The sequence below is a fragment of the Polyodon spathula genome, chromosome 4 (genome assembly GCF_017654505.1).
Source record: "Polyodon spathula isolate WHYD16114869_AA chromosome 4, ASM1765450v1, whole genome shotgun sequence".
NCBI classification, from domain to species: domain Eukaryota; kingdom Metazoa; phylum Chordata; class Actinopteri; order Acipenseriformes; family Polyodontidae; genus Polyodon; species Polyodon spathula.
The window spans coordinates 29114043-29186131 of NC_054537.1; the positions used below are offsets into that span (position 1 = coordinate 29114043).

At 36.5% G+C, this 72089-nt stretch overlaps 1 protein-coding gene and 1 pseudogene across 1 annotated transcript; one reads left to right on the forward strand and one right to left on the reverse strand.

Annotated features, from left to right (window-relative positions):
* The first annotated feature begins 3321 nt into the window (after positions 1 to 3321).
* Positions 3322 to 43878, forward strand: LOC121313916 (XK-related protein 4-like). The gene is made up of 3 exons (XM_041246696.1): positions 3322 to 3362; positions 4859 to 5058; positions 42704 to 43878. Exons 1-3 carry the CDS (start codon positions 3322 to 3324, stop codon positions 43654 to 43656), a joined length of 1194 nt encoding a protein of 397 aa, XP_041102630.1. The 3' UTR covers positions 43657 to 43878.
* A 17481-nt stretch (positions 43879 to 61359) lies between these two features.
* LOC121313828 overlaps positions 61360 to 72089 on the reverse strand; it is a 20815-nt pseudogene continuing 10085 nt past the window's right edge.

Sequence of the window (72089 nt, forward strand, 5' to 3'; positions counted from 1 at the left end):
CCTTTTTTGTTCATACAGTAGCCTCTCACAGATGATGAGATTACGACCGTGATCTATTGTGTTACACGGATTTTCACACACAGGTGTACATAAAGCACTTTATTTAATATACACTGAAAAAAAACTATGTATTTTCTGGTTACACTCCATTGAGGGCAATGTATTTTACAATTTGATTGGGAAGAAAAGAAGAGGCTACCGTTTGTACACACGTTGAATTATACAATAACTTCTTAGGAAAAAAAATAAGTGCAGAACAACAGTACATGTATTATTATTATTATTATTATTATTATTATTATTATTATTATTATTATTATTATTATTATTCAAGTAATTTAACTGTTCCACCTCAGTTAGTATACCTTTTTTATACTCCATGTGCTAGTCAACATTAGTTAATATATGCATTTTGAGTCGGTTGCTTGTTAATTAAATGCAAAACTTAGTAAAGGCTAACATTTTACAATGTACCATTATTGATTTTTAGGACAACTCTGGTAATTGGTTTTGCCACTATACCCATGCTAGCATAATGCCAATAAAGGTACTTTGAGATGGAAGAGACATTCAGCCTCAAACAGCTAGGCCTAAACTAGCACACCAAAAGAAGCCTCTATCATTAAAGTGACCATATGGCTATGTGTTCAGCAGGACAGTTTGGGATAGTTCATGCTTTTCAAATCACAACCCAATGCATTCTAGTAAACATAGTCCGGCAAGAATGGTACCTGAGACAGGTCAAACGTACCAGAATGCATCGGGATTACAGTTAAAACATACCAGAATGCATTGGGTTGTTAGTTGAAAATCCTGAACTGGCCCAAAATGTCCCACTGAACACAGAGCCAGATGGTCACCTTATCTATCATCCTAATTCATTCATCCCTCTTGTATATCTTGCAATATTGATTTCAGCTTTGAGTTGTCCAATCGATTCATCCAAAACAGTATAACCCTGTTTCAGAATGTAAATTCGGAGAGACTTTTTAATACTAATTCATCCTGTTTCCTGGTTGAATCCAGGTGTCATGTTAAATACAAATGAGCAAACCCTTTTACACTTGAGAATTTGTCCACAGTGGTTCTACACAATTTACTATACGAAGCATGCAGTTATATTTCAGGCAGTGCATTGCAACAAATAAAGAAAAATATATTTTATTGCTTTAAAAGGTTGTGGCACTCATTTACATACCAAACAAATTCTTTGAATGCTGTAGGTAAATAAAATACCCCACATAGTAATGTACTCCCGTCAGGAAAACAGAAATTATACATTTTGTTAAGAATCCACCTTGCTATCAGTTACACCATAGGTGCAAAACAGCAAAGAGAAACCAGCTGATTTAGAGTAAATTTAGAGTACTTTCGGATGGATGTCACACCAAACCAAACTGCTTCAATGTCATCTTAGTCATCTCAGATTGATGTCACTGTTTCGCTGATTCTACATTTCCAGATTATGTGGCAAGGGTTCCTTACAGTCAAAAGACAGTTATGTTGTAAGCTGTACAAATTTTGTAAGGAAACACAGGGTCAGACTTCAATATTTATTGAACAAACCATATATCTGTTGAAAACTTCATTAATAATGTTAAACTTCATTAGCAATGTTAATTACTAGCATCATTAGTTTTGATACTTTGAAAAGAAAAATGAGAATTAAGCCTTTGTAATTCCTGTTCTTATCTCTTATCAGTATAAGCAACCTTATTATTTCTCCCTTTTTCTTGTGTTGAATATGCCAGACTGCTTTAGCCAAATTGAACATTTCTGTATGCAGAGAAATATTAACATGGTGACACTTAAGTGGCAGAAGTAACTAAGCATAATGTTTTTGTAATTGGAAAATGTTTTATGTTATCATAAGGAAACCATACATTTAGCAGTCTTACAGTTGATTCATTTCAAAAAGTAAAGCTATTATCACAGATTGCTTTAAAGGTCGAAGTTGACGATCAACAGACACATTCAGCTCAGCCTCTGTGTTTTGTGCTGTGGTGTTCATTGCCAGCCATTGATCTGAAACCAAATCAAGTTTATAGATCCTAAAAACTAAACTTAACCCTAAGTGGCAGTATTGGTTGCTGTTGATTGAAAGAAACACAAGCACATTAACACTGCACTGTATATTAAAGGGCCACTTGGTGTGTATGTGAAATGTCAGATTTATCTAAAGTTGAATTCTTATTGCTTCCATTCACTTTGTACCCTTTTTGGTTTCATCTCATCCTAGTGACTTTTTAAAACATACATTTGTTTTAATATGTCAATAGCACTAATGTGTGTTGGCTAATATAAATACCTATTCAGCACTAAAATATTGTAAATCATGAAACAGGGCCTGAGCTCAACTGCTTGGTGTTTTTTTATGTTGTATCAATTCAAATGTAAGTGACAACTTCACAGCAAATAGCATTTTGTTTCTTTTCTGGTAGGTTCTGCGTTGGTCTGATTGTATACAACTGGGGCTTTAATGTTCCGATATGATTCTGTAAGCTCTATTGAGGATACAAGAGTGATTAAACTTCTGAGATTAAAAGAGTCACCTGGGTGATGTGATGACTGAAACACTGATATAAATGTAATCTAAACAAGAATGTATTAATTAGGATAACTATCAAACTTTTATCGTTATTATTTAATTGTGAGATAAATGCATTCATTCAAATGATTAGCGTAAGATATTAAAATGGTTGCTAAGCTTCTTTGGCCTGTTTATGATGAATTACAGTGCTGACCAGAAAATCTTTAATAACTGTGTGGACACTCTGGAGACCTGCTGCACTTGATTGTAAAAATGCCTGATGCCAAAAGCTACATACACCAAAACAAACAAATGTTAATTAAGACATGTTGCCATTTTTAAACCTGATAGACTGAGCACTGCAGTTTTTTGTTTCAGGGGATTTTTAGAATACCACACACAGGTTACAACTTTAAGTAGCTGGATACTTGTTTATTTTTTTATAATGTGTTCCAATTCAGGAAACACAGCAGCTTACATTCCAAAGCAAGCTTCTGTCTTGGTATGGCGTTGAAAAAGTATATTTAGCATATGGATTCATAAATATGGAAGGGTTGCTCAACAGTGGGGAGGGATTGTTGCAAATAGGCCATCAGATTCTACTACACATAGATATAATGACAGATATTTTATAATGCAGTACTAACAGATAACATTGTAAAATGCACTGCTTATCAAATGTCCCTGTGATAATGAAAATAGGATGATCTTTACAAAAACTTCTGTTGTCCAACCCTGGTTTAAATTATTAAAACAGGGTTTCCCTGGCGTTGTAAATCATTTTACTGACAATGGTGGTCCAGTGGTACTGGCTGTGGAGGTCTGTCAGGATGTGAGTGGTGTGGGAAAGAACAGAATGTCCAAACAGCCGGTGTATTTCCAAAATGACCATCTTTGTATTTATAAAGGTTACCAGCAATGGTATTGGGGAAGACAGGCAGTGGGTTAGGGTTAGGGTTCTCAAATAATAAACAACAATCACACTGTACATTCCATAAGTGCAGGCATGGGGTGAGGAGGTGGGGAAGTGCAGTGCTCAAAGGAAAGTCCACGTTACTGTGCTGTGGCAGTGTCGATGCTCTAAGGGAAAGTCCATGATGTTGTGCGTGGCAGTGTAGATGCTCTAATTGAAAGTCCACGTTACTGTGCTGTGGCAGTGTCGATGCTCTAAGGGAAAGTCCATGATGTTGTGCGTGGCAGTGTAGATGCTCTAATTGAAAGTCCACGTTGCTGTGCTGTGGCAGTGTAGATGCTCTAATTGAAAGTCCACATTGCTGTGCTGTGGCAGTGTAGATGCTCTGGGGGTAGTGATGGCTCAATGACTTCAGCTCCCAGATCCGTAGAGGACTGCCAATACAACAAAAACAACTGCATGCACGTTTCAGCGTTAAGGGCCGTACTCGCGTAGCTGTGTCCCCTTGGTACAGCTAAACTCCTATATCCAAGCACCACACACAACATAGCTGATCACAATAGAGTCATTCAGTAGTCTTACAGCTACACCCTTTCCCTAAAATGGCCAACTTCCAGTTTCATCCTACCATCGAGTGGGCCTATCCCTGTGAAGGCGTACCACCAACCTTTCTTAGCGCCCTTCCCAGTCGGGAGGTAGATTTGCAGCTCAGATTCCTTCTCTCCCGTCTCAAGATTTTCTGCCTGGCATACAGTGGAAGTTAGAGCAGAATCTTACTTGCCTAGATGTAAAGATTCATTGCTTGCTTTGAGATGGAAGGCACAACATAGCATTATGTGTATGTGGCAGCAGATTTGCAGTGATCCCCTTAGTTACTTTGGGACTACAGTATAACTAGCAGTCAATATTATCATCAAGGTCGGATTGGGGTCTGTTTATGTAGGCTAATGGGACTCTGAAGGCCAAGCTAAGCACCATTATTTTTACGTTAACTTACTTTGTGCCGATACATACTGGGACCATGGTAAATTCTGACATCCCATCACATACTACTATCAAGACAAAGTTCTTAAATCTTTATTATGAGAAGCTTTACATCTGTTGAATAGAGTGCACAAGGACAACATAATGACTGGGTTACATGTTTCACGGTTAATTTTTGTGCTACTGAAGATTTTTTTCATGTCAAAGTCTCCAGGCAAAAAAGTGGAGTCTGGTTAAAATTCAGATATGAGAAGAATGGGTGTTAACAGTATTATTGTAAAACATGACTGGGTAAAAAATTGTGAGAGGATACAAAAAGGATAATTAGTTAAAGTTAACCATCTATTGTACAATAAGGTAACACTCTGTTACCTTTGAGCTTTCATAGTCACATATAATGTATGGGATCAAACTTTTTGTTTTGTTTGTAGGTATTTCCACACCATATACCTTGGCATACGAAGCCGTCGGAGTGGAGAGAATGACAGGTGGCGCTTTTATTGGAGAATGGTGTATGAGTATGCAGACGTGAGTATGCTGCATTTGCTAGCTACCTTTCTGGAGAGCGCTCCGCAACTTGTCCTGCAGCTCTGCATTATAATTCAGACCCACCACTTACAGGCTCTCCAAGGTAAGGAGTTCATCTTCAAAGTTTACTTCTCTGACATGTCCCACTGAAAAAGAGTTGATTCTGATTTATCTAAGCCCCTTATTACATAAGTTTTTGCCCCCTTATTAAATTGGGATTTCTGACTTTCTTAAGTTAATAATGTATGGTTGTGAAATTTAATTCCTAAATAAACTTTATTTTAAATGATCCACTGTCATAACATCTATGTGTAAAATATATTTAATTATCCAGTGAGGAAACTGTAAGATAATTATGCCGCTGACCCTTATTATCTTTTCACAATGAGATATGTTTTCAAAAAAACATTTGTTTTTTATAACAATTAATGTAAGATACTGGCTCATCGTTTTTGTAAACATCAACCCTTTTATACAGATCTCTTCCATAACCCATTTGTGTCAATATATACTAGTATATAAAGTATAGTATATATATACTATATATAAAGTCTATTTGGTACTAGATTCTGGGGTGGCTATTTGACACCAACACCATCCCAGAAAGATTTAAATCTTGTTAACATTCTGATTTTAAATTGCTGTCAATAGTTCATTGGCTTTAGTCCATTGTACAATAGGATACTATTTCACTGTGAATTTAAAAGCAATTTTTAATAGTCTTTTTTTCTTGCAAATTTGAAATAACCATGTTTTTGTACTGAAGCTCTGATCACTGAATGGCACAAAGAAAAAAAAAAAAAGATACACTTTAACCAGTTTCTTCCAGCAGCCTGTAATGTACTTCTGTAGATGCTAGGCTTGGAAGCCGAGGTTTTACATTTTAGAAGAGATTAACTAAAGACAAGTCTGGTACTGCGTTGGCCACATTATTTCCACTGGTGTACCCCAGACCATTTTTTGAATACATAGTTGTTTTTGATTAACCGTTTAACTGCTGCCTGTCTCCACGGTGTAATATATACATTAATAAAGGGAAAGAAAAAAAATAGAAACTAGAAAGGTGTTTGCTTAAAATGTGTAATAGTTGAAAATGATGTACATCTATTTTCTGCAGCGATACATGTTAATTATTAAGATGTGAATGGATATAAAAACTGTTCATAAACACAGCACAGTTATCCAAGGGGAATGTACTGTGGGTCCCATGGAAAATGTCCTCAGTACCACGGTAAACTCGCTGTACCTCGAGCCACATCATGGTGTGCCGCAGTTATCGTGCGGTGCAGCTTGAACAGTTTCTTATTCCAGCAGAGTGCAAGCTTTTAGGAATCTAGTGGACTGTGTAACTGTTGGCTATCTGGGGTGCCAGGCAAATGCATAATCTACCATTTGAATTGTCACCAAACCGCTATTAGGATATAGTAATTCACTTTTCTATATGTGACACCACTACACCCTCTATATGCCCAGGGGATAATAACTCCAATTATTATGATATATAAAACAGGACAGAGGAGGGAAAAAACAGTTAAAGAAGAAGCACTAATGAACCATTCAGTCCTCAAGTTTTTCATTACATTCAAAGTAACAAGCAGGCCTGTGTTACTGACCCAGGGATCTAACAAATGAAAATACTAGTCAATTACCTCAATCTACCAATCACACTATTAATTAACTAAACTGAGCCCAACAAATTATATTGCACTTAGATATTGAACCAATTACACATGAATATGTTTCACACTTAATAAGCTCAGTTATCTACACATAACTAGCTAACATATTCACATAACGTTTCTTAAAACAGTGACACTGATAGATTAACTAAACTGAGCCCAACAAATTAATATTGCACTTAGATATTGAACCAATTACACATGAATATGTTTTTTCACACTTAATAAGCTCGTTATATTACACATAACTAGCTAACATATTCCACATAACGTTTCTTAAAACAGTGAGCATGATAGATTAATTAACCACGAATTAAACAATGGCTTAACTATGCTATTAAAAGCAAATATAATAATAATAATAATCACTCGAATAATTTGTTATTTCTTTCTTTACTGTATTCTATAAAACATCCAACAGCTATGCTTGAAAAAATAAACAAAGCACAGCTAAACTGGTTATCTGCAATAACGTGCCGCCGTATTTTCAAAACTGCGTTCTCAATCTCTCTCTCTCTCTCTTGCTCAGCTTTTATCTCCCGCAACACATCTCGCGCACAACTCCCCCCCGTCCTGCAACAGTGCTAGCTTTATATCCCTGCCCTGCAATCCCAACGTTACGTTTTTTTTCTTTTTCTTAAAAGACAGCAAGTAAAATATAGCTAGACAAACCGACACATTTACCTATCGTCACAACTGTATACCATTGTTCACTAACAAGATGATTTCTGTACTCACCTCCCTCTCTTTGGTGCTGTATTAACTAACATAGTGTATTGTTTAAATTAATTAGTTGGTTGATAATAAGGCCACTAAACAAAAACCAAATTTTAAAAAATAAATAAATAAATAAATAAAAATTCCCCTGCCCATGTTAAGTTCTATTTATACTGAAATGAGGTAGGTCAATATGTTACTTTAATATTGTGTCTGATTGGTAGGTGTGTGTTTTTTGTAATGGATTTCCAATAACAAAGAAGTGACTAGTATGTTTATGAAAGCATGCTGTAAACTTTATAGTTGTTAATCAGCTCCCATAAAGCTGCCTGTCATTTTGATGGACAAAACCCGAATTGCAATCCAAGGAATTGGACCTCAAAAAAATGGTGTGTTACAGATCAATTAATGGAGCTCCCCTGTTACCTTTTGTGGCCAAAATTACTTACTAATTTAATGTGAAAAATAATAATGTGATAGATTTAACCTGTGGTTCAGGCTCTGTGAGTAGTGCATCACTTTAAAGCTTCTGAAACGCCCAGGACGTCAACCATAATTACTCTATTAATATCCATTAGTATTTAAAACAAAAAATACAGCAAAATACCCTTGCCAAATAAACCACTTCACCATTTTGTACTTACAGTACTTCGAGTGGAGTCCTCATGTTTTATTTGTGTAAAAATCACCCATTATTCTGCAGTAACAACCCATTAAAGATTCCTCTGACAATTTATATGCTGCTATCCAAGTTTTAAGCCTAACACAAACAAAAAGTTTAGCTTTCCCACTTTTTGCAATCTACCCATTTCAAAGCCTAAATGCTTCTTTAAGCTGTAGTAAGCATGTTTTAAAGTGCTCTATAGTAGATGTGTGTTTGCTGTGTATATGCTTTGCAGCTCGTATGCTTGAGTTCTAATTGAGTTTTAATCTAACAAATAACTAACATTCAATAGGCAATTCACAGTGGTTTAAAAATGTTATTTACTCTGAAAACATAGAAGTTATAGAAATAAACCAATGCTTAACTTCACTTCTACTTTCGACTTTCACAATGAAAAAAAAATCTTGGTTTTAATCACATATTAAATTGATACAATTACTACATTCATGTAATTTAAATTAGTTTTATTACTAATGCTATTATTGTTATTATCCTTAACTGTAAGTAAAATCATTTAAAATGTATTTATTTAATCAGGAAATATACCCATTGAGACCACGACCAAAATTTACTAGGGGCAATAATCTAGAAATTACAAATACAACCAACATTATAAAACGTGCGGGTCATGTTTGATCAGCAGCATGCAGATCAGAAAACAGAATAAACACCATATTGACTTTTAAATGTGATTGTGGACTGATATAAAGTAGCATTTTTTAAATAAAATGATAAATATGTAGCTGCAGTAAGCACTTCTAGGAAATTAACTGTTAATTGTGAAGAGAACATAAAACAAAAAAACATGGGAAATAGTTTATATTATAAAAATGATTTAAATCAATTAAAACCCTGAATACATCAAATATTTCCCCTGTAAATCCATTTAAAATGTTTGAAGATTAGTCAAAAATAATAAAAATAATGCGCATCCCAACACAAACATTGATTTGACCCACGGTATGCATTATGATCAGCGATTTGTATGCAACAGAAGCCGCTGGTAGATTACAAAAACGATTAGATTACTATCTTAGTATGTTTTTATTCTCTATTAATTAAATTATATTTGTTGAAAAAAGGCAAGAGAGAACCAGTTTGTTATTATTTTTTAGAGTTTTGTTTTAATATAATATAGCAGGCTAATGTTTCTATTGAAGTAGGCTAATTTTTTTTTTCATTAAAATGTTGTCATTGTTCTTTGTTGAAATGAATGTCCAGCTTTCATATTTTGTTGTGTACTACTCATTTAATCAAACAAAGTAGTGTAACAAGTTGCTTGTATCGTTCATGACTTTTCAAATCAAGTAAGCTTATGTGTGCATGAAAAATGACAAAAAACAAGTTGCAGCCAGTGCCATCTTACTTAAAGGCACTTAAGCTGAAATTGTAAAGTAATTTAAAGTAGGCTACAAACGTGGCAGCGGACTGTCTCTCTTCAGCACGCACCCAAGAACTTGCAGACTTGATACAACTGTGTTGAGACTGTGTACCCTCATCTGGTAGCGTGTCACACTATTCTCCTGCCACTATGATTTGAAGTTTTAATGAATCAGAGTAGAATCAGTACTTCTTTGTTTTATTAATGCTTAAAAAATGGATTGAGTAGTTACAGACTACATCGAATCCCAACTGACAGGCAAGCTGGGAGATCCAGTGTCTTAACACGTATAATAGCATTAATACTTCAGTACGTTTATGGTTATATCATGTTTGGCCCTTAAGCTATGCATGCATAAAGCTAAAAACACCCACTGCTAAATCCTAGCGCATCGAATATATCACTCTCCACAGCTAAAAAATACATTCAAAATAATTCTTACCTTCCAAATATATATGGAAGTGTAGAATATAATGTAATGTAAGGACAGGAACTGTTTACAAAGTATTTATGTGACCCAAACAGCAATCGGTTTGATCAGAGATCTTCAGAGCATGGATCACATCAACTTGTAGTACCAAGCTGAGTGATATTTGACTGGGGTTTTACCTTAGTTTTTATAGAGTTTTTGCTTTGCTTCTTACGTCAGAAGTCTTTATTAAATCTTAAACATTAATCTGCCTTAACAGCTCCGGTCCTTCAAGTGAATAACATTTTCAAAACACCCAGTAACTCCTTCTATAAGACTAATTAGCCATCACCCCCTAGTCCACCTCTCCTACATCTCCAAAATGTGTAAGGTGAACTTTTGAAATGATGTTATTCTTTTTTGGTGCAAGGGAGTTCCTGAACACAGCATGCAAGTGAATACAGTGCATAAAGTAGTGCATAAAATATGAAGAATACATATAAAAAGATGTGTTTAATATATAACACCTACTTTGGTTTAAATATTGCAACCTGGGTTAAAAATATATATTTCCCCTTTAACATCATCTAGTAGGTTGGATTTATTACATGTATATATGTGGTTTAATAATCAACTAAACCATATTGATAGGAGGCTGTGTGGTCCAGTGGTTAAAGAAACAGTCTTGTAACCAGTAGAATTTCTCCCTGGGATATCAGCTGTTTCACATTTTCGCCAACTTAATCTAAATCACATTTAGCTTCCATTGAAACATATTGCTGGAGGGAGAATTTAAGGTTGATAATGGCAGCGAGGGTGTTATACAGTTTGTGTCATTTCTCTGGGGATGCCAACCCTTGAGCCCTCTAAATGAGTGAGACCCCTGAAGAAGAAAATGGTTGAGAAAGCTTCATTATCTTTGGAGACACACTGTTGGCTTTCAAACTTTTAAACTTTTCCTGATTTTTAAACCATGTGGCTGTATATAGTGCAGTGTCTGCCTCAGTTTAACAGTCACTTCATAAATGTTTGTCTTCAAAAGTTATTTAGACAATGATCTTCATGACTGCAAAAGTGTTCAAAAGTGGCTGAAGGAACCCCCATATGCACATATGCCCAGTATGTCACACTTATATCTAGAAAAGCATTGATCCAATTGTGAAAACTTAGCTATGACATTCTTTATCAATTATTTGTTACTGAAAACACCAGAAACTCTCTCTCTCTCTCTCTCTCTCTCTCTCTCTCTCTCTCTCTCTCTCTCTCTCTCTCTCTCTCTCTCTCTCTCTCTCTCTCTCTCTCTCTCTCCTGTACATGAGACATGAGTAACATTTCTAATTGAATGGTTGTATATTAGCATTTTTGTAATGATTTTCTAGATATACAGTCTTTTTCTTCATATTAGAAATGGTGTATTTGATTTTTTTTAAATAGACTCATTACCTTATTGGAAGTAGTTCAACCTTGAGTGAGGTCTTGTCAGTGTAACAGTGGGCAATATACTGTATACTTCATTATACATCGAGTCTAAGGAGGTGAATCATAGCGAATTATGTAGCAGTGTGCCATTCTAGCTGCCCTTCCAGCAGTAGCGGTCTGCCAGCCCTGCTGTTGGCTTGTATAGTACGTGTCAAACTTATTGTCTCAACATTTTTTTCTCCTCTGACCTTTTTATATGTCTGGGATTTTCTTTCTATTTTATCTATTTAAAACATAACAGGATTATTTGATTATTATGTGAAAGTTTATTCATGTCCCAAAGCAAAACGGACGAGTGCTCCAAGGGTGTACTGTAGCATAAAGCACAATTTATGAAAAATAAATAAATTAATTAGTCCAAGCAAAAGTACAGTATAGCACGCTTCCAAAGAGACATAATGAGAGTAATGTAATGAATTAAAGCAAGCATTTAACATCTTTTATTGATAGTAAATGTGCATTTCATTTCATAGTGCATTTCATTATTCAGAATATATTGATATGACCTAATAGTTGTATACCATGACAAGCTTGTAAATACATAGTATTAAAACATAGGAACACTAACAAATATACCATGCAGTTTTACTTTTATAAGGGGAATGCTTAAAAATGTTACGCAGTGCTTTTATAAAGAGACATTTTTTCATACCTTTTCTTCTGTATGTACCTAAAGTTCTATGAATGCATTTCTTTTCCCCATTCAGCCCTATCCTGGGCACTGCATTGTTGAGGCTTTTTATAATGGCCCATTTTTCACAAGAAAAATAAACACATTTGGTGTACAAATGCTGACTCAGTCGTGGAAGCCATAATTTAGTCATACCATGTACACTTTATTATTATAGTGTGAGTTACAGCTGCATGGGTTTTGTTTTATTTGTGCCTGTGTTACACTTATACTTTATTTGTTATCCTGGTAGCGGAAGGCAAAGGCAGGTTCATTCACTTTGTAAGCCATGGTCAGTCCCCCCCAAAAGGACTGATTGTCACCTTATAAGTGTTTTGCTTTGAAGTGCATGGTTGGCCAGATCCCAACACTTTTTGCTGAACTGCACCGTTTCCTACAAACACTGGAGTAAAACAAGGTCATCCGTAAGTTCCCCACCAATCAGAGCAGGGTTTAAGGATGGCTTTTAAAGGGCATTCTAGTGGTGTAATGGACCCTGTTTACTGATACAATTAAAGTCAGTAGAATTTACTATCAGACCTGGAAAGACCACCTGTGCCATCTGTCTATAACGCTCACTATAAAAAAAAATCCCTAATTGTATTTTTTTTTTTTTTAATATTGACTAGTATTGCACTGCTTTTACAAACTATTTGTTAGAAATGTAGTGTCACTAGAGCATTATTGGACATGACTTCAAAATACAGATCCATTAACTACATGTAGTTAAATTCTGGTTTGCATTTTTAAAACGATTGCTAGTTTGGCAGTGCTGTGATTGAGAGATAACAAAGAATTGAAGAAATAAAGTACATACTGTTGTACATAGGTACTATACGTGTAAAAAATGTTTTCCTATATATGATCTGTTACATCATGACAGTACCCTTAATCAGCATTATCAAAACCATCTCAAGGCATTTATAATTGTATGATGATGTTTCCAGTGTGTGTAAGAAGACTACACCTTAAAATTTACATATTTACTCATTATAAATCATGTTTTAATTAAAAACAAAGAAAATATGCATATATTTTGTTTCAAATGTAAAGTGTTATAAGATTTCTACATACCACTCTCACTCCTCCCACCATTAAACTTGCTTGGATATTTGTCAGACTATTCCCCTGCCACTATCTGCAGCTATAATGTACAATGTAAAAAAAAAGGTGTCTTTATCATACTACTAATTTAATAGAGTTCATATTTTCACATTAACAGTTTTAATATGAAAAGTACTTAGTAAAACCAAATCTGGCACTAAATTAATCTTTTTAAACAATCAAAACACTTCTTAATCTTTATTCCTTCTAACATTGTGAAAAGGTAGAAACAGTCTTTTTTTGTTTCTTCAAATTGGAGTTATACATATTTTTTTCCCTCTGAAATAAGCAGTAGCGGATGTCAATAGTGGTTGCAAATGAATTGTAGAAAATGCCTGATCCCTTTAATCAATGTCACCTTAAGTAGGATAGATGAAATACTCTGTCTAAGTGACTAGGTGATGCATTGGCATTGTCCTCTGTCAGAAGAATGTAGGACCTATTTAGATGTATGGAAAAGGTCAGGGCAATCCAAAACTCTTGACACTTGTTTATCGTGTCAGTTTTTCTAAGCATATGAGGAAAACTGTCCATAGCATAAATATCCTAATAATCAGTTAATCTCCATGTGTCTGTAGAGCAGTATATTGCGGTGCGCTTCATTTAAGTATTGTGACATTCAGAATTAAGTAATTGCTATACTATGGTCTGGTATACAGTACCATGGCAAAAAATTAATTGCTTCTTAAATCCTGCAGCCCAATCATCAACAGCAGATATCCATTGGGGAAGATGATAAGGAAGTCAATCAAATTCCATTTGGAGAGTCTGCTAAAACAGCCTCCAATGGTATCATTGACCTTGGACTGACCGACTACTGTACATGCAGCTGGTTTTAAAAATACATACAAATTAGCTTGTATTGTGCTGCTGCTGTATTTCCACATTTTCAAAGTATTTGCTCTACTGAGCAGACAAGGTCAGAAGCCATCCATGCTTCTTCCTGGGTCCTTGCGGCCCTGGTAAGTAAAAACGTTTCATTCTGTTTAGTTTTTTTTTTTTTTTTTTGCGATGAGCACCTCTTCAAAGCTGCATTACAGTATCTGCCGTTGGATTCTTGTCTTTTTAACATTTGCTCTTTAAACAAAGCCACCCTTAGTCGCAAATTAAAGTAAGTTCTTGGCGCTTTATTCTGCTTTATTCTGTTTGATGCTGGGATGCTTTCTGAAGCTGTCTACATCCCAAGAGAGCTACCTTCTACCTTGTTTAAAAAAATGTTCTGACATATTTGGCCACACAAACCCAAAGAGGATTATTGGAGGTATAATCACCAAGCCTCCAACTTGTGTAGCCTGATCATTTCAGCGTATTTTTTTTATACTGAATAAATGAGGGTATTGGCTTCATCAAGATGTTCACCTTTGTGGTTTTGAAGAGAGGGCACATCTTTTATTTAGCATTTCAAGCTAACCTCTTGTTTGAAACGGGTCTTGTCTAATGCATGCATGCAGCTAAGGAGACAGCATAGACTAGCAAGTAATTAACACATGTCTATATAACATTTAAAAAAAGTATACCTGCTAGTTAAATGTAGTGTGTCATACAAATCAAATATAAATCTGAATAAATTTAAATAATATAAAATTTGATATAAAATCGAAATGATTTTTCCGACTCGACATCGGCATGTGCTTCACAGATCTATAGTACAGCATCTATTTTGTATCTGGTTCGGAAATTCCAGATTTCAGTTTTACGCCATTGTGAATGTGCTATGAAAGTATAAATACATCAAATATGTTCAACAGAGATAAATACAGATGCATTATGTATCAGTTATTAAAAATGTTACATATGTGGCAATAGAAAAAATAAATAATTTAATCAGGTCTTTAAGTTAAGAAAAGTAACACGACTTCTGTACTAGATACAGCTATTATTGAATACAGTATGATATTGAATAGAAAAGAACATACCTTCTCTGTTATCTCTCTGTTTAGACTTTTAAGAACAAAAATACTATAAACACAAGTAAAAAAAAGTAAAAGTCAGCTTCTACTGTGTTTTTTCTATAACCCATGTCTTTATCCAGTGTGACCATTTGTAACTGGTTTGAAATTGAAACTTGTTTTTTCACTTACACATTAAATGTAAACACCTGGTGTACTGAATTAAAAAGCACATGATTATATATATATATATTTGAAACCCATTTCATAAAGCATAGCAGTGTACTAGTGTGCTGCTAAGCTTTTTGTATTTGGTTACAAATATAAATTTCACAGAGGTGTTTTCTCTTTAAAATGAGTAACCATGGATACAGCTGTAGTGAAGTTTTAACACTCAGCCATGTCTTGAAGGTTCCTGAATTGCAGTTTTAAATTGCTTCCTATTCCTGTCCATCTAATTGGGTTGAACACCTGCCATTTCCACTTTTCCAGCTGTGGTGCTGAATATCTCATGGGTCCAATATCTAGCCAAGCTTCTGTCTTCTCCTCCTGCTCAGAAATAGCATAGGTTACATCTTTTACAACATAGGAATGCCTTTCTTTCATAGAGGCAATTGATTAATAGTTAGGTTTGCTTAGCCATGACTCTTGGGTAGCTGGATTTGTGCCACTGAACATCTGACCCCCTTCAGTTTTAGGTTTGCATAGAAACATAAATATATTATGAATTCAACAATTGGAATTGTCATGACAATGTATTTGATTTTGCACTACAGGCATTCTGTATACATAGTTACTCTAAATAAGCTTTAAAAAATAAAATAAAAGAGCAAATAACTAAATGATTAGGCAGTGATTAGGTTGCATGAGCTAATTTAATGTATGTTATAAAATGTAATATGTAGGAGAGGCAGGTACAGCATTATATAAATGCATACAGAATCACCTATCAAAAATAACAGATTCAAAAGTAAATGAGCAAGTGGTGCAGCACTTTACAAAGAAAAAGCATAAAATATCCTGCTCCAGCATCTAATGGGTTTGATATATTTTTACTCAACTGTTGAATATGTACAGTTGATTCATATACTGCTCACATAATATTTTGAAAGGGTACATAAAAATTAATTGAGACAGTAATTGAAGCCCTTGTCACATGTTACATGACCAAAGAATATTCCAAATGTATTCTTGATTATTTGTAAATTATTAGACAGAAATACTATCATTATTATTTATTATTATGTCCATAACTTTGGATGTGATTGATTTCAGTTGATGTATACATTAATGTATTAGGCCCTCTGTACAGTAACATGCCTATAGTATAGTATACTGATCCCCAGAAATGAAGGACAGTCTGGTATTTCAGGACAGCATGGCAAAACATTGTGCATAATATTAGCAAATGAATGACAGTCTGGTATTCACTCAGGCAAGCCGATATCCATCACTTTTGTCTATAGATGCATTTTTCTAATTTGGCGGTTGTCAGCCCGCTTGAACTTGCAAGGGCCATTCCTTACATAATAACTGTAGCATTAAACAATAACTAAGGGTTGGTTGAGTGTATGAGGAAATAACCAAATGTGCCCAAGCTTGATAGGTTAATAGGTTAATAAATTCGAACCTATATAGCCGATAATATATATATATATATATATATATATATATATATATATATATATATATATATATATATATATATATATATACACACTTTTTACTATACTGTTTGAATTTCTATGATTTAATATTGAGAAAAAATACTGACATTGAAAATCCTTTGTGGTGGGAACCCAGCCCACAGACTACTGAGACTGTTTTAATAGCTGTCCTGTTATTAGATGACTTTTATAATTTATGAAATATATAAATAAATCAATAGCTAACCATTTATGGAGACACAGTGCATCTATATATATAGTTAACTGAGTGCCAGTGTATACGTATGCAATAAGGCCCGACAGGGTGTCGGTATACGTCCAATATACTGATGCCTTGGGGCGTTGTGCTTCACGAGGCGGAGCCGAGTGCCTCCAACCCCCGAGAAGTTATTAGACATATACTGACACCCTGAAGGGCTTATTGCATTTATAATCCAGGTCAAACAGTAGATTTGAAAAAGGAAAAGCAGAAATTATGTTTAGGGCAAAAAATTATTATTATTATTTTTTTTTTTTTTTTAAATTAAATATCCTTACGCCAATAAAGAGACCAAAAAAGTAGACCCATTTATAACTTTGAACTACACACCAAGTTAAGTGACTTCTATTATTTCTAATTGTTATATTGAAAGATATAAATAAAGTACAGATTTAGCGTTATAATAAAACAACAATTTATTAATAACATGCTGTAGCAGGGGGAGATCTGTGCTGACCCTGCTCGCGTGTTCACAGTACTGCAGGAAGAGGGCGGAAGTCGTCCAACAACCGCCTGTGAGTCATGGCAGTGACACGGGGAGGTGGGAAAGTGGGTGTGTGGACTTTCCCCCTCTCTGAATGGCTGAGAGGCGAGTCTTGGGAGATTGCTAGCCCTATAAAAAAATGCTCTGCTGTTTCTTCAGGTCTGCCCTTTAAACGCACCGAGAGTGTGGAAGCGCTGGTCGAGGACTGAGAACCAGTCGGGAGAAACCGAAACTGAGTGTGTCAGAGCAAGACAGTGAGAGCGGGGAACCCTTGGGCAGACCCCGGAGTATTGTAATGGAGCAGGCTAGTTAGCCGGCAGTGTAGGACGGTGATCCGGGTCGCACGGGTAGCGGCGACTGGGATATAGCTGTCAAGTGCAACACCTTTTCTTTGTAGTTTTGTTACTGTTTTATTTTCCCTGTTTTGGCTCCCTCTGGTGGCAGCGGCGGCGGATCCTCGGCTCCCTCTCTGGCTCTGGGAGCGACGGCGGCTCCTCACCCCTCTCTGGCTCTGGGAGCGACAGACAGCTCCTCACGCCCTCTCTGGCTGCCTTCTGTTTTGAATTATTGTTTTGAAGCCCCTGCCAGGGCGCCGGTATTGTGTACCATCGCTTGGTATGCCCGTGGTTCTGTTTACCATCATTGGTAAATCAGACCATGGACCCACAGCGCCATCTGTGGGATAAAAAGAAAAATAGCACCCCGAAATAAAACTGGGCACCTGTGCGGTGCCAAATTCACCTGTCTGTCTCCTGTGTCAGTGAATTACCCACCACTAAAAAAATCAACAAAAATGGTAAAAATTACAGTACAGCAGCAAAATGGCAGTGATAAAATGAAAAGAAAAAGGAGAAACTACCAGAAAACTGGCAGAAAGAGTCTGGGCTATTATTGACAAACACAGGAGAACAGGAGACTACTGTAGCGACTATTATTTCTGGTATATTTTGACAAAGATTAATAAAATTAAATACATAGGAGAGACAGGACAACAGATCTGGGGGCGGCTGCAGCTCATTACTCCCTCTCTTTTTGCTACAAAGCGATGGCAGATCCTCCTCCAGGTGACTAAAAGCGATTAGGCAGATGCAGTCCAAAAAAATCTGTTTTATTATAGAAAACAAAAATAAAGTGCACTAGGGCAATGTAACAGATACTCAAACACATAAAGAAAATCCATCCTCCCAGGCTCTCGCCTTCACTGGGTTTTCTACACAAGGAATAGAGATCAACCTGCTTCCTCAGCTGCCTATAGGAAGTATTCACCAGCTGAGATCCTTTCATAGTTTGTTGTGTTACTGGGAAATATGAAATTTTTTTTTGGGCATTTAATCCTTTTTTTTTAACCCTTTTTGCCACCTGAACACAATGCTTCGTGAAAAAAGGGGGTGGGGGTGGGGGTGGGGGCCAGGTGAAATTAACAGTTCAATTAAAAATAAAAACCTGAAAATGGCATTCTTCTTTGCTATGACACTCCTAAATACGCTCAACGTGGCAGGCTGGCCGAGTGGAAACTAGGCCCAGAGACCTAAAAAATAACTATTTTATGGTAAATAAAAAATATTTTGCATAGTAGGAGAGACAGGTACAACATTATATAAACACATACAGAACCACCTATCAAACATAATAAAATGTTCTGCAGGTTACAAAGAACAAGCATAACATGAATGATCTAAAATTTGTAGTTTTAGAAAAAAATAAATCAGACAATGTAAAATACGGAAAACTAAAAGAAAATAAATAGGTAAATAAACCCAGCATCATGATGCCTGAAGGTTTAAATAGAAAGGAATAGTAGATCATTACATCAACTATATACAGTGCCTATAGGAAGTATTCACCCCCTTGGATGTTTTCACAGTTTGTTGTGTTACAATCTGAAATATTGATGCATTTAAATGTTTTTTTTTTTTTTTTTTTTTTGATTTACAATGTGTGAAAAAAAAAACAAATTCCTCCCCTCTCTGGCTCTGGGTTGGTGGGGGTGGGCGGGGGGCGGCTGAAAAAACAAATCAATTAAAAAAAAAAACAGGAGACCGGGTGGTCTTGTTCCTCCCACTGTTCCCAAACCTGAAAATGCTTCATTCTTCTTTGCTATGACACTCCTAAATACGCTCAGGTGCAACCAAGTGCCTTCAAAATTCACACAATAGGTTAAATGGAGTCCATCTGTGAGCAATAAATGTGATTCACATGATTTCAGATTAAATACACCTGTCTCTGTAAGGTCCCACAGTTGGGTAGTGCATTCAAAGCAAAGATACTACCATGAAGATCAAGGAATTGAACTATTTGGATTAAATACAAAACGTTATGTCTGGCTGTGGCAGGCTGGTGAGTGTATAGAGGCCCAGAGACAGACCGCAGTTCAAAAAAATAACTATTTTATTATAAACAAACACAAAATAAACGTGCACAAGGGCAAAACAAAGGGATTTAAACACAAGTAAAGCAATATAAAAACAAAACTTGCAAAATTAAGGTTTCCAGGCTGGGCAATGCCTTCACTGGATTCACAAATACAAAAACCCACAAACACCAACCTGCTTCCTCAGCTCCCTCTTCAAATGAGAAGCAGAGGCCTCCTTTTATGTCAGTTGGCTGGGCGCTGATTGATCGTTAATTAACCTAATCAACTAATCAACCCAAGCCACCTGAACATAATAAACCCAGGCAGGTAGGGGAAATTAACCCCATCCCTGCCAATTTAAAAAGGGCAGAGCTTTGCTCTGCCACACTGGCGCAAACCCAACACTGCACATCACCCAGGTAACACCATCCCTACTGTGAAGCATGGTGGTGGCAGCATAATGGTATGGGGATGCTTTTCATTGGCAGGGACTGGGAAGCTTGTCAGGGTAGAGGGCAAAATAGATGGAGCTAAATAGAAGCAAATCCTTGAGGAAAACTTGCTTCAGTCTGTAAAAGACCTAAAACTGGGACGGAGATTCACCTTTCAGCAGGACAATGACCCCAAGCACACAGCCAAAGCGACACTGGAGTGGCTTAAAAACAAAAAAGTGAATGTTCTAGAGTGGTCCAGTCGAAGCCCGGACTTGAATCAGATTGAGAATCTGTGGCAAGACTTCAAGATTGTTGTCCACCAATGAACCCCATCCAACTTGTCAGAGCTTGAACACTTTTTCCAAGAAGAATGGGCGAGTATTGCACAACCCAGATGTGCAAACCTGGTAAAGACTTACCCCAAAAGACTTACGGCTGCAAAAAAGGAAAGGACATTCATTGTTTGTTTGTTTTTTTGGTTTTTTGGGGGGGGGGTTTGTAGTTACAGTGCAACAACTAGTTTAGCTTTTAGATGGATAGGCCCTAATATGACCTGTGCACATGGAACACTAGACTGTATTCAGAAATTTTACCACAAATGATTTAATGGATTAAATACAGTTTTGTATGCATATGTGTGTATACCTTAATCTTTAGGTACATTCTCAGTCTGCTAACATGATCCTAATTGAAAACTAGATACTTCAGGCTAGATTCTAAAAGCATTTTACTTCAAAGAGTTATTTGCTAGAAATGGAGGAAATGGAAATAAATACACCCAATCTCTGTTTACAAGATGTTAAATCTATTGTTGTTACTAACTATTTTACAGCTTGTGATTAAATTACAGTAGCTGCTTTAAATGACTTAATTCAAGGGAGTGCATGAAACTGATTGTAGGATTACCAACATGCAAGATTGTTTGATATAACCCTGCTTCTTCACTAAGTTGGTAAATAACAAGATCATTATGTGCTTTCCTCACACATGTGTCCTCAGGTGAGCAAACAAAACTATTCTCTCTAATTCTGCTCTTTTAATTGATTTATTAAAATAGTACATCCATTTAAAGATAAACCCGCACCAATAGCATCAATTTGAGTGCTATTATTCAAATTGGTGCTATTATTCAAAATGTAGTTACAAAAATGGTACTAGTTAAGAAAGTTGTTCTAGTTGTTTCTTGTGCTTTACATAATGCTTTATGTGCACTTTATTACTGCAGCTTTTTTGAGCACGAGCTGAGAAGAGCATTACATCACCACCTGATTATACAGCCCAGTAACCACCAGACTCATCCGCATCAACTTTGAAAACCCTCTGCAGAATGCACCACACATGCACATGTACACTGAGGCAGAAACCAAAGAGCCCTTGGAATAAAAATTACAGTGGGTCTCTTGCCACAGCTCAGCCCCAGCAGCTAATTAATGTACTTCACAAATCAGTAATTAAATCCTGTTATCCTGCTCCACCATCTAATGAGTTTGATATAATTTAACTCAACTGCCAGTTGACACTTAGCAGTGGCTGCAGCTCCCTGAGCTAAGTCTGTTGATGCATTAATGGGAAGGTGTCAAGTAAAGGCATGGATGCAGGTTATTGATGATTTTAAGCTATATTTAATATAGCAAAAGTAATACATATTAAAAGGTTTGTATTATTGGGTTGGCATTTGTTGTATATGCACAGCTGATTCATATGCTGCCAACACAATATTTTGATAGGGTACATAAAATTCATTATGAGACAGTAATTAAAACCCTTGTCACATGACCAAAGAATATTCCAAATGTATTCATGGTTGATTATTTGTAACTTATCAGACAGAACTGGTTCCCTGAAAGAGAAGATGACCACTGATGTTACTTTTAGGATATTGCTTGCCTTTGGTAGGTATTTCTAAGCATTTTATATCCAAGCTGCCTCTGGCCATGCACCAATTTTGAAAATACTTCCACTTATGATGTGTAGTAGCCCTGTGGAGGAGGCTCCAGCATTCTGCAGTGTACTGACAACTGCGTCTGAGAGCTCTAAGATGGACAGATGGTCCCGTTCAGGGGCCAGACCCACAGTTGGAGTCTGCCCGGTCCTGGGTGCCAGAGAGTGCCTTGAACCTGACTGAGGAAATCCATGCGCAGCAGGAACTCCCAGGGCTAGTCTTGCAGCAGCTGACAGAGATTTGGAAACCAGAACCTCCTGGGACATTTAGGGGCCACCAGGAGAACTGTCGCCTTGTCTCTCCTGACCTTCTCGAAGGCAGGGAGCAGCAGTATTGACGGGAAAGCATAAAAAACACTTTGGACCACTCGTGGGCTGCTCTCAGATCCCGCGCATTTATGTACAGTGATGTCCAGCGACCCGACCAGGATCCGCGAACTCCTCTGCCTGCCCAGACCACCCTCCAACCAGAGTTGGGTGCATCTATCATCACCAATTCATGGTTGTGTATCACTCCCGTCCTTACGCCTTCGCTCAGGTGAGAGGCTTGCCTCCACCAGCATAGAGCTTCCCAGCACAGGTGAGACACGGTCAGCCAACGGTATCTGTCACGCTTGGGGTGCAGCCGAAAGGCACTGAGCCACACTTGGATCGGGTGCATGTGGAGTATTCCTAGTTGGGTTGCTGATGAAACTGCCGCCATCAGACCCAACAGTTTAAAACAACTCCAATTATACTATAAACCCTTGCTGTACAGGGCCAGACAGTTGCGAATGGCATCTACTCTGTCGTCCGACAGGTAGGCTTGCATCGTAAGGGAATCAAGCTGGAGACCCAACTAGACCATACTTTGCATCATTATTAATTGGCTCTGGCTTCGTTGAGGGTGAGAGCCAATTTCATCACAATCGCTGTGTGGGCCAATGCTCCTTCTATTCCTATAGAATTATTTTTTTTCTTTATTTCTAAACTGCCAGCCAATAAAGAAAAAATACATAACCCACACACAACAAGAAGCTGAGAGGGTAAAATAACAGTCAACACGGCAACGTGGGTAACTGATTTTTACTTTAATTTATCTATTTTTTTAACCAGCACGCCAAGTAGGTGGGCTGAAACAAGCCAGCGGATTCAACTCAGCAACGGGGCGCAGCAGAGCTGGGTCCCAGTGGAGGAATCACGCTTGCATATATATTGTGACGGATTGCCCTCTGGTCACACGTTTTTCTTCTCCAAATAAACACTTTAGACACAAGATGCCAGGAAATGCTATAGCGTGCGTTTATTATTTACAACAAAAGAAAATAAACAAAACAAAACTAACCCGATCTCGGGCCCTAGCTAAACAGTTGTTTCCCTAACTAATAACAAGGCAGGCTAAGCCTGTTACCTCGTCACCAAAACCAAAGCTCAATCCAAATCGTAATCCCAAATACCTTTTCCAAAAAGTTCCATGTACAGTTTCACCATAATATTAATCCGCTGACTTACTCTCCAACTCTCCCAACCAAACTCCTACTATCACCTACACTGAGACACACACATTCACAACCTTTTAAACATAACTAAAACATAACCGCATGTGGTCACACACCTGGTCATCACACAATGGAAACCAGGGAGACACAAGGGCCGAAGCAGTGGCGGGCGAGCTGAAAAGCAAAACACAGCAAAAACAATTGGGGGAGAACACACCGTTGTTGTTTACAGCAGGGTGTATGTAAACAGACGGCCCGGAGGAGGAATACATGGCTGGTTGACTGTTGTTGTATGTAACAACTGCACTGCAGGTAATCCACAGCACGACCCAGACAAGCAGGGTTGTGCAGTCTGGTATACAGAGAGGAGGACACACAGCGATAACCAAAACAAATAAGGCCCAGTCCAGCTGCCCAGATGGCGCCTGGTGAAATCACTGGACAGCGGGATGCAGTGAGGCCTAGCTCTGGTGGAGGAACTGCATTCTCCCAAGTGCATAGAAAAGACGTACACACAGACTAATTTAAATCAATACTGCACAGGCAGTCACTCACACACAACAGACAGTAAGGAAAGGCAGCCTGCTGAAAGAAGGAGGAAAGAAAAAGAGGCTTCAACTTTGGAGCCACTGATTCCAGGAAAGCGGCAAGACAACTTTCAGTACAAATACAGGGGAACTGCTCTTTTTCACAAATGCTCAGTTCAACACAGAGGTCTTACCTTACCATCTTGACAGGCAAAAAGAGTCTGAACATTCTTCGCAGTCACTGGGACGTCACTCCACAGATGAGTCTATTGGCAACTTTGAAATAAAATGCTCAGAAATACCTACCAAAGCAGGCAATGTCCCAAAAGTATCGTCAGAGGTCGTCTACGAATTGAAAGGGACGTATTATCATTATTTGTTTATTTTGTATTATTTTTACATTCAGCTAATAAACATAAGCATACCTAATTATAATGTCCATAACTTTGGATGTGATTGATTTCAATTGATGTATACCTAATTTGTATGTATTAGGCTCTCTATGTATGGTAACATGCCTACTGTATGCCTTTATATACTTCATATAGTATACTGTTCTCCAGAAATGAAGGACAATCTGGTATTTCAGGACAACATGGGAAAACATTGTGCATAATATTATCAAATGAATGACAGTCTGGTATTCACGCAGGCAAGCCAATATCCATCACTTTCTTCTATAGATGCATTTTTCTAATTTGGCAGTTGTCAGCCTGCCTTAAGTTGCAAGGGCCATTGCTTACATAATAACTGCTGCATTAAACAATAACTAAGGTTCTGGTTGAGTGTATGAAGAAATAAACTCCAAGCTTGATTAGTTAAATAAGTGGTTGGTTTAAAAAGTAAATAAAAAATAAAGTAGGGGAAAATTCTGGGCCACGCACAGTTAGGTTTTACCAAGAATTCTGCTTCAAATTGTGGATGAATAACGCACTCATAACAATGATTAAGTAATTCATAAGCTGCCACTTTTGACTATTGAACCAGGTAATATAAATATATATATATAGTGAACGATTGCGCCACTTTAACGGTTCGTTGCCCCTTTAAGACCAGACCCAAGGACACAGAAATTGATTTTTAACGCGCTTTCGTCTATTTTTAATAAACACACAGATCAAATTAAACAAACAGAACAGAAACAAACACCTAGCTCTCTCCTGGAGCTCTAACTAAACATTAATATGTCCCTGACTAATAGGCAGGATGGCTAAGCCGTTTACCTGCAACACAAACACCATAACACACGGGCTAAACACAATGACTTACCAATTTACAATTAGCACCAGGTGCAGGGGATTAACTAAACAATAAAAAACAATTAACACAATTACAAAAACCCTTAGCCCATTCACCCACAGTGCATTTTCACATGTTTAGCAGGGAGGAATTTTAACCCCCTCCCTGCTATCTCACTATATATATATATATATATATATATATATATATATATATATATATATATATATATATATATATATATATCCTTTTTTTTTTGATTGAGTGGACACCTTGGACCAGCACGATGTTATACAAGTATCATGCTGGTCCTCCAGCACGCGTAGCAATTGTTTATATCTTATTTAATTTCTCCTTCTCTCTCTCTCTCTCCTGTTCTCTACTCAAGAACACCCAACCATGAGTGTGTTATCCATGCATCAGTATATACAGCTGTGCTGGGATTCAGTTGCTAATTATCATTCACTTGAATCCCAGCACGTGAACTAATTTGTGTAATCCCGGTGCCCACATATTAATACACATTTTATCTGCATGTGAAGTGATTATGCAATCCTGTGCCTAATTACAAATATACATAACCCAATTTATAAATTGCTACATAGCCCTGTGTCTACCCTGTGCACCACTATATTCACACCAACAATAACACACCACATACAACATACAACATAAAACACAAAAATACGCACAGGGGCAGGGCACACTGCCACAGTTACATATTGTTTTTTATTGTCATTTTCCATGAAAAAGACAGGCAAGCTTGCTGCAGTAGGAACAACACATGTAAAAATACTTACCTGCAGAACAGCCACATTGTGGCTATTCAGTACTGCAGAGGAGTTGGTCTTCCTTTATATTAAATGCATAGCCATGAATAATATTTGACCTATTTATTTAATTATCTTAATACAATATTGTAGTGTACCTGCACAGTTGTTTTTTTTTTTTAAATGTCAAGCCGGGTTCAGTAGTTGTGTAATTATGTAAATGTTTATATATGTAAAAGATTTGTATACCTTTAAGAGTGATAAGATACCTGATTGAAGTGGTGGGGTTGTGAGAACAGATGATCACAATCACCTGTAGAGGGGTGTTCTTTAAAAAACTTTATTTTTTGTTAATAGGATTTTTTGCTTTTAGAACCGGGGATTGTTCCTGTTTATTGAATGCCTCACGGCACATACCTTTATGTGTACTGTAACCTGTACTGTATGAACGCCCAGTTAACCCTTTAAGGACTGAGATCGTGTTAACACAATCATGCTGAAGTGGGCTTCTAGGACCGCGATCGTGTAAACACAATAAATAAAAGCACTTTGTTTTTAGACCTATAGGGCCTCCGTAGTTTGTAGTACGTGTTTGAAACACACATCAATGGGTAGGGAAGGGATATGTTATATCACTGAGAGGGGGCATAAAGGACAGAGACAGTTTACAGCAGCCAGGAAGAGACAAAAACAGAAACAACACATCACAGAAACTTGTTTGGAGCTAATGGAACAACATTTTAAAATAATGTTTTCAATAAAAAACAATTTCACAGCAAAACTAAAATTAAAAACTACATATGAGTGTTCTCATATGCAGGTGGCCATTAACAGAACAGTGTTCTCTATTTCTATATTTATTGCCTGGTTTCGCTGCTTAATTTGTAATTTTGCTAAAAGCAGTGGTATGCGCAGGAATCAATACAAACTTAATAACAATTGGTGAATTTCTTTAGGGTTGGATGCAGCACTGCTGGCCATTTTTGCAGTCGTCCCCAGCTGGGCACAGGAAATATGGGAGGGACTTCAGGTTGCTTGGACACCTCCGTAGACAACATTGTCATTCATGATTTTTCCTGTCAAGCACATATTGTCATCTCTTGGATGTGACTGGTTAATTTATCGATGGTGCCGCGCGGCAGCTAGAAAAAATTGCTTTGGATTTGATTTGAGCGGCAACGTTCGGCGACAGTACGGTACTGCAGTATTACATCGCTCTGGCATGTGCAGCACCATTCAGTAACTTTGTCAGCGATATTGGTGGTTAAATTCTGCCTTATAGTAGACAGCATCGCGCCGCTTATTTGTACTGGCCTTTATTTGTAGAACTTTCCTGAGAAGCCAAGTGTTATGTGTGACATAACAAGAATAGAACAACCTGCATAAAACAGAGCGGATGTGTGACTTACTGTACAGTACAACCTTTAGAAAGAAATTACACAGGTTATTCTTTACAGCATTGTTCACTATTTTATATTACCCATAATTACAGAGTAATCTCTAACTGCTCATAATTACAATGTTCAAGTCAGAACTGAGGGTAGGCTTAGGGCAATACAATGGAAAAAAATGACTTGCATAATATAAAATGTAATTGCTGGAAATTGTGGCATGGTTAATATAAAGTGTTACTGTTAATCTCTCAGCTTTCTGTGTATTGTTATTCTGGTGAACATTTCCACATACTGGGAGAAATATTTTGGTTTATATTAACCCAACCATAACTTCAAATGTTTAATTTTAAATTCAGTAGACACTTACTCAGCTCATTACCACTGTTTCTGCTAATGCCATTATCAGTGTAATCAAGTAATTTTTTTTCTCTGTATCATAGGTGAAAAAAGTAAATTTTCACTTCTGAATTATTAATTTTGATAACCATGAAGACTGATGGCAATAATTATTTAAAATCATTGTTCAATGTATAAAGACGTGAGCAGTTAAACTTTTTTTTTTATTAAAATCCATAATATTGTCAGACAAAATATATGAAAATGCATCTGTGTTAAAATAAATGCCAAAGTGTTTTGTTTTGACACAGCATTACTAAAAGTATGCATGTTCCATCCATTAATTTATCTGTTCTATCCTTGTCAGCAGTTCTTACACCTCACAAGCTTTACTGAATAATGGAGGAAGCTGCTGCTTCATATACTTTGAAAGGGAAGTTGGGCGCTAATAAAAGAAATGGTATCATCTTAGGCTTATGCTGTGAGTTAAAAAATTACCAGAATAAAAAGAGGTCTCCTTGGGGACTTGGAAGGTACTGTATGGTGGTTGCTACAGAGCATTGTTTTGTCTCAGTTTGTGTGTTTATATTTGTACCGTGCCCACACTTAAACATAACCTTCTACATAAGTTAATTACTTTCTTCTTCTTCTTCTTCTTCTTCTTCTTAGATTTATACAAATGTAATTTGAGCCACAGGTTTTCTGCATACTGTATTTGAACCACTAAGCTGTACACGCTCTCAAAACCACTGGTTCTGTTTTGGTCAGGGTATGGAGTGGGTTATCTAGCCATGTTGTTGCTGTTGATCCATTGTGATCCTTAAAGAGACAACTTGACACATTTTTCTTTTTCTTAAAAAATAGCTTCTCCGCTTGAGTAAAAAATATATACTTGGCCCAACTTAATGTTTTGTTATGGTTTATTAGTCAAGCAATTATGCGTTATTTTGCAGTGTAATCATTTCTGTACAGCTACCATTGTTTAAAAAGTGCAGTTTTCCACACTGGGACGGCCTGATTCTGCAGCCTGGTAGCCATGATCCCAGACAAGTAATTAGCACATGAAGTTATTTTTAAGTTACATTATTTCAGCACTTAGGGAAATCCTGCCCTGAGTTCTTAAGCTATGTTACATTTCTGTGTTTAGGGTTCACTCCACAATGCAAACAGGATAAATGTAAAACATTCTTTTAAAAATGATCATTCAGAATGAGCCGTTCTCCCTCATTTAAAACCTGGCTGTGCCTGACTAAACTGCAAATTATTTTCTACCATCTTTGATGAGCATGGCGCAAAATCATTTTGTCCTTTCTGATGTCCTAAGAGGCAAAGAAAAAAAAAACCCCAGAAGACATTTTCTACGACCATCCACTGTGGCTCTGAAGTGAATGTAATTAAAGTGCATGACAGAGTCTGCCACATGTTCAAGTCTGATAACAATGTAATTGACTGTAATGGTCCCCAATGTTGAAGGACAGGAATCAGGAGATAAATGTGACTAAAACCAAAATTACTCTGAATAATTTATTGACTTTAAAAATCTTATATTCAGTATGATTTGTTATGTACAAACTTATATAATTGAAATGGCTACAAAATATTATGAACATTGTATCCAACTGCGGAGTTACATATTTTAGTACCTATAAATCAACACATTCCTTGACCAAAGAATGTTAGTCAGTTAGTTTCAAATTGAATCTCGTTTTATGCTGTTAAAATTATTTTGTTCTCCTGTAAAATTTCCCATTGTACAGAATTCAAAATAGACCCACTGATGTATGCAGTCCATAAAGTAGGATCTTCATGGCCCTGTTCCATAGGAATGTACTGTATATGTAATTTGAGCAGGTGTTCTGCATATTTTAACTATTAAGCTGTACGTTGATGCTCTCAAAACCACTGGGTCTGTTTTGATAGACAGTTTTGTATAAACTAAAGTTGCCTTTAAAATTTCTAAATACTGACTTACAGTCCCTATAGTTAGTATTCACCCCCCTTGGACGTTTTTACAGTTTGTTGTTTTACAACCTGAAATCTTGATGCATTTAAATGGGATTTTTTTCCCTTTGATTTACACAACCTACTCAACACTTTAAAGAGGCAAGATAATTTTTATTGTGAAACAACAGTTAATGAAAAAAAAACTGAAATGTCTTGGATAGATAAGTATTCACCCCACTCAGTCAATACTTGGTAGAACCACCTTTCTACCAAGTCTCTAGCAGGTTTGCACATCGGGAACGTGCAATATTCACCCATTCTTCTTGGCAAAATTGTTCAAAGTTCTGTCAAGTTGGATGGGGATCGTTGGTGGACAGCAATCTTCAAGTCTTGCCACAGATTCTCAATCGGATTCAAGTCTTTGACTGGGTCACTCTAGGACATTCAATTTCTTGCTTTTAAGCCACTCCAGTGTCGCTTTGGCTGTGTGCTTGGGGTCATTGTCCTGCTGAAAGGTGAATCTCCGTCACAGTTTTAGGTCTTTTACAGACTGAAGCAGGTTTTCCTCAAGGATTTGCTTCTATTTAGCTCCATCTATTTTGCCCTCTACCCTGACAAGCTTCCCAGTCCCTGCCAATGAAAAGCATCCCCATACCATTATGCTGCCACCACCATGCTTCACAGTAGGGATGGTGTTACCTGGGTGATGTGCTGTGTTGAGTTTGCGCTAGACATAACGCTTTGTATTTAATCCAAATAGTTCAATTTTTGTTTCATTGGACCACAGAATCTTTTGCCACATGTTTTCAGAGTATCCCACATGCTTTTTTGCAAATTGTAAGTGGGATTTTACATGGGCTTTTTTCAGAAATGGCTTCCTTCTTGCCACTCTTTCATACAGGCCAGATTTGTGTAATACCTCAGCTATTGTTGACACATGGACAGTTTCTCCCATCTCAGCCATGGAACGCTGTAGGTCTTTTAGAGTTGTCATTGGCCTCTTGGTGGCTTCTCTGACCAATGCCCGTCTTACCTGACTGCTCAGTTTGGGAGGACGGCCTGCTGTAAGCAGATTCTGGGTTGTGCCGTATACCTTCCACTTCTTAATGATCGACTTGATTGTGCACCAAAGGATATTGTCTCCTTACATACACCTGTCTCCTTACAGAGACAGGTGTATTTAATCTGAAATCATGTGAACCACTTTTATTGCACACAGATGGACTCCATTTAATGTGTGAATTCTGAAGGCAATTGGTTGCACCTGAGCTTATTTAGGAGTGTCATAGCAAAGGGGGTGAATACTTATCTAATGAAGACTTTTCAGGTTTTTATTTTTAATTGATTTGTTTTTTCACCCCCGCCCACCCCCCACCAACCCCCCATTTTTTCACACATTGAAAGTGTTGAGAAGGTTGTGTAAATCAAAGGAACAAAAAAATCCCATTTATATGCATCAAGATTTCAGGTTGTGACACAACAAACTGTGAAAACGTCCAAGGGGGGTGAATACTTCCTATAGACACTGTAATCTTACATAGGTACTGAAACCTATGTAAGCTTAAGAGCAATGCAAATTACTCAACACGCACAAACAATGATCTGCAATCACTGAGGGTCGCAATGAGCGCCACCTGTGCATCTGGCTGTTTAGCAGACACTCTTACAGCCCAGAGGTGAGATGAGTTAGGCACTGTGTGAGATTGGTGGCACACAAAAATCAAACCAAACAAAATAATATGTCAGAGGAAGGGCAGCAAAGTCCTCTTGGCGTACGGCAAATAAAATAAAAGTTTTCTGAAGAGGAGCTGAGAGCCCTTGCAGCTGAGGTCACTCAGTATGAAACATAGTTATTTGGAAAAGCCTCAGCCAACATCAGTTATGCTATCAGAGAGACCATATGGTCTTCTATTATGGAGAAAGTCAATGCTGCTGGTGTTACCAGGAGGACAGTCAAACAGGTGATGAAAAGGTGGCATGACCTGTGGCAGCTAACAAAAGCAAAACTCGCAACACAGCACAGGCATGCAGCAGGAACAGGAGGAGGGCCGCCATCCACATCACAGCTGACACCACTGGAGAGGCAAGCAGAGAGGACAATCCATCCCAAACAAAGTGACCCTGGGTTTGAATATGCAGGGTCTTATCCGTCTTGCCCTCCTACAAAGGTTTAAATGCTTGTTCTCAACAAGAGCCAAACATTGTCTCATCAGGAAATGTACAACAGCAGACATCCTGAGGCCAATGACAGGTCTCTGAAAGTGTGGTTTTATACTGCTCTTAATTACTTGCTTTTATAATGGCTTGCACCTTGTCCGAGGATGTGCAAAGTTTTTGGAAGGTCAGCAATTGTCCAAGTGTAGGGCAAAATCCGTTACATCTCATTATAATGTTTGCGCCCGCTTAGTATTCCAGATCTTTGCCCAACTCCATTCTTTTTTCTTCATTTAAATACATTTTGATGTAAAAGTGCTAATTTGATTGCGAGAGCAGAATAGCAGGGGGAAACCATTCTTTACATACCTGCATTTTAAGTGACCGCTAAAGTCCCACTTTACACCAGTTAAACATTTAAATGTTTTTTGGCAGCGTGTATCCTTACATCAGCCCCAAAGTGTTTTATTAATTATGTTGTTTTAAGAAACCTTATTACATACCACAATTTTGGAAAGCAAAAATTATCAAACAGTATAGTATATACAGTACTGTTGATTGATTACTTTGTGGTAATAATTGAATAACCCACGCTTTATGGATTCCATCATAATGTGGCTTTGTCTTTATAATATCATGAAGTCAGAATTTTGTTTTCTAGTATCTGCTAGACTCAAGTATAGCAGGCAATATAGGTTATTTTTTTAAATTATCAAATTGTTTTTAGGGAGATTATATACAAAAAAAAATGCACTTTTATTTCCAGCAGCAACACAGGGACATCATCTATGTTTGCAATCTATTAAACTTTGCATGTGAGAAGAGCCATTTAGTTCACACTGGATTTTGTCAGTCTTAATGCAGCTGTTTATTTTTAGAGTTAGCACAGGCCATAAATAGGGAATTTTACAGATTATGAAACCACTTACTTGCTTTGTATGCCCCCTTCTGTCTGTATACCACCACTTGATTTAAGCAGGGTAGCGGGCACTAAATTTTGGATTTGAATAGGATACTAGCTTGTTGCTTAGAAGCAGGGGGACTTATTTCCTATTTATTAGCACATTTAGAGTCACCTTCCCCACCACTAACCCAGATAATATTTATTATTTTAACTCTACTTCCACACTTACGTTTTGTTTAATGAAAAAAGACCTTGAATAAAATGGTTTATTTTTTAGTTTATTTACTGTTTTATTAGTACAAATGTCAGCTTTTAAAAGAGGATAACACTGTGACATCTTATAAGTCATCTTACCCACATAAAAAAAATGCACTGAGCAGAACCTGGCATAGGGACCCTCTTAATAACATTAATTTCAATCTAAAGGAGCCAAAATAAATGATCTTAAATTCAAATGAATATTCCAAGTGTGCAAAAGCGGTGGAAGAAAGTATTTTAATTACAGGAATCCCTTGCAACAGCATGTATTAGTTATCTTGCAGTTAAAGGTGGAAGCCAAACTCTAAATATGTATGAGCATCCCTACTTGCCTTTATTAATACAATAGAAAGAGACAGGGATTCTCAAAAAATAATGGAACTGGCAGAAAGAACATATTTTGTGGACCTAAATTAAGAACCTAGGAAAAAGCTTATTTCTCTTGAGGAATTTTAGGTTAGGGTTAATTTAGGCACAAGCTTCTCTGAGTACCTACACCTCTATAAATTGACTGAAACAAGCAACAACAAAAAAGCCCTTTAAAAATTAAGAAATGAAAGTTGGCTAGAAAAAAAACATCAAACATCTTCTAAATCGAGCTGTATTGGTTTAGAATGAGAGAATGACATTAATATTGAAATACAGCCTGCACCACAGCGGACATGCTTGGCTTTAATGATATTAAATGGTTAGATGGTCAGAGATGAGATAATACAATGTACACATTTATTCATGTGTCAAAGACCTATTGCAATAAGGTGTTGTATTATAAATCACATAGACTACAAACTGTAGATATAGTGGCTGCACTACATTTCCTGTTAAAAACAATAATACTGAAACAACTGAAAGCATCCCATGCTCGAACTAGCAATTTTTTATTCTGGGTCATTACAAATGGATGTTGTAAATTATTTAGCAGGATGCAGAAGTCTGTATAACAAGCCATATATTTCTACTAACCTACTGTAGAAGAAAAAAAACTTTTTTTTTATTCTACCATAAAGTCTACTTTTTGCCATCTGTACAATACAGCCTATGCAGATAGGTGAGTAGATGACCTGATCAGTACAGGCACCTGTATTAAATATAATTTTAAAGCTTGAAATTTCTTGTGCAAAAATAATGTAGGGGTTTTACTGTAGACACCATTCATACACATGGTACTTGGCTTATTTTAAAGTTGAAAATCTTGAGATTAATTTTAGCGGAAATGTAGAGGGATATTTGGCTTCTGTTTTAGTTACACACACACACACACACACACACACACACACACACACACACACACACATATATATATATATATATATATATATATATATATATATATATATATATATATATATAAAATGAAATGAGTCAAACTATAAAATGAACTAGGTAACAGCATGCACTGAAGGTGCATTATACACCTAAAATAGAACATCTTTCTGGTCTATGCCTTATGCTTATAAGGCTGAGAAGCTGATTCACTGTTGTATCCACAAGAATTGATTTTTTCATCTCCCTTGTTGGAGGACGTCCAAGTCCCAAAATTAACAGCCTTCGTTTGATTTGAAATATTGCAGTGCATGTCTGTAATATGAGTATAATCCAGGAATGGAGCTCTTTTTGCTTAGCAGCTTGTGCATTGGTCTTAATCCGAACTGGAAGACTGCTTGATCCTCAGATCTACCTACTATACTTTGTTAGCATGCCTTACCAGAAGTTCCTTGCACCATTTCCCTAAACTGGCTCCTAGTTGAACACTTAGGCCCAGGCGTTGAGGGTTCTGAATTCTTGCATGGCATTTATAAAACACACGCAATGGCATAAACACACAATTAAAACATGATTTGCAGGGGCAATGTCTCTGTGCGCTTTATCCCCTGATGCATATGTAATTCTGTATATGCATATGTAATTCTGTATATGCATATGTAATTCTGGGGCATTTCTGAACGAAACTGATCAAATTGGGAGGGGATTTTGCAAATGAGGTCTATTAAATATTCTGTCTAATTTATTAAAGCTGCCGGTAATTGCAGGCTTCTTATTTATGTGATTATTTTAAGAAGGCAGCAAGAAGGAGACACCGTTTTTAAGGACAAAGAAACATTTATTAACATTTTGCAAAGAGCAAAAGGAAGGTTCTGATGAGAGCCTTTACTTCTAGAGTGTAGGCATTATTATAAGAATGGTGGAGGAGATTAAGAAAAGATGGAACGATATTCTGAGTCTCACAACGAAAGAAAAAGTCTCATATACAATGAGGGCTCATCCTCCACCGTTAGCTTAGTAATGCTCAGGCAGTATTGTTAAATTTGAGTTAGAAAGAAAACGGTAATAAAAAAAGACAGAGGGGCAGATGACGCAGTTTTTAGCTCGGGCAAGTACAGTTTTTCGATCATATATACAATACAAATATGCTTTAAAATCATACATACAGACATACAGACAAACATAAGAAATAGGAGAGTTGTAACTGCATAAGACTTTAAGAAGATATAAGTCGTAGTTAAACTGAAGACTGTTTGTATAAAGCTGTATTGTTGCTGAACATATTGCTGTACAACAATGGAAGGATTATCCACCCGTTTGACTGCAATGGATGTAAGTAAATAAAACTTATTGTTTCTGAAGTTTGAAAAGTCTATACACCTGGAATTATTCTATATGAAATAAGAAGTTGAACTAATATGCAAAGCACAGTAACTGGATGATGTGTCCTAATGAATAAGCAACCTACTACAAACTCTGAAGTGGTACATTTGTTTATTAAGAAGCCACCGCACATTCAATATTTTATTCATTTGTCCTGATGATGTATTACGAGCTTGTAACACATGTTCATGTGTTACAAGTACTGCTTATACCAAAATCTCCAGTTCCATATTGGTGAATTTTAGTTTTTCGCTTCTAAGCATCCTCATCACCATGGCTAGTACCAAGCTGAGGTATTTGTGTGCCATTCATTTTCTTGTGTAGCTAACACACACATGGTTGACCCAAACCCACTATTTATTGTGAGAGGTGTGTAATTCTCCACTGCTAATTGCAGTGAGGGGTATTTAAATTGGTTGATTGCGGAATCGCCTGCTATATCTAATTAGTTTTGTAAAATAGATTGTTATTTTGACAATGAGTGCGGCCATACTGAACATGCACATTACATGGCTTTTTGTGGTCGGTTTTTCCCTTTTTTGTAAATTTGGGCCTTAGGGCTGTATTCTGATCATGGTGCTTTATCCCAATCTGTGGCACATAAAAGGAATGGTAATTTTCCATTTTGAATCGTATTACAGTTTCCATAAGTTTACATATAATAGAAGTCAAGCTTATTGGTCTGTAGTTACCTGGTTCTGTTTTGTCTCCCTTTCTGTGGATTGGTATTAAGTTTGCAATTCTCCAGTCTGCCGGTACAACCCCTGTCTTCTTTCATCTCTTTGAGTACTATTAGGAGGATCTCATCTGGCCCAGGGGATTTGTTTATTTTAATAGCTTGTAGTTCCTTTAACACTGGCTAGGAACAGGTCGACGTGTGGGGCATGTTGTCCATATCCTCCTTTGTAAAAACTATATTTGCTATTTTTTTCTCTTTATCTATGATTTTGCCATTTGTATCTCTTGTGGGAAACACACATAAAACAATAGTGTACGGCACAGCTAATAGCCAGGAGCAGAAGCAGTGGATGAATGAATGTTAACAGATATTAATATGGCAGTCTCCTGTGTCGTGAAGCATGGTTTATGTATTCTCTCGATGAGTAACCTACCACTTGCTGTTCTGACATGCGTTGGTTGTTCTTGCTCTGGACTACAGCCGCTCAACATGATCACCACTTCTACAATCAAAATGGGAGCCTTGCAGTCAGGCAAGTGCATTTTGTCTCTTAAAGGGATTGTCACCTGACCCTGATTGGATAGCAGATTCCCCAACCTACTCAGCATTGATTGGCTGGGCACTGTCAGTGGGCCAATAAACACGCTTGTATTGGGCTTTTAATTTCATCGGAATCATACTTTTGGAGAAACAACTCCCTGCAGTGCAGATGTGATTGACTCTAACCACTGTGTTTGCGATTGCACTCATTCAATCGGAATAGGGCCCTGACTGTACAGGTTCTATAATAGCTTTTGCCAGATTATTTATGGTCATCTATGGAGGTATACAAATGGTGGTCTACTTAGACCCTAGGTAATGCTCAGAATATAAGTCATAGTGAGAATATATTTATGCACCTAGACTTATTTGTAATATATATATTACAAATACAGTTTAGGGGGAAGACTTTACATCTGTATTTGTTTGTCATCGTAGTGTTGAGGTTTTATTGTTTTGTGTTGTGGTGTACTAGGTTGAGTCAGGGATGCTTCTCTGTACACAACAACATTCCATAAAAAAATTTAAATACTGCAACATTAGCAGTCCTGACGCAAGTTTAGTCTTCCAAGATTGGTTACAGCTAAAGACTGCATCCTTCAGTTATCTGACATTTACAGCAGGTTGAGAGGGGCTTTATTGAAATAGCAATAAATTAACAAGATCAACCATCTTTAATTTTACTTCCCAAAGGTAACTCTGTCAGAATGTATTAAGATTGTCATTGATATCACTATGTCAGTGATAGAAAGATTAATGGCTAGTTATTCACAGAGGCTCATTATTGATGAGAAACCAGGCCAGGCTATGTTGGGGTCAAAAGGAAGGTTTCACTCCTTTTAGATGTGTTCTGGAGACTCATAAAAGGAATCGTTTTCTGCATGTAAATGAGGAATCAGCCATGTGTGGTTAAATCATAATGTTTGCCAATGAGTAAGGCTGTGTTTTTTAAAGGTAAAAAATAGTTTATTTCATGGCATTTCACAGTCTGAAAATAGATAGTTCAAGATATTTCACTATTTAAATAAAATATTTATTAAAGCAGAAAAAAATGCTGTTGTCACATTCAAAAATTGGTAATTTTCTCTAGAGTTATTATACAACAATTATTAATGAATATTTAAATGCTTACATGAAAAACAGTTGAATTGTGAAATGTTTAATTTTTGTTAACACTTTATATTAAGATGTTGCTTATTAATAGCCATAACCGGAATTACGTTTAAATATCCCAAAGTACAATAGGTAGCTAAAAACTGCCCCCTTTATAAAAATATAATTCTGTCTATGGCTATTGCATGATTATAAAACACATATAATGCTTTATTAACACTCTATAATAAGGATATTAAGCATATATTGTATATTTATAACACTAAGATACACATTTCAAAAGAAACGGGTGTGTACATATACCTGTGTACAGGTGTAAACGGGTACATGTACACACAAAACTATAAAACCGAAATCATTGTTTCTAATACTACATGAAAATAAAATATAACACTACTTCCGGTATGATGGCTGCATTGTACTCTATGGAGGAGCGTATGCGTCTGCCAGCTGACTGTGCCTGCATCCAGGAGCTGTGTTGTAAACACAGACGCAGTTCCATTGAACACTATTATGTAAACACGTGTAAACTGGTACATACAAACCTACAAAACTGAAATGTTTTTTTTTTTTCTAAAAGTAATATAAAAAAATAATATATAAAATACATTTCATATTAGGCACATAAATTGTTATCTTACCTGTCATTTCAGTTTGCTGTATGCATCTCAGTGCAGCTTGCCGTATTCCAATCAAAATGACTTCTTTCAAGATTAAATATTTCCTTCTGATATATTCCCTGTTGCATTTGTGGAACAAAGCGAAGGACTGTTGTCTCCCAGTACATTGAAAAATAAGCAACTAGGCTTTCACTGAGTTGGCATCTCATAGTCAGTCTACAAACAAAGGCTTGAAAAAAAAAGTGAAGGGGGCATGTCTTGTTTGTTGTGTTTACAAAAATAATAGAAAATCTTATGTTATATTAAAAAAAGACATGTATTGTAATGCATGTTTCACATTGACCCGTGTGGCGGTTCTAGGTAGAACTGTTTATAACTTTATAATTTTTGCGATTCTGGCTATCAAACACTGTCAGGATATTTAATTCATATATTTAGGAAAAGTTAAAAATGGACATACATCTACGATTTACAATGGAAGAATAATTAACATTTTAAATGCAGAATGGGTCACAATGAACAGCATGGCAGTTCTAGTGTTAATATAAAGCGTTACCTCATTTTTTATGTCCGCGTTTTAAAGTTTAATTCTGCCTTCACCATCACTGTTAAACAAAATAAAATCCTAAATAAATGCAAAACTAACAACAGACACATGACATGTCCCCTTCTTGTAGTGGACAGAGTGATCATTAATGCAGCTGGTGTCTTTTAGGTTGAATACATTTAAAGAAATTGTGTCGCTCTATGCAGTGTTCAATCATTTACCTGAAGCAAATGAAAACGACTGCCAGGTTCCTAAATGCAACATAACACGTAGTGTGTCATTTATTTTTAAGTGATAAAAAATATGTATATTTACACTATTCCTTCAGAAATTGCAATTTTCACAGGAACTACAGATTACAAGGCAATGGGTACATTTTACAGAAATCGTGAATACAGTCTTACCAATGAGAGTTCATTTTAAAGATGAGTGAGGACTTTACAATATAAGCTATTTGTGGAGAGTTTGTTGTTGATTTACTGTCAGAAAATCAGTCAGCAAGCAGCAAAATCTCACACCAGTGGAACTGCATACAGTAAAAGAGATTTTTTTGTACAAGCAAGTATATAACTTTAAGTATAGATGAAATAGCAGTGCATCGCAAAACACTGCTACATATGAGATGGTTCATCATTTCTTGGTGGGAACAAAAAAGAAACATACTGTTCAAATGTTGGTTAAGTTTGGATTGTGTTGTGCAATTTGAGTTGCAGGCCTTAGTCAAGGAGCTTAAAGCTTATTAGGCAAAGGTTAAAAGTGGCAATATTATACCACCTGAAGAAATTAAGAAATGTTGGCTGGTTTTAAATTCTTCTGTATTGTACCTTAGCATTAATGTAAGTGATAGTATGAATTTTACAGGAAGACATATGGACTAAAAGCTTTGTGTCCTGCATACAGCAGGTGGTGGAGGTGGGTGTCATGTTTACCATGGCAGTGTAGTACTGAATGTACGTACTGGAACTGTTTTCTTGTATTTTCACAGTATAGTACTACTGGAAGATTAGACAGGGAGCATCAGGCACATTTGAAATATAGGTATGAACGTCTTAAATATCTTGATGATATTTCAAAACTTCAAAACTTAATTTTTCACCATTTTTTGTCTTTAGGCTGTAGTAATCTATTATTCCGTGTTACTGATACTGTAAACAAGAACATTTTGCGAGCAAGAAATGTTTGCTAATTTCGCATTTACTAAAAATCGTCCAAATTAAGGTGCTGTGAAATATATTATTCATACATGTGCCGTACATTAAAAGATAAAAAAACGCAAACATTTATTGCAGGAAGAATGGACCTTGAAGGCCATTAGCGAAATTAAGTTGCCGCAAAAAAATTCTGTTTTACAGTAGCTGTAATTTTGTACTTATGGAAGTGCCAGTGCACAAGGGGAAAACGTATAGATACTATGTACACATTGTTTTGTTAAAGGTGTTAATATTGTTTTTTTTTTTAATCAGAACAATCACAGTAAATGTCCCATGAGTGCATTGAAACAGATCTCTCCATAATACTGTAGCTAGTACCCCTTCATTGAGACCAGTTTGTGCTTGTATAGCTGTAGTGTTATTTACATAGCTCAAATACAATAACACAACACTTCATAGTGTGGTATTAACATTGCAAATTAATTAAACTGGGGAGATATTTTACTTTTACTTTTCCCATCTACACTGTTTATTTATCAAAATGTCAGACTCGACTGGCCTAAATTACATTGTCTACACTGGAATAAATCCCTATGAGATCTCTGTCTGCAGTTCTTGCAACACTCCTAACTACAGTAGTAACCATAGTGTCAGGTTCCCCAGTGGCAGGTAAAGAGTGATTATGTAAACTGAAGACTGCTTATACAGTCTCAAGTCTTAATTTCATGATTACATTCAATGTGAAATCCCTTCAGTTTGTGATTTTATGGGATTTACTTTGTATCTGTGTGAATCAGTTTACATTAATGCATTTACTTTACATTTGAAACTCAAAGCTATCAGGTTTCAGTTCAACCTTTAAATCCTCTTGACTGTGTCATTTATTCCAACTGTTTCTAAGCCATTTGTTTACAAAGGCTCTACCTGAGGTGTAAAATTGTTTGTTGATGGTTTGCTGTCTAAACACCCACTGTTACATGTCAGTCACTGGGCAAATTACCACTGTCTGTCATTCAGACTGATCCTTGATGCGTACATTAGTTTAGAAGCTGGCTGGCTTTCGTAGTGGAACTGCCAGTCAAGTTAGCAGAACGGGTCAATGGTTTACGTGCTGCAGGCTGCTTTAGCCTTTTTCAAAACAATTGTACATATTTACTGGTGAAGGCATGGTAATAAACCTGTATAAAACACGATTGTCTTGTCAGTCAGAGGATAAAGATTGAGTGCAGAGTTCTTACTCATAAGACAAGTTATGAATTATTGAAGGCCACTGCAAATGTTTTATGAAGGAACACCAGTGGTCCCTACAGAAAATAAAAATGATATTATCAATTTGAGCTTCCTCCTCATGTTGGGAAGTCAAGGCAAAGGCTGCTGTTCTGTAAGCAGAGGGTCCCTTGACTGCATTGTATGCGCTAGGGAGAGAATTGTCTGAAAAATAAAAACAAATGTTAATGCAATCACAAGAAAAAAAAGACTCAGCAAAACATTGTTAGGGAATTTTGTGTTTATTTGTTTTAAATATTGTTTTAAATAAGATCAACAGGGACAAGTCTTCTTTCTTTCCAAGGCAACGACATTACAATGACATTACAAAGCCTTTTGCATTTACAGCACACAAAGGGAAAACCATTCAATGTTAGAGTATAAATTACTTAATGCCATTAGCCATTTTTTTCAGAAAGAAAAAAAGTTCATTCTTTTTAGAATTGTAATTGGTATACTTTTCCTTTAGAATGCAATTGCACTATTTACTGTATACTTCAGTGTATACTATAAAATCCAGCCCAAGGTTTTAGCAAAGTTGTGCCACACATTAATTATACTGAGATCAATGTTCAGTATCAAGGGTTTGTGGTTTGCACAATGCTTCCAATTAGTGCATACAACTGAATGATGATAGTGAATAATAGTGAGTAATTAAAGAGCAAGTAGCTTCAAATGACATTATTTTAGTTATTTGACTGTTCCCTTTCCTTTTTGTGATGATTGCAATCATTCTTGTTTGACTCAGAGTTCAGGAACTGCTCTTCAGTTCTGGTTGTCTATCATTTACATATGTATTGTAGGGTGGATCAGCCAAAGTGTTTTTATGTTAGTAAGCAAACAGCACCCTCTAGTGTACAGCAGTCTGTTGCCAGAATAACAAAAGTCAACTTGATCCAAAGTGACAGATCATTGGAAGACACTAAAGACACTTTGGCAAGCAACTGGAACTGAAGAGCAGCTAATGAAATAATTCCTATACCTACTATATTTTATTTTCTACCATTGTATTGAACCAGTTCTGACCTTTGTCCCTTCCTTCTTGTGCCCAGGTCTCACAGCAGCAGCGTCCTTGGTGTCCCTGGCCTGGGCTCTGGCCTCCTATCAAAAGGCTCTCCGGGACTCCCGTGACGACAAGAAGCCCATCGGCTACCTAGCCGTCATCATTCAGTTCTGCTGGCACTTCTTCACCATTGCCGCCCGGGTAATCACCTTCGCACTCTTCGCCTCTGTGTTCCAGCTCTACTTCGGTATCTTTATTGTCCTGCACTGGTGCATCATGACCTTCTGGATCGTCCACTGCGAGACAGAGTTTTGCATCACCAAGTGGGAGGAGATTGTCTTCGACATGGTAGTGGGGATCATCTACATCTTCAGCTGGTTCAACGTCAAGGAAGGACGGACCCGCTGCCGTTTGTCCATCTACTACTTTGTAATCCTTTTGGAGAACACAGCCTTGAGCGCCCTCTGGTACTTATACCGGGCTCCTCAGATCACTGACGCTTTTGCCATCCCTGCTCTCTGTGTTGTCTTCAGCAGTTTTCTGACTGGAATAGTCTTCATGCTCATGTACTATGCCTTCTTTCACCCCAATGGACCCAGGTTTGGGCAGTCGCCAAGCTGCGTACTTGTGGACCCTGCTACCACCTTTACACTGCCCCCCGAGGTTGCGACCAACACCCTGAGGGCAGTTTCACAAAATCGTGTGCCGGTGATGGTGCCAGACAGGGATCCGAAATACACAGAGAGGGACAGCTGCGCGCCTGTGTTTCAGGTCAGGCCCACCGCCCCCTCCACCCCATCCTCTCGTGCGCCACGGATAGAGGAAACTGTTATTAAAATAGACCTGTTCAGGAACAGGTATCCTGCCTGGGAGAGGCACGTGCTGGATAGAAGTTTACGCAAGGCCATCCTAACCCTTGAGTGTTCACCCTCTCCCCCCCGGCTGCAGTATAAAGACGATGCTCTTGTTCAAGAGCGCCTGGAATATGAGACCACACTGTAGCCTTTGGGGATGTTTGCTTTAAAAAAAGAAAACCTGCTAGAGGATCCACTTAAGAGTGATCAGCAGGACTGTGGCAATACATTCCTAGCTCTATCTCTCTATACATAGTGTCGATCCATGGTGTTGATTGTCATGGACTGAAAATAGGCACGATTTCAATTTAACTTGAAGGGTGTATTGTTGGTTTTTTTTTTAAGTTTTTTTTTTTTTTTTTTTTTAATTTTGTTTAGTTTTATGTTTTTATGAAGTAAGCCTGGCAGGGAATACAAATACCAATAAGAGGCCATCACATCTAAGAACCTGCACACCCCAACCCTCTGAAAGGTACATTTTAGCAGTTTTTCTTTCTCTGACTCAAAAAAAGGGAGTTGGCTACTCAAGAACAAAAGCCATTTACAGATAACAAGCCATAGCTCGGTAGCAAAAACTGCAGCTATCTTCTATTTACTATAGAAAACCTTGTAAATGCTTGTTGTTCTGTCTTCCAATATTGAGATTACTTAACCTCATTCCCAGGCTCACACACTAAACTAAAGGTTGGCCCATGGCCCATAAAACATTACAAGGTAATTAAAGAATTGATTATAAAATGATAATTGTGATTTATATAACAAAGATAGCAACTCTTCTTTTTTTTTTAACCTGGTGGGGCACTAAAAATTGTATTTACTATGTATTTCACCCATGGGAACATTAACTCAGTAGATCTTTATTTCAAGATTCATTATGCTGGCCTTTGTGTGTGTTATTAAGATGTTACAGGCCATGCCCTTGTTGTGCCAAAAGTTCTGTAACCACTGGATTTTATGGACTCCGGGCATTGTCGCCGAGAGAAACTTGGCAGCAGGAATGAGCAAGCAAGATTAGCATATACTTGAATTTGCATCTTAGTTGGTGTCAAAGATGGTAGTTAAATAATATGCCCCCTTGAACAGGGTCAAGGGAAGACTACATTATGATATTCACAAAGGAAGAGATAAACAAACAGTTGAGACCTGTCGGCTGTCAGATTCTATGGACTGGAGGATAAGCAGACATGTGCGGAAAAAAAAGAAGAGGCTTTGTAACATTTTTGGACTCTTCAGTCAAATCACACTTGCAGCAAATAATTGCAACTGTAGTTTAAAGATGCAACATTCATTTTTACTGGTTGTGGTATTATTGAAGTCATTCAGGTATAAGCAATGGAAGCATTGTTTAAAACCATGTACAGTGGATTTCAGGCCTAGTGATGGTCATTGCTCTTTAAACTACAACAAACACCAAACAACCTTGATATTTTATGCATTTTCGGAGCATCCACTTGCATCCTGCTGCTCTGCTCAATGCAAAACAAGTATAGGGCTGAAACCACTTCTGTCATTGTGACTCAACAGAACAAACATCGGTTTAAACCAAGTCACTTCAGCATAGGCTGGATTGCAGCCAAGGAAGAGGAATAAACTGCATGTTAATCACCTCAGAAACATGTTGTTAAATCACAGGAAGATTGTTGTGCATATTGGTAATCAATGGCATAAAAAAGAAAGCTGCATCTTTAAGAATTCTACAGAGAAGCTGTATGGGGTCTAGCTGCCCGTTCAGCTTTAGTTCCAAAACTTCGGTCTCATCAAGATAAAATGAAAACAAAGGCTAAACAAAAGAAAGAAAATCAAACACAACATGTGTTAGCATGCGGAGTCACAACACTCCAATTGCTATATTCAAAGTGTAATTGCATTTAGAGTGGGAGAGGAGGTGGGATGAACAGAAAGATTTCGCTAACTGGCAATTATTAGGCTAAGTTGTTTTATTTTCATCAGGAAACAACATGAGAGAGGTGGCAAGCTCCTTTAATACACTAATAACAAATATATTTAACTGTCAAAATTAATTAATCTATATATATATATATATATATATATATATATATATATATATATATATATATATATATATATATATATATATATATATGCCTTGTCATATGTGTCCCTCATTTTGGAGTGCTTACCATAATATTAGGTGGAGGAGCTGTTGCAGTCACAAGTCTTTGATTCCTGAAGGGCACATGAGTCTCATCCATTTGAAACAGATAACCTGGGATTTCCAAATTGATTTCTCTCAGGGGCTACCACAAAATATAAAGAACGATTTGTTGTAGTTGCTATCTGATTGTAGTCTTCAGGTAACTATCTTGGCCACATTGATATCTGAAATTCTCGATACTAGAGGTTCAGCAACGCATTTCTTGCTTAATAAAATGACAGTTTGCCATTGTTATTAGTTAAACAATTCAGTATACAGTAACCTGTCACATATCCGACTGTGATGGGACCAGAGTAAGGGCGGATATGTGAAAAGTCGGATGAATGAATCATGTTTTAAATACCATTATACACAGCTGTAACAATGACTATATTCACACAATTATTGTTTTGAGATTCAACTTTTATATTAAGGTATTAATGCTTGTGCTGTCTGGGTGCGTGCATTGGGTGCTGAGTGACAGGCAGGAGATCGAGACGGAGGTTGAAGTTGATACACCCCGCAGGCGAACAGGATTTATTTACATATGAAACCACTGAACAGCTCACGTGACACTGGCAGCGCATGGAGCACATACAACAACATGTATAAAAACTTTGGTAGAATCTATCATATCTAAACTAATCTTCTCTGTTTAATAATAAAGTAACGTTGCTGAAGAGGTTGATCATGGTGGATAAATGGTTAGATATGTGACAGATTATTGTATTTATTAGGTTCATCCAGCTCGGTTTACAGTCTCTTTGTTCCAAATGGACGGATTGAGCTTTTCTGTTTTCTGTATTGTAGGTGGTTTACATTATTTGATATGAATGGTGGTAATTTATTTCCCAAACTGCAAACATGATTGTTTCAGCCTATCACGAAAGGCCTTGGGAAGATGTACCTTATTAATGAAAAGAGAAGGTTGTCTATGCTATAAACCATTGACTTGTCTATTTTAAAGTCTCTTTTTCCTTTAAGCATATACTTCTGTGTTATCTGTCCCCACGGCTCAATTAAGAGCTAGCTCTGTTGTATCGACAATCCCAAGTGAGAGAATGATAAATCCGAGCGAGCACAGAGTTCTGCATGTCGATTACTAGAGAGACGGCAGTCAGACCACCATGGTGTAATGGTGATTCAGCTATTCCCAAGCCTTACCTAATGTGAAGAGAAACATGTTCTTTATTGAGGAATTCAGAAGGCTCTGACTTTTAAACCCTTTCCTTAGTTAATGGGCAATACTGGGTTGCTTTATGAAGTTGTCTGAGTACTGTAGTAAGTATAAGTTTGATATATAGGTTGTCAGTGGCCACCTAGTTGAGTTTGTCTGAATTACTAGGTTTTAAATTATTTACTTTTAAATCTAATGTTATTTGTATTTAACAGGGATACAGTATTATGATTTTCCTGCTAGAGATTCTAATAAGGGAAAGGGTTGATAAATCTAAAATCAATATAAATAAAGACCCACTGCAACAGCTATCCCTTAAGTACAAATTAGAGGCTCTCCAAAATAATTCAGTTTGTTTATAATGGTTGTAAATTGTACATCGGCTATTCAGATAAACAGCTCAGGCACCAGATCATTACAGTGAGAGATGCAGTATTTCAGGGTGTGATGGTGCCTAGCTGTGTGATCTGCGAAAGAAACTGTAGCAACAATGAGAAGACCATGCTGGTGAAAAAAAACTCTTAGAGTTCACCTCACATTGCAGAGAAAAAGCTGATGTGAAAAAAGAGGATTTTTCGGTTTACTTTTTTCTGTGCTTTGGTTTGTTGAAACCAACTCAGACATTTTTAACAATTAAACCCTAAACACAGAACACTGGCAACTTATTTCCAGCTTTAATTAAATCCAGACTCAATGTATTCCAAAGAAAATCGAAACAGCGTCAGAATTCAGTCGTTAGACACAGTATGGTGGGAGCAGGAAAATGTATAATACATAAAAACAAAACAATAACAAATTTATAACATTAGAAAAATCTATTACCTAGTGCAGAAATCTAAATGGTAGAGATACTCCAAGTGTATGAATTTAGACTGTTTCTAAAAGGATCCATTCGTAGGTAAGCGAATATATATATATATATATATACTAATATATTATATATATATATATATATATATATATATATATATATATCTTCTCAGTAAACGATTACTAGACATACTTAAATGTGTATGTTTACATAGACAAGTTCGTCTAAGCTCCCAGTCGACTGACGGCCTTTCGTGTCGATAATGGCAGACAACACTCTTGTGTAAATCTGCATCACACGAGTGGGGCGTTCGCTACACGTACATGACAAAGACGGTTGCCACACTTACAAAGAGAGGAAAGTTGTAAATGAAGAAACTAATTTAGGAATTCAGTAACATTTTAGCATCGGATAACATTTAGCCTAATACATAGGCTACAATTTTTCTTACACACTGTATTTTTAAAAAAGTCTGTAAATACAAAATATTCTTTCATTCAGTCAACTAAAAAATGCAGACTGAATAGCAATCTTTACGATAGCATCGGAATTCAATTCAATGATTTATAGTCTGTAGACACTTAATGCAGCAGACAATATGGGACACTAATAACCTCTCTTAGCAATTGCTGAGAGGCTGTAAGCAGCAGATCTTTGTGGTTTACAGTATCCATAAAGATAACTATGTTTTCAAGATTACATATTCATTTAGTGTTACAGTTAAAATAATCCATATTAAACTGTTTTGGCATCATCAGTTCTCTTGGAGTGAAACAGGCTCCGATGTAAAATAATAAAATCTGTACAGTGAATTAATGAAATGTCATTAACAAGGGTATTACTTCATGACAGATGCCTTTTATATACATTTGTATCTATATTTAGGTACCTTCATCTCTTTTTCATTTGTAATAGTTCCCACATTTATGAAGACATTTTACTCATTAGGAACTGGTGCTAAAAACCTTTAAAAATGCCTCATACTAAGAAAACAAAGATGTTTGACAAGACCTACTAAAACAGTAAATAATGACATTGGAACAACACATCAGTTTTTTCATATGCCTACCAACATGCTTTTTTAGAACACTAATTCAGGACTGCAAAAACTTGTACCAAACTTGTACCAAACTTGTACGTGTTACTTCTATACGTCTACTTTTATTTATTTATTTATTTATTATAGCTAAAATATATATTTTAGTCAACCATACTTCTTATTGTTGATTTCTTATCTCACCACTGTATGTGTTTTGGCTTTTCTTGCTCAATGAAGAAGTGTATTGGCTACTATTCCGATGATATATAATATATATATATATATATATATATATATATCTATATATATATATATATATATATATAGAATATGCTTTGTGCATAACGATCCTGGACATAAAAATTAATATTTTTGGTGACCCTAATGCTGACAAATAGTCTAGCTTAATAGCTTAATTGACAAGCTGCACTGTCCGTCATTCATTACCTGGGATTTTATTTAAATGAAATCCATGGCCGGGCAGGAGGTCCTGAGCTGCATCATAAAGCCAAACATCTACTGGATTAAAACTGCAGAAACAACTGTAAAGGATAATGAGATAGAATAACAAACCGGTAGGCTTTTGTGTCATTATTGGCCTCCCTGCAAGGTTTTGGACTGTGCAATTAAACCGACTTGTTTATGAAGGCCTGCTGTGTTGAGGCCTCACAAAGCAGACCTGTGGGTAGATACTGTGGAGATTTAATTTTGACTCCCAATGGCCAAGTTTCTCATTAAAGTACAAATGGTTCAAATAGTTTGGACATTTTTAAATGTACAATTTCTTTGTGCCCAGTTCATTTTAATAAGCAGGCAAACGTGTTTGGTACAATACTGAACTACAAAGACAGTTTAGCGGATAAGCTGCAGAGCTACAGTATAATGATCAAACTTTAGCTCAGATAAAAACTTTACCCAAACATGTGTCAGGCCAACATATATGCACAAAAACTAACTTAAAGATTGCTTTGCAATCTGAGAATGGAACAGGTCTTTTTTCAACAGATAGACATGCAGTATATGATTGATTCTAATATGACCTTTCTAGTCTGTATTTGTAAATAATAGTTCTAACAGCGAATCTGGTTAACCCATAACGTCTGGTCACGCGGGTGACTTTTGTTGACGGTAACAAGAGGACCATATTTGTTGCCTGCGTGTTGCCTTGCATTTTGTGGTGGTCACATGAGAGACAAGCATGCGGTCGACAAGCTGGCAACACACAGGCAACAACGCAATGCAAACCCATCGTACGTTTTTGTCACGAGATGTAAACATGCTGCGAAGGAAGGCTGCTGCCGCTGCTTTAATAGCAATGATAGATGAGGAAGAGTAGAAAAAAGTGAAAGTTTGGTTCTGCCCTGGGTTATGAGACATAAAGAAATATTATTGTATCACTTGTTTTTAAACTTGCACAAAAAACAATTTTTTTAGGAATCTTTTTTTTTTTTTTTAATTGTGTTGAACAAGTAGTCAACTGTTACAAAAAGCAGAAAAATAAATGTTTTTATTGTGTTTTGCTTTCGTTTACTGTAAAAAAATAAAAAAAATGAAAAATGAAAAATTATTTAAAAAAAGGAAACACAAAGTAACAGCCTCCACGGCGACCTTCTATTTTGTTATATGTAATTATTTCTCAAACCAATACAAAAATACCAAATAATCTATTAGCTTCACTTCTAAATGACGTGTCCCCATCACCATTTTATTATCATGTGACACTACTATCAACTGTGATTGGCTGGCATTGAAAATGTTGCCCTCATGTCGCCTGAAAAATAGAACATCATCCTAAAGTGGGAGACATGTCACCGGGGTGTTGACCAGCCCTTTAGGCCTCAAAGTGGAGATGAATAATTATAAGCTTATATACACTTTACCAAAAGGGCAGGTACATAATATCAGAAAAGCCTAGCTCCCGAATGTGCAGCTACAGTGAATATTCATGTCACGGTCAAGACTAACAGCTTAGACTCACTCATATTTATAGGTAATGTATTGCAAAAAGAGTCACTGTGTTGTCATTAACAATTACTGCACAGCCACTTCAGTGTTTCAAAAAAAAAACGGTCTGGGCAATTTTCTGCTGCAAAGTACGTAATGTGTTTTATTATGGGTGGAAAATGTTTTTTAGTTGCTGTACATGTCCATGAAAACTTTTTTTTTTTTTTTTTTTTTAATAACAAATACCAGCAGCTGTGCTACTGGTGATATGCACACCACCATGATCCTTAAGAAATCTATAATTATTCAAAAATAATAATCGAAAAAATACAGGAGCTCTTTTCCCAGAAGTTGAACTTTGAAGTACAATAAATAAAAGGCTGCTGGTGAGATTTAGGCACTGTTATTGATTTCTTCAGTAGTCACTTATAATTTAACCAACAAAACAGTTTGTTACATTCTTTGATTTATTTGTCCCCTGTACTATTTACAGTAGGCAGAAAGGTGGCAAACAACAGCAAAAACAAAAACAAAAAAAGATATAAACAAGCCACGTTTATTTAGTTGTCTTTGGAGCGTAACCTAAAACTACTTTCAGTTTAAAAGATTTGTTTTAATGCTGATAAAAACAATTGCTCAAATTGAACATTAGTCAATAAAAGCAACTGAAGGCAAGCTCCAGATTTCAGCCAGGTGCAGCTGATTTTCATTTGTCACATTAGCATTTTCCTTTAAAAAATATGGGTTTGATGTCTGGTTGGGATATAATGGTCAGGTACGATTGTAATCAGGTTACCTACAAAAATCCATATCAAAATTATATATAAAAACTTTTTAAAAAAAACAAAAAAACCTGATAACTAGTGTTATTCAGATATATATCATATATATATATATATATATATATATATATATATATATATATATATATATATATATATGGCTAGGGCTCACTTGGTTGCAGTTATTTTGTCTTTCTTGCAAAAAAACAGAAAGAACGTTTAGGCAGTATATAACACTTATGGCTCCTTATGCACATTATATTTAGGGTTTTTTTTGTAGTATATTTTGTAATTCATTTGATGTTGTCTGGCATTTTGCTTTGTTGTGTGAAGAGAGGAAGGACGTTCAGTTGAGGGAGTTTGTGAAAAAAAAAACTATTGACCGTAAACAGCGTAGTTTGATCTATTTTTGTTCATGTGATAATGATTTACCCAATCACATGCCCTCACATGTGACAAATTTAGCGATTCCTGACTGATTATATATATCTATATATATATATATATATATTATATATATATATATATATATATATATATATATATATATATATATATATATATGAGTGAGGGACTTAAGTCAAACAGCAACTGAACTGGTATGCCTGCTTATTGTGTCAAAACCTGATTGATCTGCATCAGTTCATTTTAAAAGTCATAAATACACTCACAATCAAAGAAAAAACACATCTCTATTCATGGTAATAACATATACAGTGGAGACATGTGCATTTTGTAATCACTGACACAGTACAGTACATTAAAGAAGGGTGTTACAAATAGATTATAAAATAATGAAACATCTCTATTGACATAAAAAGGAGCAGACTGTACAGGAAGTGATACCAGACAACATAAGCTATCTATTTTGTAAAAAAATGATTAAGGTGCTCATGTCCCATGCGTCATTCATTTTCTTCATATAATTACTTACAGCATTTTTAAAGACAAAGTTTAATATGTTGTACATTTAACTACCTCAGGTTGGTTTGTACTACAAAATATCCTCCACCCTACTTAAAAAGCTTTTAGTTAAAGTGATATTTGTGTAGATTGTGTCACTCAGTTGTGAAAGTGTAAAGTGTGGTAAACTTTCATATTATGTAGATTGCAGTTAAAACGTTACATTACAGCAAAGGTGGAGTGTATCTTGCTCAGTGCTTTAGTGCGTCCAAAAACAAATCAAAAACCAGGAAACCTGCTTTTATTTCTCCTGAAGTTAACAAAAAAATAATTTATTAGTTAGAAAAAAACAAGATGAGCTCCTTAAATATATTTAATTTGCCTTAAAAAAAATACTTCTATCCTCTTGTTTCTCTCCTGTCTTGCAAACACTGTAATTGTTGTACCCCTGATGGCATGTCAAGTGCTATGTGAACAAAGCGAGTTGATACATTTTTCAGTTATTCTAGCATAAAATTGTACAGTGATATTGATTGTTTAAAAAGTCAGCATTTGCTTTGATTTAAAAGGGTCAGAATACAGGAAACAATGAGATACTACATGGTTGTTGGCAGTAATATAGTGCTTGTTTTTTCCCTTTCCCCTTCAATTGGCTGAAACTAAAGACAGAATTTGGCATTGACACTCTTAGACTACCGTAAATGACTGTTAATGAAAAGCAGGTTTTTGCTAGTGATGTCTGAAATGTTGGTCTGTATCATGCATCTCTGTTCAGCTAGTGGTACACAGACAATTATTAATGAGCTGCGTTTCCGTGGTTCCAGTCATGGGGGTTTTGAGGAAGTAGGTGTCAAACTCCTGCCTTTTTAAACCATGTTTAATATGTAGCTGCCCATATGAAAAAAAAATACTGTAATTCTGCCAAAAGTCCTTTCGTAATAATGTATCTGTTGCTGTACTTAAATACTGTATAGACAGTGCACAGTGGTGACATTTCAGTAGTATGTTTGGAAACTGCCCTTTAATGTGTCCAATAGTTGTCTTGATGCATTTAAGCTTTTAAAGAAATCAAATGTTTCTCAGGGGAGGAAAAGCCTGGATACAGGATGCCCCTATGAGGAATCTTCCTTTCTTTGGTGTGAAATGTATGGCAGTTTTTTTGTATAGAAGTAGTATTAACCCCAGCTACAATATGATGCTTAGTATATACACCTTGTCTGAGGTAGTACAAGCACATTAACTTACACAAATGGAAGCAATGGCAGTAATTTGTAAACATAATGTACAAATGTACTTGTTATTTTTATTTGCAATGTAAGATTAAAAATAGTTATTTGACAAATATTTGAACTGTATATAAATGTATGCAAATTTCCATGTTGAAAACATTCCTTTAAGAGTGCTGATTGTAAAGGATGTCTGTATTGGCTAGAGAATGTCGCCACAATGAGACGGCAGATACATATGATATAGTAAAGATCAAACTAGTGTCGTGTATGTGATGTGTTAAAAAAAAAAAGAAAAAAAAAGAAAAAAAACCTTGGTTATTTTTGGTCTGTTGAGTAAGTTGCATTTTGTGGTGAAAGTATGAAATTGTGTTTAAAACATTAGTTAAACTTACTTTTATTGTAAAATTAAACTTTAAAAAAATAACCTTGAGATTTTGTATATCTTGGATTTTTGTACATTTATTTTATTTTACAGCAACACAAGGTACCAAATTCATTAAATAAAGTACACTGTGGTCATTTTATCAGCCTCTTCTGCTTAGTTAATTCAAATCACTTACAGATGGTTGCACCTCCGGCATGAACCTATTCTTATGATCATAGACAAGCGTATCATTTTTTATCCACGTGATTCAAAATTCAAGCTGTTTCTAACAATGGTTGGCATTCAGTGAGCCACAGTTCCAGGGACTTTTTTATGTGTGGACAGAAATATCATGGATATGAAAATGAAAATGTGGTTATATGGGGAATACTGTACACCAGTGGTCGGCTATTAAATTTCACAGATTGGGCCACTTGCAATATCCTACCCTATACTGAATTAATAAACAAAGCAAATCTGGATTCATTATGCTCTGCCTATATATGTCTAGAGAACGACGCGACCATGAAGAAGCTGGCTCTGTTTGTGCTCTCCATGTTTGGATCTACTTACACATGCGAAGCGTACTATTCCACAATTAATGCAATAAAAACAGATGTACGAAACAGGCTGACAGAAGAATCTTTGAAGGACTGCCTATGCATCACCATCACGTCTATCACACCTGGGGCCGGTTGTACTAACGAGATCAAAAAACAGGATCGGATCTGATCCCACTCTGATCTTTGTTTGAAGTAAGATCGAAATGGGATCAGATTTTGAGCCGAAACTGAGTTCAAGATCAGCTCTGATCCTTTTAGTGCAACCCAATACGTCATAGGATCAAGATCTGAGCCTAAATCCAGGATCGGACCCGTTTAGTACAACTGGCCAGGGCCGGTGTCAGGGGGGCGCAAGGGATGAGACTGCTTCCGGGCCCAGCTTCTGCTGGGGCTCATACCAAAGATATTCTAGAATATCTTTGCTCATACAGATTTTTTTTTTTTTTAAAGTCCATTATCGAAAAGCAAAAACAAAAAAACTGTTCTCCTGGTGGTTCAAAAAATAAACTGTGTACTGTCAATCAAAACACATACGATCAAATCAGAGCTACGTAGGCGGGACTCAGCATGAAACTTTATAATAGGTCAGTGTCGATTAAAAAACAACAGACTGTTCCATTTACGGGGGGTTGCATTTCTTTCACAGCTGCTGTTTATAAAGATTATGACAAACAGTTTACTAACAAGGTATATAATCACAAATACCTCTGAAAAAAATAAACGCATAGGCCTATCAGCCAACTTTAATTCTCTGTGCGAACTCCTACATCACATACCAATTTGCCATAATAGACTTGCCTGGTAAAAAAAAAAAAAAAAAAAAAAAAAAAAAAAAAGCTTGGTGGAAGTAAGCTAACTTTTCCACAGTTGTGGTAATAAGTACATAACATACGGTATGTCGAATATGCCATCAAAACACAAGTCGGGTTGTTCAAAGCGAAAAGAGCAGAAAAGACAGCTAGAAATTTCTCAAAAAGAAGCAGAAAATGCTAAAAAAAAAAAAAAAAAAAAAAAAAAAGTGTACAGTAAATGGTTTAAAAGTGGGCCGACAACAGCAGATGGAAGTATAGTGCGGCAGCAGAACTGCCAGCCTCCTCCTCGCATGAAAAATAAACAACAGTTAAGCCATAAGAAAGATGTGAATCAGAGCCATTGGATTGGAAATGTACAACAGCAGCAAATACAAGGTACTGAATCATGTATTGTAAACCCGGTACCCAGTCAGGCACCTTTATGTTTTTTTTTTTTTTTTTTTTTTTTTTTAATGATCCAGCTACTTGGCCTGACTTTTGTACCAAAGAGCTAAGAGTTGAAATCGTGAAACATAAACCTGTGCAGCTAAATAAACTGACGCTGAATTCCCCAAAAATCGCACAGGATTTGTACTCATTTTTGGAACAATTAAATTAAATTGAGTTTTTTTTTTGTTTTTTTTTTTTCCTGGGGGGTGGGTTACTTCGCACTCTTACACCAAGGCCCAGTGAATCCTAGCACCAGCCCTGCAACCGGCCCCTGATGTTCAATTTGTCATAACGCAATGGAGCATTTAACATAAAAATGTGTGCTACTTTTGAATTTTGTTTTATGTTATTCTGCGTTCCTGTCTGTGTAGGAAATTGGTTGTTAGTTACATTGGAAATAAATTATGGTTATTTAGTAAAGCCCTGCCATGCAACCTACAGTGCATGGCAAGTGGTTTTTGAAAAATCATGATAGTAAACGGGGTATGATATTAAGCAAGGTGATAGAAAATGGGTTCATCTGTAATTTGGAATCGATTTTGCAAAACAATAAATTTCCTGCTTACTCGCAAAAAATTAAGGCCAGAAGATTTATCAGAGGACTAAGATAAACAATGTAAGAAGCTTTAAAAGTAATAAAATATATATATATATATATATATATATATATATATATATATATATATATATATATATATATATATATATATATATCACCCTTGCTATTTTATGGTGTTTGTAATCATTCTTGGTTAAAGTGATTATGTGTTTTGTTGCTACAATATTGAGTTATTACTATTGTCTCTATATTTGCCTTTACTTGGCTTTGTGCTTATATAGATAATCTGTGACTAACATTTGGTGGGAATGTATACAATCACTGAAACATAAAATGTACCCAAGGGCAGGGAGTACCCCCTCACACCATAATTTAAAATCTCCTTGATTTGTAGCAAAGATTTAAAAAAATAATAATAATAATTCTTAAACCCAGTTTGTCATGAACAGTTTTATTTATTAGGATGCAGTGACAGCTTAATAGCTGCTAATTCACATCTACAGGGAGGTAGAGATTTAGAAAATAAAAACTGAAAAGTTCAAGCCCTATATAACTGGAGACTGTGAACAAGCTGTGAGCAAGCTTCTTTCTGAAGAAGGAGAGTCCATAAACTGCACTCTGATAACACAACCTGTTTGCCTGCTCATGGTAGTATACTTTCCACTGTAGGAAGTTATAAAATTACACATTTAGATTGTTACAGCCCAAAAACTAGATCTGATTTTTTTTTTTTTCTTGAACGAGTTGTATCACAACTGAATAAGTGTTTCACAAGCTACATGTAAAAATGTACATATTCTGATGTTCTCAATAATTTAAGTTTCATCCCAATTTAGATAGTTCTCTATACAGTGCTTCCTACAGTTCTCCCTCTTAATTTCACTAGTTGACCTGCACATCAAAGAAAATCTGAAATATTGAAAACTAAATTAGTGAAGGGCTATTACTAAGTAAAATAAAGGGCAAGACAATTTATTGTCAACATGGTCTAACTGAATAAGACAACATTGTTAATCTGTGAAATAACACGGGAGTACTGTAAGTTCTTGCCAGGGACATACATCTTTAGCATGATTCTGGGACTGACTTGTAATACAAATACTAGAAATACAATACAAATGTAAACCTACATCATTTTCTTAACCTCATTTTCATGTCCAATATTGGGACACAAAGCAACTGTTCTGTGCTTTTTTCACATTCAGAATCTGAATACCAAATCGGTTATTCTGCTTTTACATGTATATACAGTAAGTGTTGATTACTGATTGTGAAGAAATGAGGTGGGGAAGCCTATTAGTGTTGTGCCCTGCAATTTTCAAACACATTATTTTATCTTTTTTTTTTTTCTTCTGGCAAACGCTCCTGAGTAAATTTGAGAACTGTATTGTTTTGTTGATTTATGACTCATGGGGTTCAAATTTCTGTATTATCTTTTAAAAAAATAACAGACAACATGGAACACAGCAAAGGTAATGTTACACAGTTCTTGTAAACTTTGCAGGGTGTTCTGTAACACTTTAAAGCCAGTAGGTTAGCATTGTTCACTGAAGTGCTTCTCCACCTCACTTCCCCACAATCAGTCTTTAGAATAGTAGTCTTATCAGAAGCAACTTGTACTAGATGTTGTAGTTAGTAAGCATGGAAAAAAAAAAAATGACCCAAGCAAAAACAACAACAGCTTCATAAAGAACACGCATCCACACTACAGCAAATGAAAGAAGCAAGCCGTGCTGACAATTACTTCACATGTACAACATTGTAATTCCAAATTAGCACTCAGGCTTACAGAGTACTATTCTGCTTTTGAAATATTTCCCCAAAAATATTATTTTACTGATTTATTTTAGTTTGCACCAATTGTGACAGTCAAGAGTAAAATATAAGAAAACTTACATTCTTGGATATATATATACAGTAACAGACATAATTTACATCACTACAAAGAAAGGAATCAACAGATATTAGTGGAAATCATGGTATATTGCTGTAAATCTGTCAGAAAAAAAAACACAGAGAACACATACACAGTCGGTTTGGTTGATCACTTGAAATACGATGTCTGTACAAGTAACTTTTAGTTGTAAAACATCACGCCTTTCTGCCCTGGTGTAATGTCATCTGTGTAAAATGACCACTGAAATCTTTGATTCTGAACACAGCATCTTTGACAGGGTGCAAATTTTTTTGAAAGTTTAGCACCAGAGAGCCTACTGGTGCTAAATGATTACAAAGCACCCTAATCAAGCCCCTCTTACAACTTCTCACACGACACAAACCTCTCCCTCCTGTGTATGTGGATAAGTGTGGGTGGGTCACTTGAGTAGTCCAGAGCCAATAAGAAACTATGGTTGCTAACGAATAAAAAAAACAGCTCTACTGGTGCCAGAATGTAATGTTGCTTGTGCTATATGAGGTACCCAGGCGCTTGACATCCCAATTGTTTGAACTGTCAGAAGAGGAGATGGAGCTAGACAGCGACTTGGACGATGCAATTCGAAAACTGATAAAAAGATCAGCTTTAGTTGTTTTATTTTTTCTTTGTCAACTCTTTTTTAAAAATACTGTAGTCCTGCACACAATCAGATGTTTTTATCTCGCACATGGATGAGTGCGCCTATTTTCAGGATTACACGGTACTTGATTGTCACTACATGCTGATATAACAATTTTCCAAAAATGCATTAAAAAATGGTTCACTGAGGTAATATAATAAAATGTGTTTTTCCCCACATTTGTATGAAAAATGTACAAATGTATCCATTATATATGTTGTCTATGTTTTTTTGTAGCATTTTTAAAATTCACATCTTCAGTGCAGCATTTGTATGATTTTGATTTACATTACTAAAATATGCATTCATATTTAAGTATATCAATGAGGTGAAGTTACCAAAAACAAACAAAAAAGTTCTGTCACTCCTACCTAATGTATTTCTAACCATCCCCACTGTTTTATAGAGCTAACAATTGACAAGGACACCATTGCAAACTATATTATTTGCTTTATTAAAATCAATATTGAACATTGTTTCTAAACCTTGCAATCCGCAAACCTAACGCCATCATTTTGTGACTCGCGCACACAATGTCAGTACATAGTAGAGATTTAGGTGGGAACAATATGTGGGTTGAGGCAACACAGAATCCAGAAAACTGTAATAGGTTGATAATCTACTACTGCAGACCCTGGGAAAGGCGGGAGATTTACTTGGGGATTAAAACTACACTTTATGGGGGATTTGATCACTTTTGTGTCATTTTTTAATGGTTGGGTTTGACTGCTAGATATCTTTGCGACCGCAGAAACCACAGCTTCAGATGCATATTCGTTGAAGATTGTGGAAAGTGCTACGAAGATTCTCTTTCTGATAAACCTCCTTTTTTCCCCATCTTTTTTATTGTTGCAGTTCAATTTAAAACACAACATTGTATTTGGTGGATCTGTTATGGTTCTGTAGCCATAATAATAGGGATTTATCATTTGTTGTTCAGGAAGTAGCTAATGTTTTACAAATATGACTGCATTCACTTTTTTATCTCATACCTGCCTTGATTGCAAGTATCTCAGTACACAGTGAATTTTAGCTGCAGATGGTAGGATATTCAATTTTTTCTCCAATCAGCCTGAAGAAATCCCTACAATACCAGTAACTGGCTCCTTCACAAAACCTCAACATATAAAAGACAGGTTTTAGTTTTTTTGTTTTTTATTTTTTAAATAACAACAATAACAAGACAGACCATACAAGGAATTATGTACAACAAGTAATACATTCATTTATAAACTAAACAATATTTTGTAATTCTTTAATGCTTGCTTCTCAGATTGTAAAGAGGGAGACTGCCTTTTTGTGTGCAAGAAAATGTTAATTCAGTCTGGCAATGTGTTGGTGATGTTTGAGCAAAGTTGTGATAGTCAGGATACCCACTGATTAAATTAAAGCACTGCTAAATCCTGTGCAATGTAGATTTATTAATTAAATGTATGTGTTTTTGTACAACAGCCTGCACTGTACAAAATATGTGGAGTCCCCCATGAGGCATCTGCTAAAACAAGGTCACAACATAAAAGAGGGATCCACTTCATTAGAAACACACCCCAGTATTTTGTGGAATTCAACCTTCAAACCCTGCACACTTTCCTGGTCGATCCAGCTAGCTCACTGTGTTTCTTGTTTATTGTGTGTGTTGATTAACGCTTCTCAGATGTCACAGTTCCCAATCAGTGTATTCCCCTATCAATCATCACACAGTATTGACCAGTGATCAGATATGCTCCAGATAAGTTTGTCATTCCTTAAATGACCTTCATGCCCAGGTTACAGCTGATACTGCTGGTCTTATAGTCAGGTATCTGATCATGCTTTTTCCCCAGCTGTTACTTACAAACTTTTCTAGGTCATGGCTCGAACATTGCGAACCAAGTAAGTAGCAGCTATCCCGGAACTTTCTAAATTACAGTTTAGACAAACTCTTCAAAAAAGGGCAGATCCCAACCTATCCAATAGGACTGGGAAATGTGCTGACAATGAATGTGTTTTGGGAACAACGTGTGGCACACAAAAAAGAAGACCGTTTTAGATACATGGACAAGGTAGAAAGTCTAATAAAGTAATCAATTGGCTGCTTAAATGACCAACACATGTAAAGCAATTTTAAAACTTCTGTTTATAAAAAGGTATTATATATACTTTTGTTTTATGCACCATTTAGAAATATAAATTACAATCAGACTTATTAAACAAATGTTGCGTAACTTTCTACAAGGGGTGCTTATTTTCCAGTCAATTGTCAACTCAACAATATAGCAGACAAATACTTTCTATACCATACGCTTTTAGTACCACAAGAGTAGAGTTCCAGGTCAGATAACGCTAGTCCAGGCTGTACATTTCATATAGATACAGACAGATCCACTGTGATGCAACATGTTGCATTGAAAGTTTTTTTGGTTTTGTTATACTGATTTTAAATTTGTTACCCTGAAAGATAATTTCTAGACAAGACCGACAAATAAAGAAAACAAACATTTCCTACAAGTTTCATTAAATAAATAAATAATCTTATCTTGGTTTGTCCATTTCCTTTGCCAACACTAGCAACATTCTCAGCTTGATGTCACAGTAAGGGCATAATCACATTAAGCTCAAGTGGCCATATTACAATGAGTTTAACTGTACAAGTCTCCATTCCACCAGCAAAACATATTTAGTCTTCTTTATATGTCTTCTGTGGAATCGCTCTAATAGGGCCCGGAAGATATTTCCCGGTATGATTTGATGTCTGTCTATTAGAGACTGCACAGCTAGTTTTACCTGAAATTGAAGGTAACAAGTACGTCATTGACACACATATATCTCTGCCACAGCACTGAAAACAAAATAAGCATGTCAGGATCAGCTCTTAGATCTTCTTTTCCTTAGATTCTGTACAGTAAATAAATAAAAAGTGTCTTACCTTATCTGCTAGTCCCGCTGTAGTTAGATTAGGGTCATGTGCAATAGGATCACCCAAGTAAAGAAATTTGACTGGAAACCCTCCATATATGGGAACGATTGGTAATCGAAATTTTTCATAAACTCATCGATACAACTCTGTTTAAAATATACACATAAGAAAATTAAAATGAACACATCAGTATATACTGTAGTTGGTATCATTTTTTACACTAGTATTATAAATGCATTGTCCCAAAATGTGTGTGCAATGCTAAATGGTATGGTCAGTATTAACATATTTTGATATCATCAGCAGGTCATTTTGGTTTTATTAAAGTGTTTCCAAACTGATGTTTGCAAGGCACACATCTGTATTTTGTTTTGAAGAAAAATAAGTATAATTCTTAAAAAGGTAATTGCAGAACTGTATTGAACTGTCTTTCTGATACAGTGATTCAGAAGTGTACTTCTGAAAAGGATTTAAACAAACACAGCATAATTTACTTACTTTTGCTTCCAAGTGACCGGAATCCTTCCCGAACATTTTGTGTAAACACAGGAATGATGGTCTAAAAAGAAGAAAAAGAAAACATTCTTTAGCCAGCAATCTTACATTTACGTGGTACATCAATGCAAGTGTCTTGTTGCAATAATGGACTGGTGTTTCAGTGTCCTTAACGTGATTCAATTCAAACACTACAGTATGTGGGCTTTTGAAAGCCTTGGAGGCCCATTCTACTTTTTTCCTTATTAATGTTGTTTGCTTTAGAATTGTAAGTTAATACCCAGTGGAGAACACATGAAAACAGCCATTCAATAAATATTAGAATTTCCATCCTACAAATGGTCAAATCACAAGATGCAGTGTTTAACTATTCAAATCCCCTCTGAGAAACTGCTGCAGCAAACCAGGGCTCATGTTCAAAAAACCATCATTCATCAAACTGCTGCAAGAAACCATCATTTATTTTACTATTAACTGGTTGCTGAAACTCGTTTGAATGTGGGTTGCCACCCAATATCATTTATCAAAACAGGCTACTGTCACGTAATGCATTTTCTTAAAAAAAAAAAAAAAAAGTCTATTTTATAAGAAGAAGAGAAGAAGCAGAAGAAGAGAGAAGCAGAAGAAGCAGAAGAAGAGATAAAGAGAGAGAACAGAGAAGATTTCTTCTTCTTCTTCTTCTTCTTCTTCTTCTTCTTCTTCTTCTTCTTCTTCTTCTTCTTCTTCTTCTTCTTCTTCTTCTTCTTCTTATTATTATTATTATTATTATTATTCATGAATATTTAGACAGACAAACAATGCATGCAACAGGATCTTGGGAAGCTGGCACACCCACAATTCATGGAAGTCTGCATCACCCCTAACAGACTGAAAGCCACCAGGGAGATAGAAGGTCAGAACAGCTGGGTTCAGGTAGGCAGAAGCAGGGGAAAAAAGAAACTTTGTCAAACACAACCACCAGAAATCAAAACAACCAACACATTTGAGTCACTTCAAAATTTTGATGAGCAGAACCAACAACAAGAGAACAAAAGGAACAACACCCAGGACCCTATTAACAGTGATGACCAGACAGCAAAAATAAGGGAGATCATGATTGTTGGGGACTCCATATTGAGAAACACAGCAAGTTCAATTCGCAGTCTGGACCCCCTTACTACAACAGTGTGCTGCCTTCCGGGAGCCTCTGTCAAGCACATCACTGAGAACATGGACAGGCTCCTAGAACGAACAGGAGATGATCCAGTAGTAGTCACATTGGTACAAACAACATTGGAAGAGACAGACCAAAATCCCTGCAAAACAAATTCAGAGAGCTAGGAAGGAAATTAAAAGACAAGACCAAAACTGTGGTATTTTCTGGTGTACTACCGGCACCTTGCAAAGGACCATATGGACAGCTGGAAATAATTAATCTAAACGCATGGCTGAAGACGTGGTGCACACGGGAAAGCTTCACCTATCTTGATCATTGGACCACATTCTACAACGAGGACTATCTGTATAGACGGGACGGACTGCACTTAAATAAAAAAAGAACCAGTCTACTTGGAGAAAAGATCCTCAAGCAGGTTCAGAAACATTTAAACTAGAAGGGCATTAAAAGGAAGGGGGGAAAAATCAACAAAAAAACAGAAGGGAGACTGCATCAAAACAAGGACAACAACTCAGGTAAGACAACCATTAAATGTATTTATCTAAATGCTAGAAGTATCAGAAACAAAACTCTAGAACTTGAAGCTACTGCACTAACAAGTAACTATGATGTGATAGGTGTTACAGAAACTTGGTTGTCTGAGAGTGATGGGGACGAATATAATATTTGTGGGTATACACTGTATAGGAGAGACAGGCAGGACAGAAGAGGAGGAGGGGTAGCGCTATACATAAGAAACAGTCTTGAAGCCCAGGTGTTAAACCTGGACAAAGAAAACAAAGCCGAATCAATATGGGTCAGAATAACAGACAAAAATTCAAAGGGCATAATAATAGGAGCATGCTATAGACCGCCAGATTCAGACGGTGAGCAAAATAATCTGTTATACAATGACACTAGAAATGCGTGTAGCAAAGGAGAAGCCATACTAATGGGGGATTTCAACTTCCCCCATATAAAATGGGAAAACCTGGTGGGGAGCACGACGGATGAAATTGAAATGGTGGAAATGACAAATGACTTCTTCCTAACACAATTTGTCAAGGCACCGACTAGAGCGGAGGCATGCCTTGATTTAGTCTTTTCAAATAACGAAGACAGAATAACTAAAACAGAGGTCCGGGAACCACTAGCAATCTCTGACCACAACATGGTCTCATTTGAAATATTTTTTAAAACCCCTAAAGTAATGACTAAAGCTATGGTTTACAATTTTAGAAAAGCAAACTATGAAGGTATGAAACAGAGAGTAAAAGAAGTAGATTGGAGTAAAATAGAGAAAACATCCACAAAAAAAGGATGGTTGTTTTTCAAAAATGTAGTACTAGAGGCACAAAACAATTACATCCCTAAAGTAGACAAATCTAAATGTAAAACTAAATTGCCAAAATGGCTTAATAGATCAATTAAAAAAAATATTCAGCAAAAAAAGGCACTTTACAGACCGTTAAAAAGGGACCAAAGAGAAAGTACACAGAAGGAGTACATGGAACTGCAAACGCAAGCCAAAAAGGAAGTTAGAAAGGCCAAGAGAGAAATAAAAATGAACATGGCTAAGGGGGCTAAAACCAATTCCAAAATGTTTTTCCAATATTACAACAGCAAGAGAACATTCAAAGAGGAGGTTAAATGTCTAAGAGATACAAATGGCAAAATCGTAGATGAAGAAAAAAAATAGCAAATATGTTAAATGATCACTTTTCACAAGTTTTTACAAAGGAGGATACGGACAACATGCCCCACATGTCATCCAGTTCCTATCCAGTTTTAAATAACTTTAGCATAACCGAGGCAGAAGTGTTAAAGGGACTAGGAGCTCTTAAAATAAACAAATCCCCTGGGCCGGATGAGATCCTCCCAATAGTACTCAAAGAAATGAAAGAAGTTATTTACAAACCGCTAACCAAAATCATGCAACAGTCTCTTGACACAGGGATGGTACCGACAGACTGGAAAATTGCAAATGTAATACCGATCCACAAAAAGGGAAAGAAAACTGAACCAGGTAACTACAGACCAGTAAGCCTGACTTCTATTATATGCAAACTTATGGAAACTATAATAAGATCCAAAATGGAAAATTACCTATATGGTAACAGGGTCCTGGGAGACAGTCAACATGGTTTTAGGAAAGGGAGATCGTGTCTAGCTAACTTGCTTGATTTTTTTGAGAATGCAACATCGATAATGGATAATTGCAAAACATATGACATGGTTTATTTAGATTTCCAGAAAGCTTTTGACAAAGTCCCGCACAAAAGATTAAATCTCAAACTGAACGGAGTAGGGATTCAAGGAAACGCATGTACATGGATTAGGGAGTGGTTAACTTGTAGAAAACAGAAAGTACTGATAGAGGAGAAACCTCAGAATGGAGTGTGGTAAACAGTGGTGTACCACAGGGATCAGTATTAGGTCCTCTGCTATTCCTAATCTACATTAATGATTTAGATTCTGGTATAGTAAGCAAACTTGTTAAATTTGCAGACGACACAAAAATAGGAGGAGTGGCAAACACTGTTGCAGCAGCAAAGGTCATTCAAAAAGATCTAGACAGTATTCAGAACTGGGCAGACACATGGCTAACCACATTTAATAGAGTGTAAAGTACTGCATGCAGGAAATAAAAATGTGCATTATAAATATCATATGGGAGATACGGAAATTGGAGAAGAAATCTATTAAAAAGACCTAGGAGTTTTTGTTGACTCAGAAATGTCTTCATCTAGACAATGTGGGGAAGCTATTAAAAAGGCCAACAAGATGCTTGGATACATTGTGAAAAGTGTTGAATTTAAATCAAGGGAAGTAATGTTAAAAGTGTACAATGCATTAGTAAGACCTCATCTTGAATATTGTGTTCAGTTCTGGTCACCTCGCTATAAAAAAGATATTGCTGCTCTAGAAAGAGTGCAAAGAAGAGCGACCAGAATTATTCCAGGTTTAAAAGGTATGTTATATGCAGACAGGCTAAAAGAATTGAATCTGTTCAGTCTTGAACAAAGAAGACTATGCAGCGACCTAATTCAAGCATTCAAAATACTAAAAGGTATTGACAATGTCGACCCAAGGGACTTTTTCGACCTGAAAAAAGAAACAAGGACCAGGGGTTACAAATGGAGATCAGACAGAGGGGCATTCAGAACAGAAAATAGGAGGCACTTTTTTGCACAGAGAATCGTGAGGGTCTGGAATCAACTCCCCAGTAATGTTGTTGAAGCTGACACCCTGGGATCCTTCAAGAAGCTGCTTGATGAGATTCTGGGATCAATAAGCTACTAACAACCAAACAAGCAAGATGGGCCGAACGGCCTCCTCTCGTTTGTAACCTTTCTTATGTTCTTATGTTCTTATCTGACACAAGCCCATTTTCAGGGAGTCCTGTTTGGCAGCAAGCAGAGTCGCAACATACACAATAATAACACAGTGAAGATAGATATTGCATAGCCCAGGTTAAAATAAATAAATTAATAAATAAAAATCACTATTTTACAGTTTGAAATTCAATTCACTTGCCCCGTTATCATGCTAGCTAAACACTGGCGTCTCTTACTGGCCACGCACACACAGTAAGACGGAGAGAGAGAAAGTGTGCGCGCGAGAGAGACGAACAGAAAACAACTGCAGCGAAATAAAAAAACAAAAGGAAAAGGAAAAGAAAGCTAATGAAAGATGAATGCTGGAAAAAATTCTGAGACTATCACATTTCGGTTTTAAATCCCTTAAAGATAAAGTAACGACAACAAATGAACCAGATCACCCTGCCGTCGAGGGTTTTAGCAGCGCTACTGGTCCATTTAATGACAGGCCCGAAGAATTGAAAAGTAATGAAGAAGTCAGACCCAGTCTGCCCACACCACCAATTAAAAATCAATGTAACTCTAATCTGCCTTTCGCTTTAACTTTATAGTAAGCATCAGGCTGAATGGAACATACTCATGAATTTAAAGATTGTACTTATAAACTAAAAGTATGGCTAAAACAAATATGTGATTATAATTGTAAATATACTGTTTTATTGCAGTGGCACTTTAGTATGTTATTATTAACTGTAATATATTAGTAGATTTTGCCAATTGTTGTACTGCAATTATCAAAATCAGGGGTGAGAGGTTAATTATTATTTTTGTGCTATGAATTTTAGCTGTTTTCTTTTCGTTATATAACTATGTATTTGTTTGGAAGGAACAATTGCATTATGTTTGAGGAGATAACTTCAAGTTATTTAAACTGTCAATTTCAAATTTCTTCTTCTGTAAATGTTACTTTATTTGTATTTTCTGTTTTCGATTTTTGTGTTTGTTTATTTATTTTTTTTCCTTTCTATACACCTGCCAAGGGACTGCCAAAGACAGTTAGCTCACAGCTAAACCTGGGTGCAATACATCTTATGACATGTCAAAAATGTAAAAAAATGTATGTTGTTCCTGTCAAATAAATACATAAATAATAAAAAAACTGTGTGGACGAACCGCTTTGCATATACAGGACAGAGAACAGAATTCATTGCCAAAATCGGTGTGACAAGTATGTTGCGTCCGAAAGAAAAGAAAAAAGGAAAAGGGGGTGGGGTGAGGGTCTGTTCTGATTTCTTTTTCTGGGGCCCATTATACCTAAATCCGGCCCTGCTCTTGGAAGTCATTCATTTCCTTAATTTCCCCATTTTTGAGACTGCCCTCCATAATTCTGAATTGCATGATGATTTTTTTTGTAAGAACAACTTCACAGCCACATTCACACCTAAACCTCCATCAGTAACAGAGCAGTATTTCCCTTAGATTTACAGACAGTCAACTCTGTGCAGTTTTTCAAAATAAAAGACTATTATATTTAACTAAAGCCATTTATCATTTCAACTGGGAATAAAAGTAGGTGAAGCTTCTGTAATTAAAAAAGAAAAAAGGGGGTTATTTTGTTTTTATTAATTTTGATGTAAATATGAACACATGAAATATCTCAAGTGATTTTTATCAGTGTTACCCCCTTTTTCAACCCAATTTGAATATCATCTCACTGTAGCTTCTGTTCTTGCTGTCAAGCCAATTGCCTCTGTTCACTCAACAGATGTTAAGAAGCTTGCATGCGGAGTTGCTGAAGTGGAATGAGGAATGATCCTCTGATGATTTTCCTTCTTAATCCTGCATGACCCTCAGGAATAACCTTCCTGCATTAACATGATCCTGTTTTTTTCTATGCATCTAGGCAATTACTAAACAATGATGTTAGTACCACGCCCTCCACAGTTGTTAATATGTAATTAGCATCAAGATGACCTCTGTCTATTGTAACAACATGTGAACATGAATATATCTTCCATATAACTTTAACGCTAAACCAAGTTAAATTACAACTGTACAAGCAGTTTTCTACATGAAAAACTCTAAAGTGTGACATATATACAGTACAAGAGATAAATGAACTTTGGTGGTGGTTGGCAGGGATGGGGTTAATCCCCAGCCTAGCAAAATACATGTGATAATGTGGCTGCTCTTTAACGAAGCAATTGGTGCTAATACGGAACAGCCACATGCTATAAAAAGAGAACCTGAAGCTCCACTAGGGAGAGGGCTACCGGAGAGATGGTAACAGAGAGAAGTGCTGTGCCCAGCCTGGTTAAGTTAAAAAGAAACGGTTTAGCTGCCGCAACCCTTTAGTTAGGTCTCCAATAGGCTTTTGTTTTGTGGTTTGTTTGTTTGTTCCCCCCCAACAAAACCGCTCTTTTTAATTTAACCAGACTGGACAAAGCCTTCAATGGTTTTACTGACAGCACTCCACTATGTTACAAGTCCTCTTCCTAATGGAGCTTCAAGCTCTCGTAGCATGTGGCTGTTCCAAGTTCTCGTAGCATGTGGCTGTTCCATATTAGCACCAATTGCTTCGTTAAAGAGCAGCCACATTCTCACATGTATTTTGGTATGCTGGGGATTAACCCCATCCCTGCCAACCACCTTCTTTCCATCCGTGTTCTATTTAACTATCATATTTGTACTACCACTTACCACTTTGGCATCGATGGCCACTTGGGCAAATCTTTTGCCCCCACATCACATTCTCATCACTGAAAATAGCTTCACGGACTCCGCCAGGTGAAATTGCTAACAGGTGACCATTCTTCAGGGCTCAGACACACTCCTGCTGGGGCCCATGGATGACATTGAACACCTCAAGCAGCAGCTGCCCTATGAGAGCTGCTTTTAGTAAACAATCCATACTGCTGTAGCTCTAGAAAGGAAGACAGGAACCACCAGTCAGCTCTGCTCTAAAATAGATACAATTTTTTTTTTATACTTTGTACTTATTCTGTATATATGCCAAGAAGCAGTCAGCTGATGGCACACACTTCGAAGGACAGTATTGTTTCTCTTGCTACACAAAGTTGGAAATTGTTCTCTTGAAAAAAACCTGAATCAGACACAAGTCGCTATGCAATTTGGCATTTCCCAATCTGGTGAGTTGCTTCACCATTCTGTTAAAAAACGTGCATGTCTTGTATATTGCGGCTGCATTTTGTAACATGTATAAGGGTGCTGTGTTAACTTAGCTTGACAGTTAGTTTATTAAAGTTATGTTAACCCTACATAACGCCCACTATTTTTGCCTCTTTCATTGTGATAGCCCGAAACACACCCTCTAGCTAATTTTATAGTGCATAGTGATTTAAGATTTATGACCATGTTGTTTTGCTTTAATGTGTTAGTTTTATTAACAATAGTTTGTCTGTTACTTTATTGTTACAGCTTAGTAACATACACTTGCCTATTGTTTTGCTTTTAAGTATTCAGTTCATTTCATATGTTGCACATATGTGACTTTGAACGCCGCTACCAAGGACAGTATAACGAGAACATGATGGGAGACTGCATTTGGGGGCTGATTCGTGAAAGTGATTTACAGTATAATCGTAAATCCCGAAAAACTACTCACTTCTAAATCTTTTGTAGTCATTTTTGTATTACTTTAGTATAAATACATGTTAATGTGGATTCATATGTTGTTGTTTTTTTACTTTATGTGAACGAAAAGACCGTTTTCTCATTGGAAATAGGTACATTTCAAAATATCACTGTCCTGGTCACAAAAGCAAAGTTTGTGGGGAATAATAGCCATTTTCTATACTTTTGAGGCATAAGCAATTAGGAAATAACACTTACTACCCAGGAACAAACATTGTGTTCCATAGTGTGTAATTTGAAGTACTGTTCTAGTACAGTTCAATAGATTGTTAATTTCCAGAAGCAGGAGTTACACTGTGAGGAATGCTACAACACTAGGGTGACCAGATTTTCAAAGGTCAAAACCGGGACAGATTATTTAATAATTGATGACTAATTATACCTGTTAAATACAGGCTATTGAATGGTTATTTAAATAGCCACTCTCTCTCTTAGTATTATCTTTTTTTAAGCAACTAGCTAATTTTAGTACACTCCCAGGTGTATAATTTCTGGCTAAGTAGTTTAAGTTGACTGCTCTTGTTAGAAATACTTTTTTAAGCAGCGTTACCATAGTAATTACTGGAAAGGACCAAATGGTGTTTCAAGTAACCATTTCCTCCCATAAAACAATAATTAGTCCTTTCTCAGCAAAATATTGTGCATGTACAGTATTTGAATATTGGACAATTACAGTATGTATTATATATTATTCACCAACAGATGCGGTCACAAAATGTAAATATCAAAACAACTTCCTCAAAGCTGTTGTAGAACATTATTGGGGGAAAAAAATAACAGTTACTAAAATATAAATAAATAAATAAATAAATAAATAAATAAATAAAAATTACTTGGTAATTTAAAAAAGAAAGTGATCAGCTACAGAGTGGCACGTCCTTCCCTTCTGAATAATGACATTTGCTAAAAAGTAGTAGTAGTCTATTGGAATGGCTCCATGATAATACATAATAAGAGCTGGTCCTTTGTCTGGAATCTTTTCCAGGCCATGGATTTTGTAACCTGTCGACAGCAAAAGAGAACAACCTTAAAATTCCACTCCCTGTTAGAGCCGCCAGACTTATTCTGCTGGCTGTACGCTGCAACCATGTGTGAAACAGCCATTATCAAATTTAATGAAGCTGAAACATAACTTTCTAAATACATGATAATAATACGCTTTCAGTCACAACCAATATATCAGTTTACAGAAATGCACGCAATTAGACTGTACACGCCATGGCAAGGGAAAAATGCGTTTTTAACCAGAAACGTCATGGTAAAGAACTACTTGGTTTTTAGCACATTTTTTTTCCCTCCTCCAACTGCAAAATGTATGAAGCTTATTGTTTTTCCCACCGTTTGGCTTCCTCGCACAACAGGACCAGTTACATCAAGGAGCATACACTGTAAATCTCTGCAGATGATTAGGTACACCACTTTGTGTAGCCATGACTTTAATACTCCAGCCTTCTGTTACACGTTTAGCTACTGCAGTGCTTGCAGAAGCCAGTAATTTCCACAATAAGCTCAGGAAGATTTGCTGTAGGAAACACTGGGCTGGCTAGTGTAATTTTTTAGAGGTTGTTTTTATTAGGATTGCTTTACTGTAGGCATTCCAAGTCTAGCTTGTACTGTAGGCCACACTTTGGTTGCACAGATGATGAAGAATGTGGGGATTGCTTAGGTGACTCTTTGGTGTAGGTTCACTTGGAGAATATCTAGGCAGATACAGAGCAAATTACAATGGGCTGTACATGGATTTGATATAGGAATTTTG

Bases quoted from the DNA above. Each gene is read 5' to 3' on its own strand.
- LOC121313916 (XM_041246696.1), top strand. From the start codon at position 3,322: ATGGTGGTCCAGTGGTACTGGCTGTGGAGGTCTGTCAGGAT. The intron at 3,363-4,858 runs GTGAGTGGTGTG...TTTTGTTTGTAG, and splicing joins CTGTGGAGGTCTGTCAGGAT to GTATTTCCACACCATATACC. The intron at 5,059-42,703 runs GTAAGGAGTTCA...TCTTGTGCCCAG, and splicing joins CCACTTACAGGCTCTCCAAG to GTCTCACAGCAGCAGCGTCC.